This window comes from Petromyzon marinus, unplaced genomic scaffold, assembly GCF_048934315.1.
Source record: "Petromyzon marinus isolate PM22_M1 ecotype Great Lakes invasive population unplaced genomic scaffold, UKy_Petmar_22M1.pri1.0 PM_G_Scaffold_2, whole genome shotgun sequence".
Classification (NCBI taxonomy): domain Eukaryota; kingdom Metazoa; phylum Chordata; class Hyperoartia; order Petromyzontiformes; family Petromyzontidae; genus Petromyzon; species Petromyzon marinus.
Window position 1 is genome coordinate 1786614 of NW_027422761.1, and position 72089 is coordinate 1858702.

The window sequence follows — 72089 nt, forward strand, 5'->3', positions numbered from 1 at the left end:
CTCGCAGCAACTTGGCAAAACTCAAATAAAAAACCAAATTAAATTTCTCTTCAGTCTCGCCTGGTAACAAAAACAACAACCCCCACCTGTTGTATATGAGCCTTTTCGAAAATTGATATTAACAATAATATTTGCCGTTATATATATCATATATTTTTTTAACAAACGAAAAAAATAATCAATAAAACCCGTAAGCCAGGCGCACGAAAAACCAGATGTCGGTCATAAACAGGCCATTAATAAATAAAGAAATAATAAAACTCTCGAAGCGAGGATGTTAGCAGCTATCTGCGAAGATCTCCAGATTAACAAGAGTTTGATGTGCCCTAAGGGAGGTCACGCAGAGGGAAGCCCTCCGCAAGCCAGAAATGAGGACGCCCACGGGTTAAACCATTTTTTTTTAAACAACAGTTAAAATTTAAAATGCAATAACAAGAATAAGCTAAAGTTAGCGGTCCTCGTGCTCACTCCAATTAAGACCAGGCCACCAGATACATCAGTGAATTATTATCCAATAATTAATTCGCTATCAAATGATTTTCACCTTTAATACTTTTACTCTTAAAACAAAGCTTGGAGACAAAATACAGTCACATCAAAGGTTTTCGAGAAGGAATGAGGCGAACGGGCAAACTTACGAAAGAGTTTAAACAATATCCCAAGCAACCCCGACCACCTTTGTCTCTCCCGAAGAGCGCGAGAGCCATCTGTACACACACACGAACTCACACACACAAACCCCACCCCCCTCCCCCCCTTTTCCACTGCGCAGAGAGAATTGTCTTTGAATATAACGGTCAGCCGCATTTTCAAAAGTCAGAGAAGTCAACAGTCAAGAGTGAAGACAGATCAGCGAGTCAAGACGTCCACAGGACGAGCAGTCGCATGGAGCGGCTGGCTCCGAGCCTCGCTGAGTAGCGAGGATCGCATGAGTCGCCATGTATCAACGAAAGTGAGTCATACAGCAGTGGAGAGAAACTGCTATCAGCGAATCAGCGCTGAGAGCGCTCGAGCATCTCCAAAAAGAAAGCACGTGCAACGTGGCTCAACCAGCAGCGGAAAAGCTTGGGCAGCCGCCAACAACTTCAGCTAACCAGTGACCAAGCGCGTGCGACTTGAGTCATACAGCAGTGGAGGAAACCTGCTGTCAGAGAGCCGCCAACAACCTCAACAAAGAGAGCGCGTGCGAATCGGCTCACTCAGCAGAAGAAAAAATTGACCTGTCGCCGGCGAGCGCAGCGTCAGATACTACAGCAGCGGAAAGAGCGCGCGCCGGCGTAGCTCATCCAGCAGTGGAGGAAACTGCTGTCAGCGAATCAGCACGGGCGCGTTCGCGCATCTTCAAGGAGAGGGAGCGCGCGCCACCAGCGTGCCATCAGCACCAGCATCAGCACCAGCGCGTGCCAACAGCGCGCCACCAGCGTGCCATCAGCATCAGCACCAGCACGTGCCAACAGCGTGCCACCAGCGTGCTACAGCACGCAACTTCGCGTCACCGTCGTCGGCGCGACGACGGCGAGCGTCGTGCTGACTCATCCAGCCAGCGGTGGACAGAAACTGGCAGTCGTTCGTATGCCCCTCCCCCACACTCCCTTCTCACTCCCCCACCGCTACACAACGAACAAACATTTTTTTTGGCAAGGAAATCAACCTAGGCGTTTGCTCAACGCAAGAAATCAACAACACTCCCATTAAACATACAAGACTCATGATAACTGCGTCAACTATTAGCTGATAACGAAAAACATCCCCACCCATTGAGTTACGTTGATGAGGCAATCATAATTATTTCAGTAGAACGCTTTAATTGCATAATCGTTGATGAATCAATGAACGAACATCGCCGTGGTACTGTGCTGACGATTTCAAGCATAATAATTTCGCATATCAGAATGTGTTAAGGATTGGATACGAATCAAAGACCGAGTGCCGTGTTGTGTAATCATTCAAGAATACGAGTTTGCATATTATAAGGTCAAGGTTTTGATAGAATAGTTCGCTTGTTTTTAATCTCTCTCTCAACAACCGATCGATTGCGTTACGCGTCGGGAATTAACCACAGGTGCCGCTATCGAGGTGAAACAACGCAATCGTGATGGTATCATGTTAACGCTGTGTTGAAATTCCAACATCCCGAGATTGAGTTTTCATATTATCCAAAAATTAAAGTTAGCTAGAAAATAAAATTGATCAAAGCAGGTTTGTGTGTGATTCTTCCTGAAATTCTGCATAATATTGTTCTGCGTATGAGATCTGAATCCTGGGGACCTATCATAAGCACACTATCACCACACATAATCCATAACACATAATTCATAATGTTCAATCGAGAGTAATCGTATCCTTATCGATAATACGGAATTAAAGAGCAGAGTGGAATCGACTCTCTCTCATTCACGCTCACAACGCCTGCGTCACTGCATACGATTAATTGCGTTATTCCAAATCATAACACAATCCTCGTCACCGAGGCTCGACCTTATAATCCATAATGACCTGAATTATCATAACCATGCCCACTCGCATAAATTAATACGATTATCTCTCGAATCAGCATAATTTATGCGCATAATTACACAATTAACATAATTTCGGATAAATTATGCAAATTTCATTTAATTCTCATTATTTTCATCAATTTTCATAACACCTATATATACAACAGGGGGATGACGTGACTCCCCCCTCCCCCCATCCCCAACGGCTAGAGCGCTCCTAACGGCCGCAAAGAGGATTCGATTGGATGCGTGGGATGACGTCACATGACCCGGGGGGGTTGGGGGGCGGGGTTAAGGGGCTTGCTACATATATAAGTGTGGTGCAGGAGGGAGAATTTGTGGCAGAGTCCTTCTGGAGCGGCGGCAGCGGAGAGAGAGAGGAGCTAGCCGTCCTCAGGGTCCGCGCTCGGGACGCCTGCAGGGTGGAGCTGAGAGCGATCGACGACACAAAGTCCCCCAAGGCGAGAGAGAGAGAGAGAAACATCTCCCTCGGCCCCGTCGGGCAGCGGCGGCAGCGGCCGCAGAGGTGAGCGGCAGACACGGACAAAGGAGGTCAGTTCGGTCGGCTCGGGCTCAGGCAGTGGACGCACTCTGAGACGGGTAGGTGAGAGAGGAGGAAGGGCTGCTGCTGGCTGGAGGGAGACATACACGGGAAATAAATTTTAGCGCAGACTGACTTTGTGACGCGTGTGTGCGTGCGTGTGTGTGTGAAGAGCGGTTACGGCCTTCATAGGTGCTGCTCGCTAACAGCACTTGCCCCTACAGTCTGTTAAGGCTATATGGGGGATCTTTGTGAAGAGCGGTGGGACAGCGATTGGCGTACCACGCTGTGCGTGTGTGTGGGTGGCTTTAATCAGCATAGGCACCCGTAAATAAATAATTAAACAGAGGGACGTTTGACTTTCACCGCAAGCGAGCGCGCAGAGATTAATTAATTAAGTGCTTACCGAGCGCGTGCAGAGATTAATTAATTAATTGCTTACCGAGCGCGCGCAGAGATTAATTAATTAATTGCTTACCCAGCGCGTGCATATTAAACTACCCTACTACGGCTGCCCGCACCCACGCGCGTGGGTGGTCGCGCGCGTGGGTGGGGGGGTCACGTGGGTGGGGGAGGGCCGTCCAGCCCCCGTTGGCTGTTGACACAACGGCTTAGTATAAATAAATAATTAACTCTGAGCAGCCGCCAGCGGCGAGTGGGGGGGGTGGAGGGGTGCTGACGTCACACCCCACCCGCTCGCGGGGGAGGGGGGAGGGGAAGATCAGTCCCCCCCCACCTAATGGGGAGTGGGGAGGGGGAGATCAGTCCCCCCCACCTAATGGGGAGTGTGGAGGGGGGCACTAGCCCCCCACAGATGGAACCAGGGGGGTCGGTGTGTACTGTGAGGCTGTGTGTGTAGTGTGAGGCTGTGTGTGTGGTGTGAGGCGTGTGTTGCCCTGGCTTGCCCTGGCTTGCCCCAGCAACGTCACGTGGTGTGCCTCGTCACTGCTGCTGCTGCTGCTGCCACCACAACACGCTTAGGGCTTTAAGGCTTTTCTGTTTATTATGAATCTGTCATTTTCCATGATTAGTCTGTGGTTTTCATTATTAATCTGTCATTGTTGATTATGAGCCTGTCATTAATATGTCATTTTTCATTATTAACCTAATTTGTGTGTATTATTAATCTGTCATTTTTCATTATTAACCTAATTTTTGTTTATTATTAATCTGTCATTTTACGACGGCAAAAACGTGGTAGTCACGGCGACATTTGTCATCAGTGTTGTGAGTAGCCCGCACTGAGAGCACGACTACACACACAGACATACACAAACACACAGGTTGTGTGTCTGTGTGTGTGGGGTGAGGTTGCACAAGAGACACACACACAGACACACACAGACACACAGACACACAGGTTGTGTGTGTGTGTGGGGTGAGGTTGCACAAGAGACACACACACAGACACACACAGAGACACACACACACAGGTTGTGTGTGTGGGGTGAGGTTGCACAAGAGACACACACAGAGACACACAGAGACACACACACAGACACACACAGGTTATTGTGTGTGTATGTGTGGGGTAAGGTTGCACCAAAGACACACACAGACACACACACACAGAGACACAGGTTGTTGTGTGTGTGTGTCTGTGTGTCTGTGTGTATCTGTGTTTGTGTATCTGTGTGTGTGTCTGTGTGTGTGTGTGTCTGTTTGTGTGTCTGTGTGTGTGTGTGTCTGTGTGTGTCTCTGTGTGTGTGTCTGTGTGTGTGTATGTGTGTGTGTGTATCTGTGTGTCTGTATGTGTCTGTCTGTGTGTGTGTTAAGGTTGCACCATGTCGAGCCCATTGAAGCTGATCGTGAGCGCCGATTCCAACCGTGGGGGGCGGCGCTACATGGAGGACATCACAGAGGTGGGCGGAGTCTCTGTGTGTGTGTGTCTCTGTGTGTGTCTGTGTGTGTCTCTGTGTGTGTGTCTGTGTGTGTGTCTCTGTGTGTGTCTGTGTGTGTGTGTCTGTGTGTCTGTGTGTGTGTCTCTGTGTGTGTGTGTCTCTGTGTGTGTGTCTCTGTGTGTCTCTGTGTGTGTCTGTGTGTGTCTCTGTATGTCTCTGTGTGTGTATCTGTGTGTCTGTGTGTGTCTCTGTGTGTGTCTGTGTGTGTCTCTGTGTCTCTGTGTGTGTGTCTCTGTGTGTGTGTGTGTCTGTGTGTGTGTCTGTGTGTCTCTGTGTGTGTGTCTCTGTGTGTGTCTGTGTGTGTCTCTGTGTGTGTGTCTGTGTGTCTCTGTGTGTGTGTCTCTGTGTGTCTCTGTGTGTGTCTGTGTGTGTGTGTCTCTGTGTCTCTGTGTGTGTCTCTGTGTGTGTCTCTGTGTGTGTGGGGAGCGATAGTGTAGCGGTTAGCGCGCTGCACTATGAACCTGGCGACCCCGAGTTCGATTCCCGCTCACGGCCAACACCCAGTGGCGATTATCTGAACCGGTCCTGGGCCTCCCCCTAGGTCGATTCGGCCTCAAACGAGTACCCGGTGCGGTGCGTGAACATCGCCACCGGGGAGACAAAGGCGGCCGGGCGTGGTGCCGGCCACCCACCCCCTCGTGTGCCCTCGCGGCCATCGCTGGCGCCGCTCGCTAACGGCACTCGCCTCTACGGTCCGCCAAGGCTGCACGGGGGATCTTTGTCCGCCGGGTCGCCGGTCGAGGCCTAGGACCGACCCACAATGCACCGCTCGCGTCACGTGACGTTCCCCTCGCCGCCCCGTGCCCGCAGGTCTCCACCGAGGGCGACGGGGACGCCATCTTCCTGGCCGTGTTCGACGGCCAAGGCGGCCCCCAGGCCGCTCGATTCGCCCGCCGCTGCCTCTGGCCCTCGATCCGTGCCCAGCCCGGGCTGTGGGGCGCCACCGACCCCGCGGGAGTTTGCCACGCCATCCGTGACGGCTTCCTGGCGTGCCAGCGTGCCATGTGGGAGGAGCTGGGTGGGTCTCACGCGTGCTGCGTTATACACTACACTATACACTACTATACTATACACTACACTATACACTACTAGATATACTACACTATACACTACTATACTATACACTACACTACTATACACTACTATATACACTACACTATACACTACACTATACACTACACTATACATTACTATACACTACACTATACACTACTATACACTACACTATACACTACACTATACACTACACTACTATACACTACACTACTATACACTACTATACACTACACTATACACTACACTATACACTACACTACTATACACTACACTATATACTACACTATACACTACACTATACACTACTATACATTACTATACACTACACTATACACTACACTACTATACACTACTATACACTACACTATACACTACACTATACACTACTATACACTACACTACTATACACTACACTATACACTACACTATACACTACTATACACTACTATACGCTACACTACTATACACTACACTATACACTACACTACTATACACTACACTACTATACACTACACTATACACTATACACTACTATACACTATACACTACACTATACACTACTATACACTACACTACACTATATACTACACACTACACTACACACTACATTACACTATACACTACACTATACACTACACTAAATTAACGTTTTGTTCCACCATTGGAACCTCGTTTGCCTGTAACACAATATGATAATTATTTTTTTTTAACCCTTTCATCTGGCAACAAAACTGACACCATTTTTTTCGTATACAAGGAGTCATTGTTTGTGCATTGAGCACAATACCTGCGGTCGGAATGCAAACACAAAACACGCAGCTCTGATAATGCATTGGCGGTGGAATTGATAAGTCCACACCCGAGACAGCTTCCCTTAGAGCCTCGTCTCACACGCGGTGTTAGACCAGGTGATGATGATGACGTCTCACACGCGGTGTTAGACCAGATGATGATGATGACGTCTCACACTTGCGGTGTTAGACCAGGTGATGATGACGTCTCACACGCGGTGTTAGACCAGGTGATGATGACGTCTCACACGCGGTGTTAGACCAGATGATGATGACGTCTCACACTTGCGGTGTTAGACCAGGTGATGATGACGTCTCACACTTGCGGTGTTAGACCAGGTGAAGATGACGTCTCACACACGCGGTGGTAGACCAGATGATGATGACGTCTCACACTTGCGGTGTGAGACCGGATGATGATGATGTCTCACACTTGCGGTGTTAGACCAGGTGATGATGACGTCTCACACTTGCGGTGTTAGACCAGGTGATGATGATGTCACACACTTGCGGTGTTAGACCAGGTGATGATGACGTCTCACACTTGCGGTGTTAGACCAGGTGATGATGACGTCTCACACTTGCGGTGTTAAAGCAGATGATGATGACGTCTCACACTTGCGGTGTTAGACCAGATGATGATGACGTCTCACACTTGTGGCGTTAGACCAGATGATGATGATGACGTCACACACTTGCGGCGTTAGACCAGGTGATGATGACGTCTCACACTTGCGGTGTTAGACCAGGTGATGATGACGTCTCACACTTGCGGTTTTAGACCAGGTGATGATGATGTCACACACTTGCGGTGTTAGACCAGGTGATGATGACGTCTCACACACGCAGTGTTAGACCAGATGATGATAATGTCTCACACTTGCGGTGTTAGACCAGGTGATGATGACGTCTCACACACGCAGTGTTAGACCAGGTGATGATGACGTCTCACACAGGCGGTGTTAGACCAGGTGATGATGACGTCTCACACTTGCGGTGTTAGACCAGGTGATGATGACGTCTCACACTTGTGGCGTTAGACCAGATGATGATGATGACGTCACACACTTGCGGCATTAGACCAGGTGATGATGACGTCTCACACTTGCGGTGTTAAAGCAGATGATGATGACGTCTCACACTTGCGGTGTTAGACCAGATGATGATGACGTCTCACACTTGTGGCGTTAGACCAGATGATGATGATGACGTCACACACTTGCGGCATTAGACCAGGTGATGATGACGTCTCACACTTGCGGTGTTAGACCAGGTGATGATGACGTCTCACTCTTGCGGTGTTAGACCAGGTGATGATGACGTCTCACACTTGCGGTTTTAGACCAGGTGATGATGATGTCACACACTTGCGGTGTTAGACCAGGTGATGATGACGTCTCACACACGCAGTGTTAGACCAGATGATGATAATGTCTCACACTTGCGGTGTTAGACCAGGTGATGATGACGTCTCACACACGCAGTGTTAGACCAGGTGATGATGACGTCTCACACAGGCGGTGTTAGACCAGGTGATGATGACGTCTCACGCTTGCGGTGTTAGACCAGATGATGATGATGACGTCTCACACTTGCGGTGTTAGACCAGGTGATGATGACGTCTCACACTTGCGGTGTTAGACCAGGTGATGATGACGTCACACACACGGTGTTAGACCATATGATGATGACGTCTCACACTTGCGGTGTTAGACCAGGTGATGATGACGTCTCACACTTGCGGTGTTAGACCAGGTGATGATGATGTCTCACACACGCGGTGTTAGACCAGATGATGATGACGTCTCACACGCTGTGTGAGACCAGGTGATGATGACGTCTCACACTTGCGGTGTTAGACCAGGTGATGATGACGTCTCACACTTGCGGTTTTAGACCAGGTGATGATGATGTCACACACTTGCGGTGTTAGACCAGGTGATGATGACGTCTCACACACGCAGTGTTAGACCAGATGATGATAATGTCTCACACTTGCGGTGTTAGACCAGGTGATGATGACGTCTCACACACGCAGTGTTAGACCAGGTGATGATGACGTCTCACACAGGCGGTGTTAGACCAGGTGATGATGACGTCTCACACTTGCGGTGTTAGACCAGGTGATGATGACGTCTCACACTTGCGGTGTTAGACCAGGTGATGATGACGTCTCACACTTGCGGTGTTAAAGCAGATGATGATGACGTCTCACACTTGCGGTGTTAGACCAGGTGATGATGACGTCTCACACTTGCGGTTTTAGACCAGGTGATGATGATGTCACACACTTGCGGTGTTAGACCAGGTGATGATGACGTCTCACACACGCAGTGTTAGACCAGATGATGATAATGTCTCACACTTGCGGTGTTAGACCAGGTGATGATGACGTCTCACACACGCAGTGTTAGACCAGGTGATGATGACGTCTCACACAGGCGGTGTTAGACCAGGTGATGATGACGTCTCACGCTTGCGGTGTTAGACCAGATGATGATGATGACGTCTCACACTTGCGGTGTTAGACCAGATGATGATGACGTCTCACACTTGTGGCGTTAGACCAGATGATGATGATGACGTCACACACTTGCGGCATTAGACCAGGTGATGATGACGTCTCACACTTGCGGTGTTAGACCAGGTGATGATGACGTCTCACTCTTGCGGTGTTAGACCAGGTGATGATGACGTCTCACACTTGCGGTTTTAGACCAGGTGATGATGATGTCACACACTTGCGGTGTTAGACCAGGTGATGATGACGTCTCACACACGCAGTGTTAGACCAGATGATGATAATGTCTCACACTTGCGGTGTTAGACCAGGTGATGATGACGTCTCACACACGCAGTGTTAGACCAGGTGATGATGACGTCTCACACAGGCGGTGTTAGACCAGGTGATGATGACGTCTCACGCTTGCGGTGTTAGACCAGATGATGATGATGACGTCTCACACTTGCGGTGTTAGACCAGGTGATGATGACGTCTCACACTTGCGGTGTTAGACCAGGTGATGATGACGTCACACACACGGTGTTAGACCATATGATGATGACGTCTCACACTTGCGGTGTTAGACCAGGTGATGATGACGTCTCACACTTGCGGTGTTAGACCAGGTGATGATGATGTCTCACACACGCGGTGTTAGACCAGATGATGATGACGTCTCACACGCTGTGTGAGACCAGGTGATGATGACGTCTCACACTTGCGGTGTTAGACCAGGTGATGATGACGTCTCACACTTGCGGTTTTAGACCAGGTGATGATGATGTCACACACTTGCGGTGTTAGACCAGGTGATGATGACGTCTCACACACGCAGTGTTAGACCAGATGATGATAATGTCTCACACTTGCGGTGTTAGACCAGGTGATGATGACGTCTCACACACGCAGTGTTAGACCAGGTGATGATGACGTCTCACACAGGCGGTGTTAGACCAGGTGATGATGACGTCTCACACTTGCGGTGTTAGACCAGGTGATGATGACGTCTCACACTTGCGGTGTTAGACCAGGTGATGATGACGTCTCACACTTGCGGTGTTAAAGCAGATGATGATGACGTCTCACACTTGCGGTGTTAGACCAGGTGATGATGACGTCTCACACTTGCGGTTTTAGACCAGGTGATGATGATGTCACACACTTGCGGTGTTAGACCAGGTGATGATGACGTCTCACACACGCAGTGTTAGACCAGATGATGATAATGTCTCACACTTGCGGTGTTAGACCAGGTGATGATGACGTCTCACACACGCAGTGTTAGACCAGGTGATGATGACGTCTCACACAGGCGGTGTTAGACCAGGTGATGATGACGTCTCACGCTTGCGGTGTTAGACCAGATGATGATGATGACGTCTCACACTTGCGGTGTTAGACCAGGTGATGATGACGTCTCACACTTGCGATGTTAGACCAGGTGATGATGACGTCACACACACGGTGTTAGACCATATGATGATGACGTCTCACACTTGCGGTGTTAGACCAGGTGATGATGACGTCTCACACTTGCGGTGTTAGACCAGGTGATGATGATGTCTCACACACGCGGTGTTAGACCAGATGATGATGACGTCTCACACGCTGTGTGAGACCAGGTGATGACGACGTCTCACACTTGCGGTGTTAGACCAGATGATGATGACGTCTCACACGCGGTGTTAGACCAGATGATGATGATGACGTCTCACACTTGCGGTGTTAGACCAGGTGATGATGAAGTCTCACACTTGCGGTGTTAGAGCAGATGATGATGACGTCTCACACTTGCGGTGTTAGACCAGGTGATGATGACGTCTCACACTTGCGGTGTTAGACCAGGTGACGATGACGTCTCACACTTGCGGTGTTAGACCAGGTGATTATGACGTCACACACTTGCGGTGTTAGACCAGGTGATGATGACGTCTCACACTTGCGGTGTTAGACCAGGTGATGATGACGTCTCACACTTGCGGTGTTAGACCAGATGATGATGACGTCTCACACTTGCGGTGTTAGACCAGATGATGATGATGACGTCTCACACTTGCGGTGTTAGACCAGGTGATGATGACGTCTCACACTTGCGGTGTTAGACCAGGTGATGATGACGTCTCACACACGCAGTGTTAGACTAGATGATGATGATGTCTCACACTTGCGGTGTTAGACCAGGTGATGATGACGTCTCACACAGGCGGTGTTAGACCAGATGATGTCTCACACTTGCGGTGTTAGACCAGATGATGATGACGTCTCACACTTGCGGTGTTAGACCAGGTGATGATGACGCCAAAAGGCGCAACGTTTTGTCGTGTATGATTGGGGCCAAATGTAGCTGATAGAGGCAAAATAAACATTGAAATTGGTTTAATTTGTTGATCAGGGAAGTCTTCTGTATCTTCCACAATAGACGAAGGGGGAACATTCTCTGTGCCTGCTGCGCAATTTGAACAACCCCCCCCCCCCCGTAACTTCACCTTAGTGCTGTTTTCAATCACCCGAAGCTGTTAACTGACGAATTTGATCTTAGTATAGGAATAGGTTTTACCCTTTTAACTGGCACAAAAACTGACACCTTTATTCAAGGCATCATGTTTGCAATAACCACAACACAAGCAGTCAAAATGCAAACAAAAGAGACAACTCTGATAATAAAAAGGGTAAAAACTATTACTAGGTTGTAAATGCTCACCCCGAGCCCTCAATACTCTGATAGTACGCTGTTTTTGAGTTGTACGCCTTTTGGCGTCTTCTGGTCCAACACCAGTGGAGACTAGGCTCTAAGAAAAGCCGTCTCGCGTGTGGACCAATCAAATTCAAGGACAGTGCCAATATTATTATCAGAGTTGTCTCTTTTGTTTGCATTTTGACTGCTTGTGCTGTGGTTATTGCAAACATGATGCTTTGAATAAAGGTGTCAGTTTTTCTGCCAGTTAAAAGGGTAAAACCTATTACTATATATTGTTACTGGCAAAGGAGGTCTCATAATGAATTTGATCTTCTCCGATGGACGCTGCTTGATAGCGGAGAGTGAAGAAACGTGAGTGTGGCTGATGCTGTCTGAAGTTACCTAGGAAATAACGAAGAGCAAAGAGAAGCGGTAGAGTTACCAATAAATTGATCAGAGTCTAATTTTATTTTGTCTCAATGTAATGGCAGGGAATATTGACAGAAATAACGTCATCAAACACTTCGCTGCATTTCACTGTAGCACTGCATTAATGGCAGTGAATGTTGCACGATACATTTATTTCGCCCATGGCTAATGTGTAAGAGATTCTCGCAACATTTTTCATATTTGATATATTTTTGTTCAATAACATTGAAAATTGTAAAACGTTTCAAAATACAAAAAAAACTTTTACAATTTAATTTTTGTTATAACAAATTTAATAACATAAAATTCCTAGCAACAATTGTCCATCTTACCTTCCAGAGGTTTTTTTTGGCACACTCACCCACCCACTCAATCACTCACCCACCCACCCACTCACACAGTCACTCACCCACACAGTCATTCACCCACCCACCCACTCACACAGTCACTCACCCACTCAGTCACTCACCCACCCACACAGTCACTCAATCACTCACCCATCCACTCACACAGTCACTCACCCACTCAGTCACTCACTCACCCACTCAATCACTCACCCACCCACCCACACAGTCACTCACCCACTCAGTCACTCACCCACACAGTCACTCACCCACCCACCCACTCAATCACTCACCCACCCACTCACACAGTCACTCACCCACCCACCCACTCAATCACTCACCCACTGACAGAGTCACTTCCCACTCAGTCACTCACCCACCCACTCAATCACTCACCCACCCACCCACTCACACAGTCACTCACCCTCTCAGTCACTCACCCACCCACTCAATCACCCACCCACCCACTCACACAGTCACTCACCCAGTCAGTCACTCACCCACCCACCCACTCAGTCACCCACCCACCCACCCACACAGTCACTCACCCACTCAGTCACTCACCCACCCACTCAATCACCCACCCACCCACCCACTCACACAGTCACTCACCCAGTCAGTAACTCACCCACCCACTCAATCACCCACCCACTCAGTCACTCACCCACTCAGTTACTCACCCACCCACTCAATCACTCACCCACCCACCCACTCACTCACCCACCCACTCAATCACTCACTCACCCACCCACCCACACAGTCACTCACCCACACCCCTGTCTAACTCCCCCCCCCCCCCTACAGGAGGCAGCTGGTCGCGCACACGGCAGGGCCATCCCAGCACGACAGGCACCACGGCTTGCTGCTGCCTCATCAGGGGCGGTGACGAGCTCTACGTCGCCCACGTGGGAGACTCGCGAGCCGTCATCGCCCAGCGCCACCCCCGGGGGGGGGGCACCCCCACAGACGGACCCCCCCCCCCTTCAACGCACCCCGTCTATTCATTGGCCCCCCCTTCCTCACTGCGACCCATTTATTCAGCGGGCCCCCCTTCTTCCTTGCGCCCCATTTATTCAGCGGACCCCCCTTCGGACATGGGCCCCCCTTCTGTGAAGGCCCACCTAGCCTGGGACGGAACCCCACCTACGCATGGCCAAGTCGTGGCGGACTTCATAGCGGCCATCGGCCAAGCCGTGGCAACACCGCAACCACCGCCACTGTCACAACCACCACAACTACAACCACAACCACCACTGTCACAACCACCACAACCACAACCACCACTGTCACAACCACCACCACCACTGTCACAACCACCACCACTGTCACAACCACCACAACCACAACCACCACCACTGTCACAACCACCGCCACTGTCACAACCACCACAACTACAACCACAACCACAACCACCACTGTCACAACCACCACAACCACCACCACCGCCACCACCACCACTGTCACAACCACCACCACCACTGTCACAACCACCACCACCACCACTGTCACAACCACCACCACCACCACGGCCACCACTGTCACAACCACCACCACCACCACTGTCACAACCACCACCACCACGGCCACCACCACTGTCACAACCACCACCACTGTCACAACCACCACCACCACCACCACGGCCACCACTGTCACAACCACCACCACTGTCACAATCACCACCACCACCACCACGGCCACCACCACTGTCACAACCACCATCACCACCACCACGGCCACCACCTCTGTCACAACCACCACCACCACTGTCACAACCACCACCACTGTCACAACCACCATCACCACCGCCACCACCACCACTGTCACAACCACCACCACTACAACCACCGCCACCACCACGGCCACCACTGTCACAACCACCACCACCACTGTCACAACCACCACCACCACTGTCACAACCACCACCACCACTGTCACAACCACCGCCACCACCACGGCCACCACTGTCACAACCACCACCACCACCGCCCCGGCAGGAGGTGGACAAGGAGGAGGTGGTGGACGAGGTGGAAGAGGAGGAGGTGGACAAGGAGGTGGTGGTGGACAAGGAGGTGGATAAGGTGGTGGAGGTGGACGAGGTGGTGGAGGAGGTGGACGAGGTGGTGGATGAGGAGGTGGACGAGGTGGAGGAGGAGGTGGTGGACGAGGTGGTGCCGCTACTTGCCGTGGCGTTGACGCGCGACCACAAGCCGGAGGATCCAGTGGAGAGGGAACGCATCGAGAGGCTGGGCGGGCGGTAAGACATTCGTGTGTATGTGTGTGTGTGCCTATGATACCATCAGTAGGCCTGGGCTCTGGGTCGTTCTTCGTGCTTTTGGAGTACCTGACCCTCTGCTCACGATCATTAAGGACCTTCATGATGGTGAGCGGGCCCGGGTAAAACTACGTGGCCGGGAGTCAGAGCCATTCCCTGTACACCTTGGGGTGCGACAGGGATGTCCTCTGGCTCCCACATTATTTAACATCTATTTTGACCGCGTAGTTCGTGAAGCCTTCAATAGCTGTACCGGGGGAATCTCCATATGGTACAGATATAATGGGAGGCTGATCGATGCCCGGGTGCGGTCAAGGGATGGCTCCCTATTGCTCAACCACGTTATGTCTGCTGATTTGGTAATAGCTGCTCATTCAGAGGAGGAGTTGGAGACGCTGCTGCTGAGACTGGAGCGTGCCACTAAGAGGTGGGGCCTTACCATCAGCCCCACCAAAACTAAGCACCTGCCTGGGTATTTTGTACCATCGGACACTCCACCCCCACAACTCCCTATCAGGGATGGGGCAGTTGTGGAGAGTGTGGAGAGTTTCCCATACCTGGGCAGTGTGCTTATGACTGGCTCCAGTTTAACAGCAGAGGTCTCACTCCGAATCAGTCGAGCAGCAATATCTTTTCATCGGTTGCGTAACGCTGTGTGGAAGCTACCTGGTTTGTCGCTCCGCACTAAGCTTCAGGTCTTCTCGGCCACGGTCATTCCCTCCCTTCTATACGCTTGCGAAACATGGACCCCCCTAATGGAACATCTTCGCCGGTGTGAAACATTTAGGCTGGCCTGCCTACGATCCATCCTGGGTTTAACCAGACTGGATTGTGTGAGGAGCTCACAAATCCTTGAAAGATCTGGACAAGGTCCCATCGGTGAGCTCCTCCGGCGGGCAAGGCTGCGATGGCTGGGTCATGTAGCCCGCATGCCCAGCCACCTCATACCGAAACAGCTTTTGTTCGGCCAGATTGAGGGGGCTAAGCGGGCGCGGCACGGGCTAGAGAAGAGATGGAGTGATGTGGTACAAGAGGACGTGGAGCTGAGTGGACTTGCCGATGACTGGTACCAGCGGTGTCAAGATCGGCCTCTGTGGAGGAGGCTCGTGAAGGACGCTACTGGGCAGTTGGAGGCAGTCGCCCACCAACAACAACGGAGGGCAGAGGAGCGACGCTCACAACAACGAGCGGAGCGCCGGGTGGCTAAAGCACAGCAGGTTGGCACAGTAGGGGGCACAGGTGCTGCATCAGCCAGTCATCTCAGTCAGTCGACCCGTGGCACCTGGGTCTGCCCCGTGACCTCCTGCCAGCGGGCGTTCGACACTTCACGTGGCCTCAGGGTGCACATAGCCTGGCACAAGCGTCGTGGTGACGTCACCGCCACTTAGTGGCAAATGGCGGTTGTTGTTCTTGTGTATGTGTGTGTGTGTATGTGTGTGTGTATGTGTGTGTATGTGTGTGTGTCTGTGTGTGTATGTGTGTGTCTGTGTGTGTGTGTGTGTATGTGTGTGTGTATGTGTGTCTGTGTGTGTGTATGTGTATAATACCCAGGCACCTGCCTGGGTATTTTGTACCATCGGACACTCCACCCCCACAACTCCCAATCGGTGATGGGGCAGTTGTGGAGAGAGTGGAGAGTTTCCCATACCTGGGCAGTGTGCTTATGACCGGCTCTAGTTTAACAGCAGAGGTCTCACTCCGAATCAGTCCAGCGACAATATATTTTCATCGGTTGTGTAACGCTGTGTGGAAGCTACCTGGTCTGTCGCTCCACAGTAAGCTTCAGGTCTTCTCGGCCACGGTCATTCCCTCCCTTCTCTACGCTTGCGAAACGTGGACCCCCCTAATGGAACATCTTCGCCGGTGTGAAACATTTAGGCTGGCCTGCCTACGATCCATCCTGGGTTTAACCAGGCTGGATTGTAGTGAGGAGCTCACAAATCCTTGAAAGATCTGGGCAAGGCACCATCGGTGAGCTCCTCCGGCAGGCAAGGCTGCGATGGCTGGGTCATGTAGCCCGCATGACCAGCCACCGCATGCCGAAACAGCTTTTGTTCGGCCGGATTGAGGGGGCTAAACGAGCTCGGCACGGGCTAGAGAAGAGATGGAGTGATGTGGTACAGGAGGACGTGGAGCTGAGTGGACTTGCCGATGACTGGTGCCAGCGGTGTCAAGATCGGCCTCTGTGGAGGAGGCTTGTGAAGGACGCTTCTGGGCAGTTGGAGGCAGTCGCCCTCCAACAACAACGGAGGGCGGAGGAGCGACGCTCACAACAACGAGCGGAACGCCGGGTGGCTAAAGCACAGCAGGTTGCCACAGTAGGGGGCACAGGTGGTGCATCAGCCAGTCGTCTCAATCAGTCGACCCGTGGCACCTGGGTCTGCCCCGTGACCTCCTGCCCGCGGGCGTTCGACACTTCACGTGGCCTCAGGGTGCACATAGCCTGGCACAAGCGTTGTGGTGACGTCATCGCCACTTAGTGGCGAATGGCGGTTGTTGTTGTGTGTGTGTATATATGTGTGTGTATGTGTGTGTGTATGTGTGTGTGTATGTGTGTATGGGTGTATGGGGAGGAGTAGTGTAGTGGTTAGCGCGCTGTGCTACGAACCTGATGACCCGGGTTCGATTCCCGCTCACAGCCAACACCAGTCACGATTATCTGAACCGGTCCAGGGCCTCCCCTAGGTCGACTAAGCCTCAAATGAATACCTGGTACGGTGTGTAAACATCGCCACTAGGGAGACAAAGGCGGCCGGGCGTGGTGCTGGGCACCCACCCCCTCGTGTACCGTTCCGGCCTCCGTAGGTGCTGCTCGCTAACAGCACTTGCCCCTACAGTCTGTTACAGGCTACACGGGGGATCTTTGTGTGTGCTCGCTAACAGCACTTGCCCCTACAGTCTGTTACAGGCTACACGGGGGATCTTTGTCTTTGTGTGTGCTCGCTAACAGCACTTGCCCGTACAGTCTGTTAAGGCTACACGGGGGATCTTTGTCTTTGTGTGTCTGCCCACCAGGGTGATGAGGAAGCCAGGGGGGCCTTGCCGTGTGGCCTGGAGGAGGCCCCTTGTGGCTCACTGCGGCCCTGGGCAGCAAAGCTCAGCCACGGAGGACATCCCCTTCCTGGCCGTGTCACGCTCCCTCGGTACACACACACACACCTACACACACACCTACACACACACACAGCTACACACACACCTATACACACACCTACACAACAACAACAACAACCGCCATTCGCCACTAAGTGGCGGTGACGTCACCACGATGCTTGTGCCAGGCTATGTGCACCCTGAGGCCACGTGAAGTGTCGAACGCCCGCTGGCAGGAGGTCACGGGGCAGACCCAGGTGCCACGGGTCGACTGACTGAGATGACTGGCTGATGCACCACCTGTGCCCCCTACTGTGCCAACCTGCTGTGCTTTAGCCACCCGGCGCTCCGCTCGCTGTTGTGAGCGTCGCTCCTCCGCCCTCCATTGTTGTTGGAGAGCGACTACCTCCAACTGCCCAGTAGCATCCTTCACGAGCCTCCTCCACAGAGGCCGATCTTGACACCGCTGGTACCAGTCATCGGCAAGTCCACTCAGCTCCACCTCCTCCTGTACCACATCACTCCATCTCTTCTCTAGCCCGTGCCGCGCTCGTTTAGCCCCCTCAATCCGGCCAAACAAAAGCTGTTTCGGCATGCGGTGGCTGGGCATGCGGGCTACATGACCCAGCCATCGCAGCCTTGCCCGCCGGAGGAGCTCACCGATGGTGCCTTGCCCAGATCTTTCAAGGATTTGTGAGCTCCTCACACAATCCAGTCTGGTTAAACCCAGGATGGATCGTAGGCAGGCCAGCCTAAATGTTTCTAACCGGCGAAGATGTTCCATTAGGGGGGTCCACGTTTCGCAAGCGTAGAGAAGGGAGGGAATGACTGTGGCCGAGAAGACTTGACGCTTAGTGCGGAGCGACAGACTAGGTAGCTTCCACACAGCGTTACGCAACCGATGAAAAGATATTGCCGCTCGACTGATTCGGAGTGAGACCTCTGCTGTTAAACTGGAGCCGGTCATAAGCACACTGCCCAGGTATGGGAAACTCTCCACTCTCTCCACAACTGCCCCATCACCGATTGGGAGTTGTGGGGGTGGAGTGTCCGCTGGTACAAAATACCCAGGCAGGTGCTTAGTTTTGGTGGGGCTGATGGTAAAGCCTCACCTCTTAGTGGCACGCTCCAGTCTCAGCAGCAGCGTCTCCAACTCCTCCTCTGAATGAGCAGCTATTACCAAATCATCAGCATACATGACGTGGTTGAGCAATAAGGAGCCATCCCTTGACCGCACCCGGGCATCGATCAGCCTACCATTATATATGTACCATATGGAGATTCCCCCGGTACAGCTATTGAAGGCTTCACGAACTACATGGTCAAAATAGATGTTAAATAATGTGGGAGCCAGAGGACATCCCTGTCGCACCCCAAGGTGTACAGGGAATGGCTCTGACTCCCGGCCACGTAGTTTTACCCGGGCCCGCTCACCATCATGAAGGTCCTTAATGATCGTGAGCAGAGGGTCAGGTACTCCAAAAGCATGAAGAACAACCCAGAGCCCAGGTCTACTGATGGTATCATAGGCCTTGACCAGGTCAAGAAAGCAGATATGTAGGTCTTTTTGGAATTCCCTACACCTCTGCTGTAGCAGACGGACAGAAAATATGGCATCTTTGCAGGACCGCCCTTTCCTGAAACCGCATTGGGGCTCCGCAAGCCTCTCCTCAGCGTGCCTGGCAAGGCGATGTTGAATAATCCTTGCCAGGACCTTTCCCGGCACACTGTAGTTGTTACAGTCTGTGCGGTCCCACTTCTTAAAAAGGGGGACCACCAGGGCATCCTTCCAATCCTGCGGACCCCGTCCAGTGGTCCAGACTGTTGTTATGATGTCATATAGGGCAGTCTGTGCACAAACGCCGCCCTCCCTCAGCATTTCGCTTGGGAGATCATCTCTGCCCGCTGCCTTTCCTGGTCTCAGACTCCAGATCGCCTTCAGTACTTCCTCAACAGATGGCACCTTAGCCAGCCACTCACAGGGGGTGACTTCTTCCAATATTTGAGGCACCGTAGCCTCAGCAGGGTCATCCTCACTTTGTGCCACGATGTTTTCCCGATTGAGGGATTTTCCCTCCCCCAGGACCTCACAGAAATGCTCAGCAAATCTGCAAACCTGTTCCTGGGGGTCGAAGATTGGGTCACCGTTTTTTTTCCTAATGATGGTAATAGGTGTGGCGCTGCAGATTACTTTTTTGATGGAGTTAAATAGAGATTTGTGATCACGGGCCACTGAGGCAGACTCCATCTCCTCAGCAACCCGCGACCACCACCCATCCTTGCAGCACCTCATGGCTCTCCGAACCTCCGAGCGAAGGCTGCGGTAAGCCTCCTCATTCTCTGACATGGGATTCTGTAACTGATGACAGTGGGCCTGTCGTTTTTTCTCAACCATCCTGAACACCTCCTCTGTCAGCCAGGGTCTCTGGGGAGGTCTGGACCGCGTACCCAAAGCAGCCATTGCAGCTGCATGAGTCACAGTCCTAAACCTCGCCCATTTACCCTCGACATCAGGAGGAGTCGGGGACGATGCCAATCCCAGCCGCAAGCGATGATGAAATTCTCGCTTGCAACTTTCATCAGATAACTGAGACCAGGCCACTTTAGGTTGGAATGGGGTCCTGGGTGTACACCCACCACCGGAGTTGAAGAATAGCAGGCACATCTTACAGATGACTAGTCGGATGGTCAGAAGGCAGATCAGCTCCACGGTAGGTCCTGGTGTCAAGGACATGGGCTCGCATCCGCTGGTCCGTCACTATCTAGTCCAGCAGATGTTCTTGCTTGGACTCGGCATGCATCCATGATGTTGTGTGGATGCGCCGATGCCGGAACAGCGTGTTGGTAATTACTAGCCCATGGGCTGCACAAAAATCTAGCAGCCTTCTACCGTTGTTATTGAGCTGATCTGGCCCATGCCCTCCAATCACTCCAGACCAGGTGCCAGTATCATGACCAACTCGGGCATTGAAGTCACCCAACATGATGACTCTATCCCGAGGGGCCACTTTAGCCAGCACCTGTGACAGGAGGTCATAGAAGTCATCTGACTCATCGGCTTTGCCTGCATCCCTCCACGGATGTTCATCTTCGGTGGGGGCATAAGTAACCACGACCACCATTCCTCGCCTCCAGTTGATGGGAAGGCGAGCCCAAAGTAGCCTGGGACTTACAGCTTCCCACACCTCACCGCCATGTTCCCACGCCCCTTTATTCTTTTGTTCAAAAGAAGAGCCACACCCTGTTGTTTGGCAGTCTGCTGCCCCGAGTAGAGGACTGTCCACCCCTCATAGTGGCAGGAGCCAGAGCCGGTCCACCGGACCTCCTGAATGCCACATAGATCCAGGCGGTACCGGTCCAGCTCCCGACAGAGGAGTGGCAGCCTCTCCTCCGCAGTGAGTGTTCGAACATTCCACGTGGCCACCCGTAGTGGTTTTTCGTTGTTTCTGGAGGAGCCCCGAGGGTAGATATTCAATCTCCTGGCTCCGCCAATTGGGGTTTGGCCAGGAGACGTCATAGACGCCTGGCCTCCCGGGGCCTCCGGCACAAGCTTATTAGTTATATATTCTTAATTCGTGGTTTAGTGGTAATTAATTGAAGGTGGAGGGGTTACCAGCCCCTCGCATCCATCCAGAGCCCCCGTTTAGCCCCTGTGTGTGTATGTAGAGGAGCCAATCAAAATTGGACCTCCCCCCACAGCACTGTCCACGACAGAGTTGCCCGTCCGGCACACACACCTACACACACACCTACACACACCTACACACACACCTATACACACACCTACACACACCTACACACACCCCTACACACACACCTACACACACCTACACACACACCTACACACACACACCTACACACACACACTTACACACACACACCTACACACACACCTACACACACCTACACACACACCTACACACACACACACCTATACACACCCGTGGCACCTCCTGGCGACCTCCTGCCAGCGGGCATTCGACACTTCATCTGGCGTTAAAAGTGCACGTAGCCTGGCACAGGCGCCCTGGTTATGTCATCGCCACCTAATGGCGAATGGCGGTTGTTGTGAAACGTGTGTTCATGTATATGTGTGTGTACGCATAGGTGTGTTTACGTGTGTGTTTACGAGTGTGTGTACGTGTGTGTACGTGTTTGTGTGTACGTGTGTGTGTACGTGTGTGTACGTGTGTGTGTACGTGTGTGTACGTGTGTGTGTGTGTACGTGTGTGCGTGTGTGTGTACGTGTGTACGTGTGTGTGTACGTGTGTCCGTGTGTGTACGTGTCCATGTGTGTGCGTACGTGTGTACGTGTGTGTGTACGTGTGTGTACGTGTGTGTGTACGTGTGTAAGTGTGTGTGTACGTGTGTGTACGTGTGTGTGTGTATGTGTGTGTGTACGTGTGTGTGTACGTGTGTGTACGTGTGTGTGTGTACGTGTGTGTGTGTGTACGTGTGTGTGTGTACGTGTGTGAGTGTGTACGTGTGTGTGTGTACGTGTGTGTGTGTACGTGTGCACGTGTGCGTGTGTGTACGTGTGTGTGTGTGTGTACGTGTGTGTGAGTGTGTACGTGTGTGAGTGTGTACGTGTGTGAGTGTGTGTGTGTACGTGTGTACGTGTGTGTGTACGTGTGGGTGTGTGTACGTGTGTGTGTACGTGTGTGTGTGTGGTACGTGTGTGTGTGTACGTATGTGTGTGTACGTGTGTGTGTACGTGTGTGTGTGTGTACGTGTGTGTGTGTTGGCGATATCCCACAGGGGACCTCTGGAGCTACGACTTTGCGAGCGCCCAGTTTGTGGTCTCCCCCGAGCCGGACGTCAGCGCCTACAGGCTGGACCCAGGGCACCACCGCTACCTGGTGCTGGCCACCGACGGAGTCTGGGATGTCCTCACGCCCACAGAGGCCGTGGCGCTCTGTCATCGTGCGGACGCACAGCAGCAGCAGCGAGCACGGGCACGTCTACATACACACACACACGTCTACATAGACACAAACGTCTACATACACACACACACGTCTACATACATACACACACACGTCTACATACACTCACACACGTCTACATACACGCACACACATATACACACACACACACGTCTACATACACACACACACACGTCTACATACACACACACACATATACACACACGTATACATACACACACACACGTCTACATACACACACACGTCTACATACACACATACGTCTACATGCACACACACACACGTCTACATACACACACGTCTACATACACACACACACGTCTACATACACACACACGCCTACATACACACACGTCTACATACACACACACTATACACTTACACACGTCTACATACACACACACGTTTACACACACACACACGTCTACATACACACACGTCTACATACACACACACACGTCTACATACACACACACGTCTACATACACACGTCTACACACACACACGTCTACATACACACACACGTCTACACACACACACACACGTCTACACACACACACTATACATACACACACACACACACGTCTACATACACGCACACACGTCTACATATACACACACGTCTACATACACACACACATCTACATACACACACACACGTCTACATACACACACACACGTCTACATACACACACACACGTCTACATACACACAAACGTCTACATACACACACACACGTCTACATACACACACACACATCTACATACACACACACACGTCTACATACACACACACACGTCTACATACACACACACACGTCTACATACACACACACGTCTACATACACACACGTCTACATGCACACACACACACGTCTACACACACACACACGTCTACACACACACACACGCCTACATACACACACACGCCTACATACACACACACACGTCTACATACACACACACACACGTCTACATACACACACACTATACACTTACACACGTCTACATACACACACACACGTTTACACACACACACACGTCTACATACACACACACACTATATATACACACACACACACACGTCTACATACACACACACGTCTACATACACACGTCTACACACACACACGTCTACATACACACACACGCGTCTACATACGCACACACGTCTACATACACACACGTCTACATACACACACACGTCTACATACACACACACGTCTACATACACATGTCTACACACACACACGTCTACATACACACACACGTCTACACACACACACTATACATACACACACACACGTCTACATACACGCACACACGTCTACATACACACACACATCTACATACACACACACACGTCTACATACACTCACACACGTCTAAATACACGCACACACGTCTACATACACACACACACGTCTACATACACACACACACACACGTCTACATACACACACATATACACACACGTCTACATACACACACACACGTCTACATACACACACACGTCTACATACACACACACGTCTACATGCACACACACACGTCTACATACACACACACGTCTACATACACACACACACGTCTACACACACACACGCCTACATACACACACGTCTACATACACACACACACGTCTACATACACACACACTATACACTTACACACGTCTACATACACACACACACGTCTACATACACACACACGTCTACACACACACACTATACATACACACACACACGTCTACATACACGCACACACGTCTACATACACACACACATCTACATACACACACACACGTCTACATACACACACACACGTCTACATACACACACACACGTCTACATCCACACACACACATCTACACACACACACGTCTACATACACACACACACGTCTACATACACACACACGTCTACATACACACGTCTACACACACACACGTCTGCATACACACACACACGTCTACACACACACACTATACATACACACACACACGTCTACATACACGCACATACGTCTACATACACACACACATCTACATACACACACACACGTCTACATACACACACACGTCTACATACACACACACACGTCTACATCCACACACACACATCTACACACACACACGTCTACATGCACTTACACGTCTCATCCTGCAGGCCAGCGGTGGTGGTGGTGCCGGTGGTGGTGGTGGTGATGTCGGTGGTGGTGCCGGTGGTTGTGCTGGTGGTGGTGCCGGTGGTTGTGCTGCTGGTGGTGCCGGTTGTTGTGCCGGTGGTGCCAGCAGCAGCAGCAGCGGTGTAGACCTGACGCTGGCGCAGGCGCTGGTGGCGGAGGCGCTGTCCCGCTGGCACCGGCTCGGCACCAAGGCCGACAACGTGAGCGCCGTGGTGGCGCGGCTGTGCCCGTCGGCGGCGTCGCCGGCGCCCCGGCTCGGTGCCGACGGCGCCGCCGGCGCCGTGCTCGTTGCCGGCGGAGGAGGAATGGTCGCTGGTGGTAGTGGTGGTGGCGCCGTCCGTGCGTCAGCCCTGGCCAGGAGTGGAACCGAGGTTCTACGAGGGCCGGGCACCGAGGAGCTACCCAGCAACAACAGCAGCAGCAGCAACAACAACAGCAACAGCAGCAGCGGCAACAGCAGCAGTGGGAAGTTCACTCCACTGCTGGCTGACCTGGTGAGGGCACCGTTACGATGCGTGGTGTGTGTGTGTACATGTGTATGTGTGTATGTGTGTGCGTGTGTACGTGTGTTTGTGTGTATGTGTATTTGTGTGCGTGTGTATGTGTGTTTGTGTGTATGTGTGCGTGTTTGTGTGTGTGTACGTGTGTACGTGTGCGTGTGTGTGCGTGTGTTTGTGCGTGTGTGTACGTGTGTTTGTGTGTATGTGTGTACGTGTGTGTGTGTTTGTGTGTATGTGTGCGTGTTTGTGTGTGTACGTGTGTGTGTATATGTGTTTATGTGTGTTTGTGTGTATGTGTGCGTGTTTGTGTGTGTACGTGTGTGTGTGTGTGTATATGTGTTTGTGTGTGTATGTGTTTGTGTGTATGTGTGTTTGTGTGTATGTGTGTGTGTTTGTGTGTACGTGTGTGTGTGTGTGGATGTGTACGTGTGTGTGTACGTGTGTTTGTGTGTAAGTGTGCGTGTGTTTGTCTGTCCAGCGAAACGATCCCCTACCTCATTGGTGTCGGACGGTAATGCTGTGACTCTGTGTGTGGTGAGTCTATGGGTCTTTGTGTGTGGTGAGTCTATGGGTCTCTGTGTGAGTGAGTCTATGGGTCTCTGTGTGTGGTGAGTCTATGGGTCTCTGTGTGTGGTGAGTCTATGGGTCTCTGTGTGTTGTGAGTCTATGGGTCTCTGTGTGTGGTGAGTCTCTGGGTCTCTGTGTGTGGTGAGTCTATGGGTCTCTGTGTGTGATGAGTCTATGGGTCTCTGTGTGTGGTGAGTCTATGGGTCTCTGTGTGTGGTGAGTCTATGGGTCTCTGTGTGAGTGAGTCTATGGGTCTCTGTGTGTGGTGAGTCTATGGGTCTCTGTGTGTGGTGAGTCTATGGGTCTCTGTGTGTGGTGAGTCTATGGGTCTCTGTGTGTGGTGAGTCTATGGGTCTCTGTGTGTGGTGAGTCTATGGGTCTCTGTGTGTGGTGAGTCTATGGGTCTCTGTGTGTGGTGAGTCTGTGGGTCTCTGTGTGGTGAGTCTATGGGTCTCTGTGTGTGGTGAGTATATGGGTCTCTGTGTGTGATGAGTCTATGGGTCTCTGTGTGTGGTGAGTATATGGGTCTCTATGTGTGGTGAGTCTATGGGTCTCTGTGTGTGGTGAGTCTATGGGTCTCTGTGTGATGAGTCTATGGGTCTCTGTGTGTGGTGAGTCTATGGGTCTCTGTGTGTGGTGAGTCTGTGGGTCTCTGTGTGTGGTGAGTCTATGGGTCTCTGTGTGTGGTGAGTCTATGGGTCTCTGTGTGTGGTGAGTCTATGGGTCTCTGTGTGTGGTGAGTCTATGAGTCTCTGTGTGTGGTGAGTCTATGGGTCTCTGTGTGTGGTGAGTCTATGGGTCTCTGTGTGTGGTGAGTCTATGAGTCTCTGTGTGTGGTGAGTCTATGGGTCTCTGTGTGTGGTGAGTCTATGGGTCTCTGTGTGTGGTGAGTCTATGAGTCTCTGTGTGTGGTGAGTCTATGGGTCTCTGTGTGTGGTGAGTCTATGGGTCTCTGTGTGTGGTGAGTCTATGGGTCTCTGTGTGTGATGAGTCTGTGGGTCTCTGTGTGTGGTGAGTCTATGGGTCTCTGTGTGTGGTGAGTCTATGGGTCTCTGTGTGTGGTGAGTCTATGGGTCTCTGTGTGTGGTGAGTCTATGAGTCTCTGTGTGTGGTGAGTCTATGGGTCTCTGTGTGTGGTGAGTCTATGGGTCTCTGTGTGTGGTGAGTCTATGGGTCTCTGTGTGTGATGAGTCTGTGGGTCTCTGTGTGTGGTGAGTCTATGGGTCTCTGTGTGTGGTGAGTCTATGGGTCTCTGTGTGTGGTGAGTCTATGGGTCTCTGTGTGGTGAGTCTATGGGTCTCTGTGTGTGGTGAGTCTATGGGTCTCTGTGTGTGGTGAGTCTATGGGTCTCTGTGTGGTGAGTCTGTGGGTCTCTGTGTGTGGTGAGTCTATGGGTCTCTGTGTGTGGTGAGTCTGTGGGTCTCTGTGTGGTGAGTCTATGGGTCTCTGTGTGTGGTGAGTCTATGAGTCTCTGTGTGTGGTGAGTCTATGGGTCTCTGTGTGTGGTGAGTCTATGAGTCTCTGTGTGTGGTGAGTCTATGGGTCTCTGTGTGTGGTGAGTCTATGGGTCTCTGTGTGTGGTGAGTCTATGGGTCTCTGTGTAGTGAGTCTGTGGGTCTCTGTGTGTGGTGAGTCTATGGGTCTCTGTGTGTGGTGAGTCTATGGGTCTCTGTGTGTGGTGAGTCTATGGGTCTCTGTGTGTGGTGAGTCTGTGGGTCTCTGTGTATGGTGAGTCTATGGGTCTTTGTGTGTGGTGAGTCTATGGGTCTCTGTGTGTTGTGAGTCTATGGGTCTCTGTGTGTGGTGAGTCTATGGGTCTCTATGTGGTGAGTCTATGGGTCTCTGTGTGTGGTGAGTCTATGGGTCTCTGTGTGTGGTGAGTCTATGGGTCTCTGTGTGGTGAGTCTATGGGTCTCTATGTGTGGTGAGTCTATGGGTCTCTGTGTGTGGTGAGTCTATGGGTCTCTGTGTGTGGTGAGTCTGTGGGTCTCTGTGTGTGGTGAGTTTATGGGTCTCTGTGTGTGGTGAGTCTATGGGTCTCTGTGTGTGGTGAGTCTATGGGTCTCTGTGTGTGGTGAGTATATGGGTCTCTATGTGTGGTGAGTCTATGGGTCTCTGTGTGTGGTGAGTTTATGGGTCTCTGTGTGATGAGTCTATGGGTCTCTGTGTGTGGTGAGTCTATGGGTCTCTGTGTGTGGTGAGTCTATGGGTCTCTGTGTGTGGTGAGTCTATGGGTCTCGGTGTGTGGTGAGTCTATGGGTCTCTATGTGTGGTGAGTCTTTGGGTCTCTGTGTGTGGGTAACTCCCCACCCCCTCCCTTTCCAGGGCTGCAGCCAGGAGGAGATTCCCAGCAAGCGCAGCCGCAGGAGCGGTCCTCACGAGGGCACCGCCTCAGACTAGCACCTCAGACTAGCGCCGCAGACTAGTACCTCAGACTAGCGCCTCAGACTAGCACCTCAGACTAGCGCCTCAGACTAGCGCCTCAGACTAGCGCCTCAGACTGGTGCCTCAGACTAGCACCTCAGACTGGCGCCTCAGACTAGCGCCTCGGACTAGCGCCTCAGACTAGTGCCTCAGACTAGTGCCTCAGACTAGCGCCTCAGACTGGTGCCTCAGACTAGCACCTCAGACTAGCGCCTCAGACTAGCGCCTCAGACTTGCGCCTCAGACTAGCGCCTCAGACTAGCGCCTCAGACTAGCGGGGACCCTGGTAGAGGGACCCCGGTAGATGGACCCTGGGACCCTGGTAGAGGGACCCTGGTAGAGGGACCCTAGTAGTGGGACCCTGGTAGAGGGACCCTGGTAGAGGGACCCTGGTAGTGGGACCCTGGTAGGGGGACCCTGGTAGAGGCCTGGTAGTGGGACCCTGGTAGTGGGACCCTGGTAGTGGGACCCTGGTAGTAGGACCCTGGTAGAGGGACTCCGGTAGAGGGACCCTGGTAGTGGGACCCCGGTAGAGGGACCCCGGTAGAGGGACCCTGGTAGAGGGACCATGGTAGAGGGACCCTGGTAGAGGGACCCTGGTAGAGGGACCCTGGTAGTGGGACCCTGGTAGAGGGACCCCGGTAGAGGGACCCCGGTAGAGGGACCCTGGTAGAGGGACCCTGGTAGAGGGTCCCTGGTAGAGGGACCCTGGTAGAGGGACTCCGGTAGAGGGACCCTGGTAGTGGGACCCCGGTAGAGGGACCCCGGTAGAGGGACCCTGGTAGAGGGACCATGGTAGAGGGACCCTGGTAGAGGGACCCTGGTAGAGGGACCCTGGTAGTAGGACCCTGGTAGAGGGACCCCGGTAGAGGGACCCCGGTAGAGGGACCCTGGTAGAGGGACCCTGGTAGAGGGTCCCTGGTAGAGGGACCCTGGTAGAGGGACCTTGGTAGTGGGACCCTGGTAGAGGGACCCTGGTAGAGGGACCCTGGTAGAGGGACCCCGGTAGAGGGACCCTGGTAGAGGGACCCTGGTAGAGGGACCCTGGTAGAGGGACCCTGGTAGTGGGACCCTGGTAGAGGGACCCTGGTAGAGGGACCCCGGTAGAGGGACCCTGGTAGAGGGACCCTGGTAGTGGGACCCTGGTAGGGGGACCCTGGTAGAGGGACCCTGGTAGAGGGACCCTGGTAGAGGGACCCCAGTAGAAGGACCCCGGTAGAGGGACCCCGGTAGAGGGACCCTGGTAGAGGGATCCTGGTAGAGGCCTGGTAGTGGGACCCTGGTAGTGGGACCCTGGTAGAGGGACCCTGGTAGAGGGACCCTGGTAGAGGGACCCTGGTAGAGGGACCCTGGTAGTGGGACCCTGGTAGAGGGACCCTGGTAGAGGGACCCTGGTAGAGGGACCCTGGTAGTGGGACCCTGGTAGAGGGACCCTGGTAGAGGGACCCTGGTAGAGGGACCCTGGTAGTGGGACCCTGGTAGAGGGACCCTGGTAGAGGGACCCTGGTAGAGAGACCTCGGTAGAGGGACCCTGGTAGAGGGACCCTGGTAGAGGGACCCTGGTAGTGGGACCCCAGTAGAGGGACCCTGTTAGAGGGACCCTGGTAGTGGGACCCCAGTAGAGGGACCCCGGTAGAGGGACCCCGGTAGAGGGACCCTGGTAGTGGGACCCCAGTAGAGGGACCCCGGTAGTGGGACCCCGGTAGAGGGACCCTGGTAGAGGGACCCTGGTAGAGGGACCCTGGTAGGGGGACCCCGGTAGAGGGACCCTGGTAGAGGGACCCTGGTAGAGGGACCCTGGTAGAGGGTCCCCGGTAGAGGGACCCTGGTAGTGGGACCCTGGTAGAGTGACCCTGGTAGAGGGACCCTGGTAGGGGGACCCCAGTAGAGGGACCCTGGTAGTGGGTCCCCCTCGTCCGCGTGCCACTCTCGTCACGTCCCGGTCGTTGGCGGCGATGGCGACGACGTCGCGAGTGAAGGTTTTGTTTTTGGCGTGAGGGAGAGCTGCCCAGGTCCTGGGGGGCTGTCCCCCCTCCTCCTCCCCCCCCAATCCTCCCCCCCCCCGGTTGCCGTAGCCCCCCACGAAACTCTTTAGTCGGACGTGGCGGCGGTGTGGACGACGACGGTGGCGAAGGTGGCGAAGGTGGCGAAATTGGCGAAGGTGGCGAAGGTGATTCACGCGAACACGGAGGAGCGCGATGATGGGTGGTGGCGGCGTCTCTCTCCAGGGCGATGTCTCGTCTCTCTCTGGGCGTACGATCCGCATGGCTAGCGCATCGATGTTAGGGGTTTGATCGCTGTGTGTGTCTGTGTGTGTGTCTGTGTCTGTGTGTGTGTCTGTGTGTGTCTGTGTGTGTGTCTGTGTGTGTGTGTGTGTCTGTGTGTGTGTCTGTGTGTGTCTGTGTGTGTGTGTGTCTGTGTGTGTGCGTCTGTGTGTGTGTCTGTGTGTGTGTGTGTCTGTGTGTGTGTCTGTGTGTGTGTCTGTGTGTGTGTCTGCGCGTACACTTATTTGTTAATTGTTTTAAATAAGTATTAAATAGTTGTTGACGATTTTGCTGCGTTTGAAATTGTTCATTTGTTTGGGCTGCCAGAATTGAGGCCCATTTTGCTTAGTCGTAACGTGTGTAAGTTAGACCTTACGTATCGCTTGATTGATGAATGATCGCGAGCGTTATCGGTTCTAGTTAACGTAAGCTCTGCAGTGATTCTCACAGTGCTAAGATATTCGTATTGTCCCTCTCAGTCACGGCGGGGCTGTTTAGTGCTTATCATAGACGTGATAAGTCGGGCAATACAAATGATAGCCAGGATAAGATTCAGACTTTAAATCCTAGTCTGGATAGGTAATATAATGAATTTCGTAGATAGAATGAGTATGGTAATACAAATGATAGCTGAAACATGTGTTAAGGGGCCGTCCATAAATGACGTAACCCAGCTGGGGGGGTGGGGGAGAGGTCAGACATTTGTGACGATGTGTGAGGAGGTGGGGGGGGGTGTTTGAGAAATGTGACGTCACGTCAAAATGCGCAACTTTAAATAAACACGTCCTGCTGAATTAAAGAGTAAACAGACTTCTTAATAAACGTTTCCTGATGACAGTGAACACACACCCAGCATGCACGTGCCTTGACACTCACTACAGTCAGGACACAGCAAGAACATTTATTTGATGAAGTGGGAGAGAGATGCTGTGGTAAGAGGTTATACAGTTTTGATTTAAAGCTTTCATGACTGCAGTAATTCATATTCTTAGTTTTTTCGGTAAAGTCACGTTGAAGAGAAACAACAAAATAATAAAATATATATAAAACAATAAAAAATTCTCACGACGTTTCGACCATAACTCAAACGGTCATCTTCAGGTGTGTTGGTTTGCATAAACACCTGAAGATGACCGTTTGAGTTATGGTCGAAACGTCGTGAGAATTTTTTATTGTTATATATATTTTATTATTTTGTTGTTTCTCTTCAACGTGACTTTACCGAAAAAACTAAGAATGTAGGTTATACAGTGTCGGTAAGAGAGGGGGGTAGGGGGAGGGGAGCGTCCACGCAATTCTTGCTGTGGTTTTCCCAATGATGATGATGGACGCTTGTGTTACAATCGAAACGTCATTTATTTTATTTGATTACCTACGTGACTTTACCGAAAGAACCAAAGAACATGTTTCCTCTTTGCGATAAGATATCATTAAACCTGGGTACAATGTATATGTGTGTGTGTGTGCACCCTAGTGGAGATAATGCATACTAGAATTTAAATAAAAACCTAGTGGCATTTGGTACGCTTCGTACCAAGACAGTTATATATCCATACGGTTTTATTTTCTGGGTGAGATCACTTCAATACAAATGTGCCGTTAAACCCGCCAACCAATTGGTATGGTGTCACGTAAATAGAACGTGGACAATTCCTTACTAGTACAGCACAGCGGTATGTTTCAGTGTAAATAGAACGTGGACAATTCCTTACTAGTACAGCACACCGCTGTGTTTGAGGGTAAATAGAACGTGGACAATTCCTTACTAGTACAGCACAGCAGTATGTTTCAGTGTAAATAGAACGTGGACAATTCCTTACTAGTACAGCACACCGCTGTGTTTGAGGGTAAATAGAACTTGGACAATTCCTTACTAGTACAGCACACCGCTGTGTTTGAGGGTAAATAGAACGTGGACAATTCCTTACTAGTACAGCACACCGCTGTGTTTGAGTGTAAATAGAATGTGGACAATTCCTTACTAGTACAGCACACCGCTGTGTTTGAGTGTAAATAGAACGTGGACAATTCCTTACTAGTACAGCACACCGCTGTGTTTGAGGGTAAATAGAACCTGGACAATTCTTTACTAGTACAGCACGCCGCTGTGTTTGAGGGTAAATAGAACGTGGACAATTCCTTACTAGTACAGCACACCGCTGTGTTTGAGGGTAAATAGAACGTGGAGAATTCCTTACTAGTACAGCGCACCGCTGTGTTTGAGGGTAAACAGAACGTGGACAATTCCGTACTAGTACAGCACACCGCTGTGTTTGAGTGTAAATAGAATGTGGACAATTCCTTACTAGTACAGCACACCGCTGTGTTTGAGTGTAAATAGAACGTGGACTATTCCTTACTAGTACAGCACAGTGGTGTGTGTGAGGGTAAATATAACGTGGACAATTCCTTACTAGTACAACACACCGCTGTGTTTGAGTGTAAATAGAACGTGGACATTTCCTTACTAGTACAGCACACCGCTGTGTTTGAGGGTAAATAGAACGTGGACAATTCCTTACTAGTACAGCACACCACTGTGTTTGAGGGTAAATAGAACGTGGACAATTCCTTACTAGTACAGCACACCGCTGTGTTTGAGGGTAAATAGAACGTGGACAATTCCTTACTAGTACAGCACACCGCTGTGTTTGAGGGTAAATAGAACGTGGACAATTCCTTACTAGTACAGCGCACCGCTGTGTTTGAGGGTAAATAGAACGTGGACAATTCCTTACTAGTACAGCACACCGCTGTGTTTGAGGGTAGATAGAACGTGGACAATTCCTTACTAGTACAGCACACCGCTGTGTTCTAGGGTAAATAGAACGTGGACAATTCCTTACTAGTACAGCACAGCAGTGTGTGTGAGGGTAAATAGAACGTGGACAATTCCTTACTAGTACAGTACACCACTGTGTTTGAGTGTAAATAGAACGTGGACAATTCCTTACTAGTACAGCACACCGCTGTGTTTGAGGGTAAATAGAACGTGGACAATTCCTTACTAGTACAGCACACCGCTGTGTTTGAGGGTAGATAGAACGTGGAGAATTCCTTACTAGTACAGCACACCGCTGTGTTTGAGGGTAAATAGAACGTGGACAATTCCTTACTAGTACAGTACACCGCTGTGTTTGAGTGTAAATAGAACGTGGACAATTCCTTACTAGTACGGCACACCGTTGTGTTTGAGTGTAAATAGAACGTGGACAATTCCTTACTAGTACAGCACACCACTGTGTTTGAGGGTAAATAGAACGTGGACAATTCCTTACTAGTACAGCACACCGCTGTTTTTGAGTGTAAATAGAACGTGGACAATTCCTTACTAGTACAGCACAGCGGTGTGTGTGAGGGTAAATAGAACGTGGACAATTCCTTACTAGTACAGCACACCGTTGTGTTTGAGGGTAAATAGAACGTGGACAATTCCTTACTAGTACAGCACAGCGCTGTGTTTGAGGGTAAATTGAACGTGGACAATTCATTACTAGTACAGTACACCGCTGTGTTTGAGTGTAAATAGAACGTGGACAATTCCTTACTAGTACAGCACACCGCTGTGTTTGAGGGTAAATAGAACGTGGACAATTCCTTATTAGTACAGTACACCGCTGTGTTTGAGTGTAAATAGAACGTGGACAATTCCTTACTAGTACAGCACAGCGGTGTGTGTGAGGGTAAATAGAACGTGGACAATTCCTTACTAGTACAGCACACCGCTGTGTTTGAGTGTAAATAGAACGTGGACAATTCCTTACTAGTACAGCACACCGCTGTGTTTGAGGGTAAATCCACAACATTTACTATTTGAGGACGACGTTTCACCAGTGATTACAGCCGGCATCATCAGGCGACAGCCAGATTTGGCTCCCCAACACACAGCCGGTGTCGTGCTGCACTCGTAACGAATTGGCACGTCTTGTTCACGTGACAAACCTCCCTGTTTGGCTGTCGGGTGGTGGCGGGTTTCACGACACACATTTAAGTGATCTAACTCCCCCCCCAAAAAACCCCCTCATGGATAAAATTGGTCGCAAAAGCTTCCTACTGCTACCACGTGTTCAGGTGTTTATACATTTCGTTTATTTTGACGGTAACTTTTTTTTTTACGTCTGTTGCAGTCGTGAAAAACCGAACATTAAAACGTTAATAACGGACATGAATACCGAGTCTGTGGTTTTCTCTCCCGTGATGGAACGTTCATATATCGCGACAATCGTCGTACCTAATAGCGAGAACTGGTATCGTACCGTGCACAACGACACCACGACAACACTCGTCACAACCCAGCTGGTACAGCAGGTTATGGTTGCAGCTTGTTGTGCTAAGTGCCTCCTGTAAAGCTGCCCTCTTGCATTTTTTGAAGCAATGACAGCTGAAAAGAAATCACTGGAAGTCTTAGAGCAGGGGTGGGGAACATTTTTTCTGCCAAGGGACATTCGGATATTTATAACATCATCATTCGCAGGGCCATACAAAATCATCAATTTAAAAATTTGCCCGTTATTATTTGGTCAAACATTTAATTAACTCGCCCCCTAATGCGATGGGCTGGAACTGCTTCTCTTTGGTGAGGCGTGTGATGATGTTAGCTGGTATTGATGATGTTAGCTGGTATTGATGTTAGCTGGTATTGATGATGTTAGCTGGTATTGATGATGTTAGCTGGTATTGACGATGTTAGCTGGTATTGACGATGTTAGCTGGTATTGATGATGTTAGCTGGTATTGACGATGTTAGCTGGTATTGATGATGTTAGCTGGTATTGATGATGTTAGCTGGTGTTGACGATGTTAGCTGGTATTGACGATGTTAGCTGGTATTGATGATGTTAGCTGGTATTGACGATGTTAGCTGGTATTGACGATGTTAGCTGGTATTGATGATGTTAGCTGGTATTGATGATGTTAGCTGGTATTGATGATGCTAGCTGGTATTGATGATGTTAGCTGGTGTTGACGATGTTAGCTGGTGTTGACGATGTTAGCTGGTATTGACGATGTTAGCTGGTGTTGACGATGTTAGCTGGTATTGACGATGTTAGCTGGTGTTGATGATGTTAGCTGGTGTTGACGATGTTAGCTGGTATTGACGATGTTAGCTGGTATTGACGATGTTAGCTGGTATTAACGACTTAAATTTACAGCACAATTGTGGAGTTCTGACAATGCGCCCCCACGTGCACCACCGTCTAAAGTTACAGATGTATTAATTTCCGGCCTGTCTGCTTGCAGGCCAAGGACAGCAAATGTAGCGGAAGCCAACCAACGGGTTTTGGGGCGTGACTGCCTCGCCCAATGGGGGTCATTTAATGGCACGTCAATCAAAACCAAGAGCCGCAAGCCGCCGTGCACTTTGTCTCTCGGGACGGATGATCCCGGTGCACGCAAAAAAACACGGAAATAAACAAAACGAGAGGATCGACGGGGAGACCTGGGAGGGGTCGCGAGGGACACACGAGAGAGAGGGAGGCAAGACGAGCCGGAGGGGTCGAGTCGATGAAGACAGAGGACGAGAGAAGCCGGACCGGCCAAGCTCGCCAGGCTGAGAGTAGCCCTGTGTGGCCCTGCGTAGCTGCCTAGGGTAGGGCCGCTAGGGGGTTAAGCGCGGTCCGTACGTCGGCACGCTTGACCCCCCGGGGGCTGCTGAGACACGGCGAGACACGGCAGCCGGGAGGGGTGAAACGGGGAGAGTAGGGAAGGAGAGCAGTGAATAGGATCGGGAAGGAGAGTAGTGAATAGGATCGTGAAGGAGAGTAGTGAATAGGATCGGGAAGGAGAGTAGCAATAGGATCGGGAAGGAGAGTAGTGAATAGGATCGTGACGGAGGGTAGTAATAGGATCGGGAAGGAGTGTAGTAATAGGATCGCGAAGGAGAGTAGTAATAGAATCGGGAAGGAGAGTAGTGAATAGGATCGTGAAGGAGTGTAGTAATAGGATCGGGAAGGAGAGTAGTGAATAGGATCGTGACGGAGGGTAGTAATAGGATCGTGAAGGAGTGTAGTAATAGGATCGCGAAGGAGAGTAGTAATAGAATCGGGAAGGAGAGTAGTGAATAGGATCGTGAAGGAGTGTAGTAATAGGATCGGGAAGGAGTTTAGTAATAGGATCGTGAAGGAGGGTAGTAATAGGATCGTGAAGGAGTGTAGTAATAGGATAAGGACGAGGCGAGTGAGGGAGCGAACGAGCGACGGGCCTAGCAGGCGAGTGTTGTGTAACGAACTGTGATAAAGTGGCCCGGACAGAAGACAAGAAATCGTCTTTATTTTCCACGCTGCAGGTAAGCACGAAGAGGCATACAGCAGCACGCATCAACTGGTTCAAGGCCAGCGTGCTTTGTCAACAATCTCGGCAAAAGCACCGGCGCTTGTGTCGCCGCAGAGTATCTCCTATGGGGATGGAAAAATAAAAAAATTAATGCGGTCAAGCAATTGGCTTATTGCCCCCCCCCCCCAATCACTTTCGACTCAAGAGTTAACTCAGCATCTGGCTGTGATCGTGCTGCTGCACGCTGAGCGGCTGTCCAAGAGAAGCAAACAGCGGCTTCTTGACACCACCACCACCGCTACCCCCAGCACCACCACTCTCGGTGTCAGCGTCGGCTGATTGACGTCGTTTGGATGCTCACCGAGGAGCAGCGGCAGCGGCAGCTTGCCGCTCCGCATGCTCCAGGTCAAGCTCCATCCGCTGCAGCTTGCTGCCACTCCGGATGCTCCAGCCGCTGCTGCCGCTGCTGCTCCCGAAGATCCAGCTGCTCCAGCCGCTGCTGCTCCCGGAGCTCCAGCTGCTGCGGCCGCTGATGCTGCCGGTGCCTCAGCACCAGGTGCAGCTCCAGGTGCGGGTCCAGCTGCTGCTCCTCAAACTCAAGCCGCTGCTGCTGCTGCTGCTCCAGCTGATGCTGCTGCTACAGCAGCTCCAGCTGCTGCTGCAGCTCCAGCTCCAGCTGCTGCGCCAGCTGCTGCTGGTGCCGCAGCTCCAGCGGCTGCTGCTGCTGAAGTTGCAGCGGCTGCTGCTGCAGCTGCTGCTGCAGCTCCAGCTCCTGCTGCTGCTGCTGCTCCAGCGCCTGCTGGTGCCGCAGCTCCAGATGCTGCTGCTGCTCCTGCTGCTGTTGCCGGAGCTCCGCCTGCTCCAGCCACTCGTGGTGCTGAAGCCTCGTCACCAGGTGCAGCTCCAGGCTCGCGTCCAGCTGCTGGAAAAGCAGCTCCTCCTGCTGACGCCTCAGCTGCTGCTGCTGCTGCTGCAGCTCCAGCCGCTGCTGCTGGAATTCCAGCTGCTGCTGCTGCAGCTCCAGCTGCTGCTGCAGCTGCGGGAGATAACGCAGGAGCTCTAGGCAATACACTCCCCTATTCATCATCATCATGCAGTAACAAGCAGCAGCATCATCAGCAGCAGCATCCATCATCACCCATCATCATGCAGTAACAAGCATCATCATCAGCAGCAGCATCCATCATCATCATGCAGTAACAAGCAGCATCATCATCATCAGCAGCATCCATCATCACCCATCATCATTCAGTAACAAGCATCATCATCATCAGCATCCATCATCACCCATCATCATTCAGTAACAAGCATCATCATCAGCAGCATCATCACCCATCATCACGCAGCAACAAGCAGCATCATCATCAGCAGCAGCAGCAGCACCATCATCACCCATCATCATGCAGTAACAAGCAGCATTATCATCATCATCAGCAGCATCCATCATCACCCATCATCATGCAGTAACAAGCAGCATCATCATCAGCAGCAGCAGCATCATCATCACCCATCATCATGCAGTAACAAGCAGCATCATCATCAGCAGCAGCAGCATCATCATCACCCATCATCATGCAGTAACAAGCATCATCATCAGCAGCAGCAGCATCGCTGTTTGCCTTTTCCGAAAATGTAACGAAGAATGATTCTGCCCGTTTGGGTGTCATCAGGACGTAGCGCGGGGGCGTGGAGAGGGAGCACACCGCTCACGGCCCGCTGCATCACCCCTCGCTACAGACACAGAGAGATAACACAGAGACAACAACAACAACAACAACCGCCGTTCGCCACTAAGTGGCGGTGACATCACCACGACGCTTGTGCCAGGCCATGTGCACCCTGAGGCCACGTGAAGTGTCGAACGCCCGCTGGCAGGGGGTCACGGGGCAGACCCAGCAGGTGCCACGGGTTGACTGACTGAGATGACTGGCTGATGCACCACCTGTGCCCCCTACTGTGCCAACCTGCTGTGCTTTAGCCACCCGGCGCTCCGCTCGTTGTTGTGAGCGTCGCTCCTCCGCCCTCCGTTGTTGTTGGAGGGCGACTACCTCCAACTGCCCAGTAGCGTCCTTCACGAGCCTCCTCCACAGAGGCCGATCTTGACACCGCTGGTACCGGTCATCGGCAAGTCCACTCAGCTCCACGTCTTTCTGTACCACATCACTCCATCTCTTCTCCAGCCCGTGCCGCGCCCGTTTAGCCCCCTCAATCCGTCCGAACAAAAGCTGTTTAGACATGCGGTGGCTGGGCATGTGGGCTACATGACCCAGCTAACGCAGCCTTGCCTGCCTGGAGGAGCTCACCGATGGGACTTTGTCCAGATCTTTCGAGGATTTGTGAGCTGCTCACACAATCCAGCCTGGTTAAACCCAGGATTGATCGTAGGCAGGCCAGCCTAAATGTTTTTAACCGGCGAAGATATTCCATTAGGGGGGTCCATGTTTCACAAGCGTAGAGATGCGGAGCGACAGACCATGTAGCTTCCACACAGCGTTACGCAACCGATGAAAAGATAATGCCGCTCGACTGATTCGGAGTGAGACCTCTGCTGTTAAACTGGAGCCGGCCATGAGCACACTGCCCAGGTATGGGAAACTCTCCACTCTCTCCACAACTGTCCCATCACCGATTGTGAGTTTCGGGGGTGGAGTGGCCGATGGTACAAAATACCCAGGCAGGTGCTTAGTTTTGGTGGGGCTGATGGTAAGGCCCCACCTCTTAGTGGCACACTCCAGTTTCAGCAGCAGCACCTCCAACGCCTCCTCTGAGTGAACCCCAATTACCAGGTCGTCGGCATACATAACGTGGTTGACCAATAGGGAGCCATCCCTTGACTGCACCCGGGCATCGATCAGCCTCCGATTGTATCTGTACCAGATGGAAATTCCTCTGGTACAGCTACTGAAGGTTTCACGAACTACGTGGTCAAAATAGATGTTAAATCATGTGGGAGCCAGAGGACATCCCTGACATCCCTGTCGCACCCCAAGGTGTACAGGGAATGGCTCTGACTCCCAGCCACGTAGTTTTACCCGGGTCCGCTCACCATCATGAAGGTCCTTAATGATCGTGAGCAGAGGGTCAGGTACTCCAAAAGCACGAAGAACAACCCAGAGCCCAGGCTTACTGATGGTATCATAGGCCTTGACCAGGTCAATAAAGCAGAGATGTAGGTCTTGTTGGAATTGCCTACACCACTGCTAACACAGAGACACACAGAGACACACAACATAGACACACAGACAGACAGAGAGAGAGACAACACAGAGACACAGAGAGAGAACACAGAGACAGACACAAAGAGAGAGAGACACAGCAACAACACAGAGAGAAACACAGAGAGAGAGAAACACAGCAACAACACAGAGACACAGAGAGAGTTCATAGTTCATAGTTCATTTATTTGGTATAGCCCTGTGAGACATTCTATCGCTCGCCGAAATATTGACAAGTGCGTGCCCGAGAGCGTTGCGATCGCGAATTTCGCAAACGACATTCAGCGGAGTTGTGCAGGGTGGCCGTGCGGTGGCCGGCTGCGGCCGCGCCGTTGAACTCGGCGCGCCCCAGGGTTCCGTCCTTGAACGTCGTGGCCGACGTCGCTCGGCGAGCGACGTCACGCGAGCGACGTCACGCGAGCGCCCCCCGTTGATCCGTCGCGCGGGTTGAGGGCCCGAGACTCCCCCCCCCTGGAGTCGTGGGGGGGCTCGCGGAATTCACCTCGTGGGTTTAGCTTCACGAGCCTCCCGGCGGGAGGGGGTAGGGGGCTACTGACGTGGTGGGGTGGAGTGGAACGATGCGAGCAGCTGGATACATTGGCCCCCCTCCTCCTCCACCACCACCTCCCGTTGTTGTTACGATGGAGCACGATTAACACGCCGCCGTGCAGGAAGTCCACGCTCGTGTTGCGAGGCACTCGCTCGCCATCGGTGTAACGGTGCTCAGCAGCCTTCTGTGAAATCGAGGCAGGCCGCGTTTTCCACTCGGAGGAGGAAACTCCCTGCGATGGATGTTCAGGCTGCTGCTGCTGCTGACAGCTGAATGCAGCCGCAGCTTTTCGCTGGCGAGCAGCACACACAGGAAGCATTGAGCGGACAGGAGAGTTGTGGGGGGTGGGGTGGTGGTGGGGGGTGGGGTGGTGGTGGTGGTGGTGGGGGTGATGGTGGTGACGGTGGTAGTGGTGGTGGTGGTGTGGGTGGTGGTGGGGGTGGTGGTGACGGTGGTGACGGTGGTGGGGGTGATTGTGGTGGTGGTAGTGGGGGGTGGTGGTGGGAACACATCAAAATTAAACAGCTAGATGGCGAATCGGTCAGAGGCGGAGCCAACTCCACTTTGAATCGAACATTTTCCTTTCCGTGGTCATTGTGCGCTCGACAAAAATTCTGGAATGTTCCAGACGATGGGGAAATCGAGACCGGCAAAATTTTTTGCGTTTTTATTTTTTTTCTACAAAGGGTGAGGAGAGGCGAGGGGGGGAATGCCGCGTCAAATTTCAGAAATGCGCTTAAAAAATATTTTTTTACGTAGATAAAATTTCGCAAAAAAAGCACGCAAGCTCCTTGCTTTGCAGCACGAGCCATCAAAACCTGCACTCTTTGGTTCTATTCGGTAAAGTCACCACGTAGGTAAAAAAATAAAACAACAAAAATCACGACTTTTTGATTTAAAGCTTTCGTGACTGCAGTAATTCATATTGTTAGTTCTTTCGGTAAAGTCACCACGTTGAAGGGAAACAATAAAATAATAAAATATATAAATATAAAAATTCTCACGACGTTTCGACCACAACACAAACGGTCGTGAGAATTTTTGTATTGTTTTATATATACTTTATTATTTTATTGTTTCCCTTCAACGTGACTTTTCCGAAAGAACTAAGATTATAAAAATCACGACGTTTCGGCCACAACACAAGCGGCCTTCATCAGGTGAAGGGACGAGACTGTCTGGTAGGACAGCGCTGGAGTGAAAGAGCCATGTTCAGATCACGGCCTTTAAGCTGTGTGAGAGGAAACAAAGCGCCTTGACAAAGGAATTAGCATAGAATTTAGCATTGAAATGGCTGAGTGATTAGCTTGTGACTGTTCACAGAAAAGGCTATGTTAAAGTTAAAGCATACACATCCGCAGAGGCACCCCTTGACAAAGGAATTAGCAAAGAATTTAGCATTGAAATAGCTGAGTTAAAGTATACACATCCGCAGAGGCACCCCTTGACAAAGGAATTAGCATAGAATTTAGCATTCAAATAGCTGAGTTAAAGTATACACATCTGCAGAGGCACCCCTTGACAAAGGAATTAGCATAGAATTTAGCATTGAAATAGCTGAGTTAAAGAATACACATCCGCAGAGGCACCCCTTGACAAAGGAATTAGCATAGAATTTAGCATTGAAATAGCTAAATTAAAGTATACACATCCGCAGAGGCACCCCTTGACAAAGGAATTAGCATAGAATTTAGCATTGGTTCTATTCGGTAAAGTCACCACGCAGGTAAAAAAAATGAAACAACAAAAATAACGACGTTTCGGCCACAACACAAGTGGCCTTCATCGGGTGAAGGGCCCGGGCTGTCTGGAGGACAGCGCTGGAGTGAAACACGGCCACGCTCAGACCGCGGACCTTTAAGCTGCGTGAGAGGGATATAAGGTGCCTCAACAAAGGAATCAGCATAAAAAAAAATAGCATTTAATTGGCGGATTTAGCATGATGAAAGGTGTAGAGAGGGTGAACATGCGGGTGCACATGCACACGCATGTGCTGCGAAAGTTTGTGGTACCACTACTTGAACAATTGGCGGACTTAGCATCAAAACCTGTACGGCAACAGGCCCACGAAATGTCATCGAAAAGCGACGCTTTTTTTTGTCATAAAATTTGTGCAAAACTCCCCAACTCGACGTCAGTGGAATTTTGTTTCGGGTATGTCGAGATTAACCGATAAACTTCTACGTACAGTGAGGGAAAAAAAGTATTTGATCCCCTGCTGATTTTGTACGTTTGCCCACTGACAAAGAAATTATCAGTCTATAATTTTAACGGTAGGTTTATTTGAACAGTGAGAGACATAATAACAGCAAAATAATCCAGAAAAACGCACGTCAAAAATGTTATAAATTGATTTGCATTTTAATGAGGGAAATAGGTATTTGACCCCCTCTCAATCAGAAAGATTTCTGGCTCCCAGGTGTCTTTTATACAGGTAACGAGCTGAGATTAGGAGCACAACTCAAGGGAGTGCTCCTAACCTCAGCAGGTGTCTTTTATACAGGTAACGAGCTGAGATTAGGAGCACAACTCTTAAAGGGAGTGCTCCTAATCTCAGCTTGTTACCTGTATAAAAGACACCTGGTAACGAGCTGAGATTAGGAGCACAACTCTTAAAGGGAGTGCTCCTAATCTCAGCAGGTGTCTTTTATACAGGTAACGAGTTGAGATTAGGAGCACAACTCTTAAAGGGAGTGGTCCTAATCTCAGCAGGTGTCTTTTATACAGGTAACGAGCTGAGATTAGGAGCACAACTCTTAAAGGGGGGGGGAGGGGAGTGTCAAGACAATTGAACAATTTATTTCAATAAATACAAAATAACTATCCTCAGAATGTTGCCGGACGATCTAGTCGTAACGAATTTCCGCAAATGGTTGTTGTTATTTTACCTTCGACTACTGGGGATTAACACGACGCAGAAATGCCTCCGAGGTAAACAAAACTCACGATGATGATGTCTGACCTGCAATTAAGCGTCCCCATTAAAGACCACGATCATCATCATCATCGTCGTCGTCGGCATCATCATCATCATCGCAAATCGTTAACACCATCAACCATCTTATTCTTAGCTCTTTCGGTAAAAGTCACGTTGAGTGAGTGGTGAGTGGGTGGTGAGTGGGTGAGTGAGTGGGTGGTGAGTGGGTGGTGAGTGAGTGAGTGGGTGGTGAGTGGGTGGTGAGTGAGTGAGTGGGTGGTGAGTGGGTGGTGAGTGGGTGAGTGGGTGGTAAGTGAGTGGTGAGTGAGTGGTGAGTGGGTGGTGAGTGGGTGAGTGGGTGATGAGTGGCGAGTGAGTGGTGAGTGGGTGGTGAGTGAGTGGGTGGTTAGTGAGTGGATGAGTGGGTGAGTGGGTGAGTGAGTGAGTGGGTGAGTGGGTGAGTGAGTAGGTGGTGAGTGAGTGGTGAGTGGGTGGTGAGTGAGTGAGTGAGTGGTGAGTGGGTGGTATGTGAGTGAGTGGGTGGTGAGTGGGTGGTGAGTGAGTGGTGAGTAGGTGGTGAGTGGTGAGTGGGTGGTGAGTGAGTGGGTGGTGAGTGAGTGGGTGGTGAGTGAGTGGTGAGTAGGCGGTGAGTGGTGAGTGGGTGGTGAGTGGGTGAGTGGGTGCTGAGTGGTGAGTGAGTGGTGAGTGGGTGGTGAGTGAGTGGGTGGTGAGTGAGTGGGTGGTGAGTGAGTGGGTGAGTGAGTGGGTGGTGAGTGGGTGGTGAGTGAGTGGTGAGTGGGGCGTGAGTGAGTGAGTGGTGAGTGGGTGGTGAGTGAGTGGGTGGTGAGTGGGTGATGAGTGAGTTGTGAGTAGGTGGTGAGTGAGTGGTGAGTGGGTGGTGAGTGGGTGGTGAGTGAGTGGTGAGTGAGTGGTGAGTGGGTGGTGAGTGGGTGGTGAGTGGGTGAGTGGGTAGTGAATGAGTGAGTGGTGAGTGGGTGGTGAGTGCGTGAGTGGGTGGTGAGTGGGTGGTGAGTGAGTGGTGAGTAGGTGGTGAGTGAGTGTGTGGGTGGTGAGTGAGTGAGTGGGTGGTGAATGAGTGAGTGGTGAGTGGGTGGTGAGTGAGTGAGTGGGTGGTGAGTGGGTGGTGAGTGGGTGGTGAGTGGGTGAGTAGGTGGTGAGTGAGTGGTGAGTGGGTGGTGAGTGAGTGAGTGAGTGGTGAGTGGGTGGTGAGTGAGTGGGTGGTGAGTGGGTGGTGAGTGGGTGAGTGGGTGGTGAATGAGTGAGTGGTGAGTGGGTGGTGAGTGAGTGAGTGGGTGGTGAGTGGGTGGTGAGTGAGTGGTGAGTAGGTGGTGAGGGAGTGGTGAGTGGGTGGTGAGTGGGTGAGTGGGTGGTGAGTGGCGAGTGAGTGGTGAGTGGGTGGTGAGTGAGTGGGTGGTGAGTGGGTGGTGAGTGGGTGAGTGGGTGAGTGAGTGGGTGAGTGGGTGGTGAGTGAGTGAGTGGTGAGTGAGTGAGTGGTGCGTGAGTGAGTGAGTGGTGAGTGGGTGGTGAGTGGGTGAGTGGGTGGTGAATGAGTGGTGAGTGGGTGGTGAGTGAGTGGTGAGTAGGTGGTGAGTGAGTGGTGAGTGGGTGGTGAGTGGGTGAGTGGGTGGTGAGTGGCGAGTGAGTGGTGAGTGGGTGTTGAGTGAGTGGGTGTTGAGTGAGTGGGTGGTGAGTGGGTGAGTGGGTGAGTGAGTGGGTGAGTGGGTGAGTGAGTGGTGAGTGAGTGGGTGGTGAGTAGGTGGTGAGTGAGTGAGTGGTGAGTGAGTGGTGCGTGAGTGAGTGAGTGGTGAGTGGGTGGTGAGTGAGTGGGTAGTGAGTGGGTGGTGAGTGAGTGAGTGGTGAGTGGGTGGTGAGTGAGTGCGTGGTGAGTGGGTGGTGAGTGAGTGGTGAGTGGGTGGTGAGTGAGTGCGTGGTGAGTGGGTGGTGAGTGAGTGGTGAGTGGGTGGTGAGTAGGTGGTGAGTGGGTGAGTGGGTGGTGAGTGAGTGGTGAGTGGGTGGTGAGTGAGTGAGTGGGTGGTGAGTGGGTGGTGAGTGAGTGGGTGGTGAGTGAGTGAGTGGGTGGTGAGTGAGTGGTGAGTGGGTGGCGAGTGAGTGGTGAGTGGGTGGTGAGTGGGTGGTGAGTGGGTGAGTGGGTGAGTGAGTGAGTGGGTGAGTGGGTGAGTGGGTGGTGAGTGAGTGAGTGGTGAGTGAGTGAGTGGTGCGTGAGTGAGTGGTGAGTGGGTGGTGAGTGGGTGAGTGGGTGGTGAATGAGTGGTGAGTGGGTGGTGAGTGAGTGAGTGGGTGGTGAGTGGGTGGTGAGTGAGTGGGTGGTGAGTGGGTGGTGAGTGGGTGAGTGGGTGAGTGAGTGAGTGGGTGAGTGGGTGAGTGGGTGGTGAGTGAGTGAGTGAGTGGTGAGTGAGTGAGTGGTGCGTGAGTGAGTGAGTGGTGAGTGGGTGGTGAGTGGGTGAGTGGGTGGTGAATGAGTGGTGAGTGGGTGGTGAGTGAGTGAGTGGTGAGTAGGTGGTGAGTGAGTGGTGAGTGGGTGGTGAGTGGGTGAGTGGGTGGTGAGTGGCGAGTGAGTGGTGAGTGGGTGGTGAGTGAGTGGGTGTTGAGTGAGTGGGTGTTGAGTGAGTGGGTGGTGAGTGGGTGAGTGGGTGAGTGAGTGGGTGAGTGGGTGAGTGAGTGGTGAGTGAGTGGGTGGTGAGTGGGTGGTGAGTGAGTGGTGAGTGAGTGGTGCGTGAGTGAGTGAGTGGTGAGTGGGTGGTGAGTGAGTGGGTAGTGAGTGGGTGGTGAGTGAGTGAGTGGTGAGTGGGTGGTGAGTGAGTGCGTGGTGAGTGGGTGGTGAGTGAGTGGTGAGTGGGTGGTGAGTGAGTGCGTGGTGAGTGGGTGGTGAGTGAGTGGTGAGTGGGTGGTGAGTGGGTGGTGAGTGGGTGAGTGGGTGGTGAGTGAGTGGTGAGTGGGTGGTGAGTGAGTGAGTGGGTGGTGAGTGAGTGGTGAGTGGGTGGTGAGTGAGTGAGTGGGTGGTGAGTGAGTGGTGAGTGGGTGGCGAGTGGGTGGTGAGTGGGTGGTGAGTGGGTGAGTAGGTGAGTGAGTGAGTGGGTGAGTGGGTGAGTGGGTGGTGAGTGAGTGGTGAGTGAGTGAGTGGTGCGTGAGTGAGTGAGTGGTGAGTGGGTGGTGAGTGGGTGAGTGGGTGGTGAATGAGTGGTGAGTGGGTGGTGAGTGAGTGAGTGGGTGGTGAGTGGGTGGTGAGTGAGTGGTGAGTAGGTGGTGAGTGAGTGGTGAGTGGGTGGTGAGTGGGTGAGTGGGTGGTGAGTGAGTGGGTGTTGAGTGAGTGGGTGTTGAGTGAGTGGGTGGTGAGTGGGTGAGTGAGTGAGTGGGTGAGTGGGTGAGTGAGTGGTGAGTGAGTGGGTGGTGAGTAGGTGGTGAGTGAGTGAGTGGTGAGTGAGTGGTGCGTGAGTGAGTGAGTGGTGAGTGGGTGGTGAGTGAGTGGTGAGTGGGTGGTGAGTGAGTGAGTGAGTGGTGAGTGGGTGGTGAGTGAGTGCGTGGTGAGTGGGTGGTGAGTGAGTGGTGAGTGGGTGGTGAGTGAGTGCGTGGTGAGTGGGTGGTGAGTGAGTGGTGAGTAGGTGGTGAGTGAGTGGTGAGTGGGTGGTGAGTGGGTGGTGAGTGGGTGAGTGGGTGGTGAGTGAGTGGTGAGTGGGTGGTGAGTGAGTGAGTGGGTGGTGAGTGGGTGGTGAGTGGGTGGTGAGTGGGTGAGTGGGTGGTGAGTGAGTGGTGAGTGGGTGGTGAGTGGGTGGTGAGTGGCGAGTGAGTGGTGAGTGGGTGGTGAGTGGGTGGTGGAAGGGTGAGTTGGTGGTGAGTGGGTGGTGAGTGAGTGGTGAGTGAGTGGGTGGTGAGTGAGTGGTGAGTGGGTGGTGAGTGAGTGGTGAGTGGGTGGTGAGTGAGTGAGTGGGTGGTGAGTGGGTGGTGAGTGAGTGGTGAGTGGGTGGTGAGTGAGTGGTGAGTGGGTGGTGAGTGGGTGGTGAGTGAGTGGTGAGTGGGTGGTGAGTGAGTGGTGAGTGGGTGGTGAGTGAGTGAGTGGGTGGTGAGTGGGTGGTGAGTGAGTGGTGAGTGGGTGGTGAGTGAGTGGTGAGTGGGTGGTGAGTGAGTGGTGAGTGAGTGGGTGGCGAGTGAGTGAGTGGTGAGTGAGTGGGTGGTGAGTGAGTGGTGACTGGGTGGTGAGTGAGTGGGTGGTGAGTGGGTGGTGAGTGGTGAGTGGGTGGTGAGTGGGTGGTGAGTGAGTGAGTGGGTGGTGAGTGGGTGGTGAGTGGGTGAGTGGGTGGTGAGTGAGTGGTGAGTGGGTGGTGAGTGGGTGAGTGGGTGGTGAGTGGCGAGTGAGTGGTGAGTGGGTGGTGAGTGGGTGGTGGAAGGGTGAGTTGGTGGTGAGTGGGTGGTGAGTGAGTGGTGAGTGAGTGGGTGGTGAGTGAGTGGTGAGTGGGTGGTGAGTGAGTGAGTGGGTGGTGAGTGGGTGGTGAGCCAGCCACACAGTCACTTTCACACACACACACAGTCACACACACAGTCACGCACACAGTCACGCACACAGTCACTATCACACACAAAGATAAAGACAAAGATCCCCCATATAGCCTTAACAGACTGTAGAGGCAAGTGCTGTTAGCGAGCAGCACCTATGAAGGCCGGAACGGTACACGAGGGGGTGGGTGGACAGCACCACGCCCGACCGCCTTTGTCTCCTTAGTGGCAATGTTTACACACCGCTCCAGGTACTCATTTGAGGCTGAGTCGACCTAGGGGAGGCCCGGGACCGGTTCAGATAATCGTCACTGGTGTTGGCTGTGAGCGGGAATCGAACCCGGGTCGCCAGGTTCATAGCGCAGCGCGCTAACCGCTACACTATCGCTCCCCACACACAGTACACACACAGTCACACACACACAGTCACATACACAGTCACACACAGTCACACACACACAGTCACACACACAGTCACACACACACACAGTCACACACACAGTCACACACACGCAGTCAGTCACTTTCACACACACACACAGTCACACACACACACAGTCACACACACACACAGTCACACACACAGTCAGTCACACACAGTCACACACACACACAGTCACACACACACAGTCACACACACAGTCACACACACACAGTCACACACAGTCACACACACAGTCACACACACACACAGTCACACACACACACAGTCACACACACAGTCACACACACAGTCACACACACACAGTCTCACACACACAGTCATACACACACACAGTCACACACACACAGTCACACACAGTCACACAGTCACACACACACAGTCACACACACGCAGTCACACACACACACAGTCACACACACACAGTCTCACACACACAGTCACAAAGATAAAGACAAAGATCCCCCATATAGCCTGTAACAGACTGTAGGGGCAAGTGCTGTTAGCGAGCACCTATGAAGGCCAGAACGGTACACGAGGGGGTGGGTGGCCAGCACCACGCCCGACCGCCTTTGTCTCCCTAGTGGCGATGTTTCCACACCGCACCAGGTACTCATTTGAGGCTGAGTCGACCTAGGGGAGGCCCGGGACCGGTTCAGATAATCGTCACTGGTGTTGGCCGTGAGCGGGAATCGAACCCGGGTCGCCAGGTTCATAGCGCAGCGCGCTAACCACTACACTACCGCTCCCCACACAGTCACACACACAGTCACACACACAGTGGGGAGGGGGAGGTCAGCCCCCGTGCACCTAGCCTGGCACAGGGAGGTCAACACGTGACAACTGGGTCTGCCCACGTGACCTCCTCGTGCACCTAGCCTGGCACGGGGCAGTCACCTTCTGTAACGGAAAGCCATCTTCCGTGATGGGTTTTCATTCCACCAATCAAAAGAGGGGTTGGGGGGGGTGACGCGGCAACGCCGGCAGCCAATCGGTGGAGCGCCTCGCGACAGCAGGGGGCGTCTGAGGTCGCCGTGGTGTTGAGAGACGCTCGGACATCGCCAAGCAACAACAACAACTACTACTTTTATATCTACTACTGCTACCTTGTGAGTATTACTACTGTTATTATCACTACTGCTACCCTGTGAGTATCACAATCACAACTAATACTACTTATATATCTACTGTTGCTACCTTGTGAGTATTACTACTGTTATTATCACTACTGCTACCCTGTGAGTATCACCACAACAACAACAACTACTACTTATATATCTACTGCTGCTACCTTGTGAGTATTACTACTGTTATTATCACTACTGCTACCCTGTGAGTATCACAATCACAACTAATACTACTTATATATCTACTGCTGCTACCTTGTGAGTATTACTACTGTTATTATCACTACTGCTACCCTGTGAGTGAGTTGTGAGTGGGTGGTGAGTGAGTGAGTGGGTGGTGAGTGGGTGGTGAGTGAGTGGTGAGTAGGTGGTGAGTGGTGAGTGGGTGGTGAGTGGGTGGTGAGTGGCGAGTGAGTGGTGAGTGGGTGGTGAGTGAGTGGGTGAGTGAGTGGGTGGTGAGTGGGTGAGTGGGTGGTGAGTGAGTGGGTGAGTGAGTGGGTGGTGAGTGGGTGAGTGGGTGAGTGAGTAAGTGGGTGAGTGGGTGAGTGAGTGGTGAGTGAGTAGGTGGTGAGTGGGTGGTGAGTGAGTGGTGAGTGAGTGGTGAGTGAGTGAGTGGGTGGTGAGTGGGTGGTGAGTGAGGGAGTGGTGAGTGGGTGGTGAGTGAGTGCGTGGTGAGTGGGTGGTGAGTGAGTGGTGAGTGGGTGGTGAGTGAGTGGTGAGTGGGTGGTGAGTGGGTGGTGAGTGGGTGAGTGGGTGGTGAGTGAGTGGTGAGTGGGTGGTGAGTGAGTGAGTGGGTGGTGAGTGGGTGGTGGGTGGGTGAGTGGGTGAGTGGGTGAGTGAGTGGTGAGTGAGTGGGTGGTGAGTGGGTGGTGAGTGAGTGAGTGGTGCGTGAGTGAGTGAGTGGTGAGTGGGTGGTGAGTGAGTGAGTGGGTGGTGAGTGGGTGGTGAGTGAGTGAGTGGTGAGTGGGTGGTGAGTGAGTGCGTGGTGAGTGGGTGGTGAGTGGTGAGTGGGTGGTGAGTGAGTGGTGAGTGGGTGGTGAGTGGGTGGTGAGTGGGTGAGTGGGTGGTGAGTGAGTGGTGAGTGGGTGGTGAGTGAGTGGTGAGTGAGTGGGTGGCGAGTGAGTGAGTGGTGAGTGAGTGGGTGGTGAGTGAGTGGTGAGTGGGTGGTGAGTGAGTGGTGAGTGGGTGGTGAGTGAGTGAGTGGGTGGTGAGTGGGTGGTGAGTGGTGAGTGAGTGGGTGGTGAGTGGGTGGTGAGTGAGTGAGTGGGTGGTGAGTGCGTGGTGAGTGGGTGGTGAGTGGGTGAGTGGGTGGTGAGTGAGTGGTGAGTGGGTGGTGAGTGGGTGAGTGGGTGGTGAGTGGCGAGTGAGTGGCGAGTGAGTGGTGAGTGGGTGGTGAGTGGGTGGTGAGTGGCGAGGGAGTGGTGAGTGGGTGGTGAGTGGGTGGTGAGTGGGTGAGTGGGTGGTGAGTGGGTGGTGAGTGAGTGAGTGGGTGGTGAGTGGGTGAGTAGGTGGTGAGTGAGTGGTGAGTGGGTGGTGAGTGAGTGGTGAGTGGGTGGTGAGTGAGTGAGTGGGTGGTGAGTGGGTGGTGAGTGGGTGAGTGGGTGGTGAGTGAGTGAGTGGGTGGTGAGTGGGTGGTGAGTGAGTGGTGAGTAGGTGGTGAGTGAGTGGTGAGTAGGTGGTGAATGAGTGAGTGGTGAGTGGGTGGTGAGTGGTGAGTGGGTGGTGAGTGGGTGGTGAGTGGCGAGTGAGTGGTGAGTGGGTGGTGAGTGAGTGGGTGGTGAGTGAGTGGGTGGTGAGTGGGTGAGTGGGTGAGTGAGTGGGTGAGTGGGTGAGTGAGTGGTGAGTGGGTGGTGAGTGGCGAGTGAGTGGTGAGTGGGTGGTGACTGAGTGGTGAGTGGGTGGTGAGTGGGTGAGTGGGTGGTGTGTGAGTGGTGAGTGGGTGGTGAGTGAGTGAGTGGGTGGTGAGTGGTGAGTGAGTGGTGAGTGGGTGGTGAGTGAGTGGTGAGTGGGTGGTGAGTGAGTGGTGAGTGAGTGGGTGGCGAGTGAGTGAGTGGTGAGTGAGTGAGTGAGTGGTGAGTGGGTGGTGAGTGGGTGAGTGGGTGGTGAGTGGCGAGTGGGTGGTGAGTGGGTGGTGAGTGGGTGGTGAGTGGCGAGGGAGTGGTGAGTGGGTGGTGAGTGGGTGAGTGGGTGGTGAGTGGGTGGTGAGTGAGTGAGTGAGTGGTGAGTGGGTGAGTAGGTGGTGAGTGAGTGGTGAGTGGGTGGTGAGTGAGTGGTGAGTGGGTGGTGAGTGAGTGAGTGGGTGGTGAGTGGGTGGTGAGTGGGTGAGTGGGTGGTGAATGAGTGAGTGGTGAGTGGGTGGTGAGTGAGTGAGTGGGTGGTGAGTGGGTGGTGAGTGAGTGGTGAGTAGGTGGTGAGTGAGTGGTGAGTAGGTGGTGAATGAGTGAGTGGTGAGTGGGTGGTGAGTGAGTGGGTGGTGAGTGAGTGGGTGGTGAGTGGGTGAGTGGGTGAGTGAGTGAGTGGGTGAGTGGGTGAGTGAGTGGTGAGTGGGTGGTGAGTGGCGAGTGAGTGGTGAGTGGGTGGTGAGTGAGTGGGTGGTGAGTGAGTGGGTGGTGAGTGGGTGAGTGAGTGGTGAGTGAGTGGGTGGTGAGTGGGTGGTGAGTGAGTGAGTGGTGCGTGAGTGAGTGAGTGGTGAGTGGGTGGTGAGTGAGTGAGTGGGTGGTGAGTGGGTGGTGAGTGAGTGAGTGGTGAGTGGGTGGTGAGTGAGTGCGTGGTGAGTGGGTGGTGAGTGGTGAGTGGGTGGTGAGTGAGTGGTGAGTGGGTGGTGAGTGGGTGAGTGGGTGGTGAGTGAGTGGTGAGTGGGTGGTGAGTGAGTGAGTGGGTGGTGAGTGGGTGGTGAGTGAGTGGTGAGTGGGTGGTGAGTGAGTGGTGAGTGGGTGGTGAGTGAGTGGTGAGTGAGTGGGTGGCGAGTGAGTGAGTGGGTGGTGAGTGAGTGAGTGGTGAGTGGGTGGTGAGTGAGTGGTGAGTGGGTGGTGAGTGAGTGGGTGGTGAGTGGGTGGTGAGTGGTGAGTGAGTGGGTGGTGAGTGGGTGGTGAGTGAGTGAGTGGGTGGTGAGTGGGTGGTGAGTGGGTGGTGAGTGGGTGAGTGGGTGGTGAGTGGGTGAGTGGGTGGTGAGTGGCGAGTGAGTGGTGAGTGGGTGGTGAGTGGGTGGTGGAAGGGTGAGTTGGTGGTGAGTGGGTGGTGAGTGAGTGGTGAGTGAGTGGGTGGTGAGTGAGTGGTGAGTGGGTGGTGAGTGAGTGGTGAGTGGGTGGTGAGTGAGTGAGTGGGTGGTGAGTGGGTGGTGAGTGAGTGGTGAGTGGGTGGTGAGTGAGTGGTGAGTGGGTGGTGAGTGGGTGGTGAGTGGGTGAGGGGGTGGTGAGTGAGTGGTGAGTGGGTGGTGAGTGAGTGAGTGGGTGGTGAGTGGTGAGTGAGTGGTGAGTGGGTGGTGAGTGGTGAGTGGGTGGTGAGTGAGTGGTGAGTGAGTGGGTGGCGAGTGAGTGAGTGGTGAGTGAGTGGGTGGTGAGTGAGTGAGTGGTGAGTGGGTGGTGAGTGAGTGGTGACTGGGTGGTGAGTGAGTGAGTGGGTGGTGAGTGGGTGGTGAGTGGTGAGTGGGTGGTGAGTGGGTGGTGAGTGGGTGAGTGGGTGGTGAGTGAGTGGTGAGTGGGTGGTGAGTGGGTGAGTGGGTGGTGAGTGGCGAGTGAGTGGTGAGTGGGTGGTGAGTGGGTGGTGGAAGGGTGAGTTGGTGGTGAGTGGGTGGTGAGTGAGTGGTGAGTGAGTGGGTGGTGAGTGAGTGGTGAGTGGGTGGTGAGTGAGTGGTGAGTGGGTGGTGAGTGAGTGAGTGGGTGGTGAGTGGGTGGTGAGTGAGTGAGTGGGTGGTGAGTGGGTGGTGAGTGGGTGGTGAGTGGGTGGTGAGTGAGTGAGTGGGTGGTGAGTGGGTGGTGAGTGGGTGGTGAGTGGGTGAGTGGGTGGTGAGTGGGTGGTGAGCCAGCCACACAGTCACTTTCACACACACACAGTCACACACACAGTCACTATCACACACAAAGATAAAGACAAAGATCCCCCATATAGCCTTAACAGACTGTAGGGGCAAGTGCTGTTAGCGAGCAGCACCTATGAAGGCCGGAACGGTACACGAGGGGGTGGGTGGACAGCACCACGCCCGACCGCCTTTGTCTCCTTAGTGGCAATGTTTACACACCGCTCCAGGTACTCATTTGAGGCTGAGTCGACCTAGGGGAGGCCCGGGACCGGTTCAGATAATCGTCACTGGTGTTGGCTGTGAGCGGGAATCGATCCCGGGTCGCCAGGTTCATAGCGCAGCGCGCTAACCGCTACACTATCGCTCCCCACACACAGTACACACACAGTCACACACACACAGTCACATACACAGTCACACACAGTCACACACACACAGTCACACACACAGTCACACACACACACAGTCACACACACAGTCACACACACGCAGTCAGTCACTTTCACACACACACAGTCACACACACACACAGTCACACACACACAGTCACACACACAGTCACACACACAGTCACACACACACAGTCACACACACAGTCACACGCACAGTCACACACAGTCACACACACACACAGTCACACACACAGTCACACACACACAGTCACACACACAGTCACACACAGTCACACACACACAGTCACACACACAGTCACACACACACAGTCACACACACAGTCACACACACACAGTCTCACACACACAGTCATACACACACACAGTCACAAACACAGTCACACAGTCACACACACACACAGTCACACACACGCAGTCACACACACACACAGTCACACACACACAGTCTCACACACACAGTCACACACACAGTGGGGAGGGGGAGGTCAGCCCCCGTGCACCTAGCCTGGCACAGGGAGGTCAACACGTGACAACTGGGTCTGCCCACGTGACCTCCTCGTGCACCTAGCCTGGCACGGGGCAGTCACCTTCTGTAACGGGAAGCCATCTTCCGTGATGGGTTTTCATTCCACCAATCAAAAGAGGGGTTGGGGGGGGTGACGTGGCAACGCCGGCAGCCAATCGGTGGAGCGCCTCGCGACAGCAGGGGGCGTCTGAGGTCGCCGTGGTGTTGAGAGACGCTCGGACATCGCCAAGCAACAACAACAACTACTACTTTTATATCTACTGCTGCTACCTTGTGAGTATTACTACTGTTATTATCACTACTGCTACCCTGTGAGTATCACAATCACAACTAATACTACTTATATATCTACTGCTGCTACCTTGTGAGTATTACTACTGTTATTATCACTACTGCTACCCTGTGAGTATCACAATCACAACTAATACTACTTATATATCTACTGCTGCTACCTTGTGAGTATTACTACTGTTATTATCACTACTGCTACCCTGTGAGTATCACAATCACAACTAATACTACTTATATATCTACTGCTGCTACCTTGTGAGTATTACTACTGTTATTATCACTACTGCTACCCTGTGAGTATCACAACAACCGCAACTACTTATATATCTACTGCTGCTACCTTGTGAGTATTACTACTGTTATTATCACTGCTGCTACCTTGTGAGTATCACAACAACTACTTATATATCTGCTGCTGCTACCTTGTGAGTATTACTACTGTTATTATCACTACTGCTACCCTGTGAGTATCACAACAACATCAACTTATATATCTACTGCTGCTACCTTGTGAGTATTACTACTCGTATTATCACTGCTGCTACCCTGTGAGTATCACAACAACAACTACTTATATATCTACTGCTGCTACCTTGTGAGTATTACTACTGTTATTATCACTACTGCTACCCTGTGAGTATCACAACAACAACAACTGGTGTGGTAGTTGTTGTTGTAAGCGGTAGACATTACTCACCGCCATTCAGCAACACCGCCAGGCCTCTGTGTGGTAGAGTCACCACGCTTTGTGTAGACACAGTGGTGGCCGTGTGGCTGTGTGTGTGTAGCCCGCACGCCCAGAGCCCACATGGCAAACACAGCTGCTGTTAGGGCGGTCTATGGTGCAGTGTTGAGTCTATGGTACAGTGTTGAGTCTATGGTGCAGTGTTGAGTCTGTGGTGTAGTGTTGAGTCTATGGTGCAGTGTTGAGTCTATGGTTCAGTGATGAGTCTATGGTGCAGTGTTAGTCTATGGTGTAGTGTTGAGTCTATGGTGCAGTGTTGAGTCTATGGTTCAGTGATGAGTCTATGGTGCAGTGTTAGTCTATGGTGCAGTGTTGAGTCTATGGGCAGTGTTGAGTCTATGGTGCAGTGTTGAGTCTATGGTGCAGTGTTGAGTCTATGGTGTAGTGTTGAGTCTATGGGTAGTGTTGAGTCTATGGTGCAGTGTTGAGTCTATGGTACAGTGTTGAGTCTATGGTGCAGTGTTGAGTCTATGGTGTAGTGCTAGTCTATGGTGCAGTGTTGAGTCTGTGGTGCAGTGTTGAGTCTATGGTGCAGTGCTGAGTCTATGGTGCAGTGTTAGTCTATGGGTAGTGTTGAGTCTATAGTGTAGTGTGAGTCTATGGTGTAGTGTTAGTCTATGGTACAGTGTTGAGTCTATGGGTAGTGTTGAGTCTATGGTGCAGTGTTGAGTCTATGGTGCAGTGTTGAGTCTATGGTGCAGTGTTGAGTCTATAGTGCAGTGTTGAGTCTATGGTACAGTATTGTGTATGGTGCAGTGTTGAATCTATGGTGTAGTGTTGAGTCTATGGTGTAGTGTTGAGTCTATGGGTAGTGTTGAGTCTATGGGTAGTGTTGAGTCTATGGTGCAGTGTTGAGTTTATGGTGCAGTGTTGAGTCTATGGCGCAGTGTTGAGTCTATGGTGCAGTATTGAGTCTATAGTGTAGTGTGAGTCTATGGTGTAGTGTTTGTCTATGGTGCAGTGTTGAGTCTATGGTGCAGTGTTTGTCTATGGTGCAGTGTTGAGTCTATGGTTCAGTGTTGAGTCTATGGTGTAGTGTGAGTCTATGGTGCAGTGTTGAGTCTATGGTGGAGTGTTGAGTCTATGGTGCAGTGTTGAGTCTATGGGTAGTGTTGAGTCTATGGGTAGTGTTGAGTCTATGGTGTAGTGTTTGTCTATGGTGCAGTGTTGAGTCTATGGTTCAGTGTTGAGTCTATGGTGTAGTGTGAGTCTATAGTGCAGTGTTGAGTCTATGGTGCAGTGTTGAGTCTATGGTGCAGTGTTGAGTCTATGGGTAGTGTTGAGTCTATGGGTAGTGTTGAGTCTATGGTGTAGTGTTTGTCTATGGTGCAGTGTTGAGTCTATGGTTCAGTGTTGAGTCTATGGTGTAGTGTGAGTCTATGGTGCAGTGTTGAGTCTATGGTGCAGTGTTGAGTCTATGGTGCAGTGTTGAGTCTATGGGTAGTGTTGAGTCTATGGGTAGTGTTGAGTCTATGGTGTAGTGTTTGTCTATGGTGCAGTGTTGAGTCTATGGTTCAGTGTTGAGTCTATGGTGTAGTGTGAGTCTATGGTGCAGTGTTGAGTCTATGGTGCAGTGTTGAGTCTATGGTGCAGTGTTGAGTCTATGGGTAGTGTTGAGTCTATGGGTAGTGTTGAGTCTATGGTGTAGTGTTTGTCTATGGTGCAGTGTTGAGTCTATGGTGCAGTGTTGAGTCTATGGTGCAGTGTTGAGTCTATGGTGTAGTGTTGAGTCTATGGTACAGTGTTGAGTCTATGGTGGTGGTGACGGTGGTGCGTGTGGTGGTGGTGGTGGTGACGGCGGCGGTGGTCGCAGTGTATGCAGGTTGCAGGATGGCCTCGAGCGAGGGCAGCGTCGGACCGTGCCCCTGCCGCCGCTCTGCGTCCGGCGGCGGCGTCAGAGCCGCCGCCACGAACGACGCGGCCGCGGCCGTCGCCGCCGCCTTCAGCGACTTCGTCCGCGTGAGGTTTGGCGACGTCGACATCATCGGCGACGTTGACGGCTTTGGCTTCGGCGACGTCAACAGCGCCGGCGACATGGACAGGATTGGCGACGACGATGACGACGATGGTGGTGGTGGTGGTGTTGAGTGCCGTGGCGGTCACGGCGGTGGTGAGCGCGGTGACGGTGGCCGTGGTGGTGCCGGATTGAACGAGGACTCTGACAGCTCCGTCCCCACAGTGCCGGAGAAGACGCGCAAACGGCAACACCAGAGGTACACTTACACACACACACACTTACACACTTACACACACACACACTTACACACACACACTTACGTACACACACCAACACACACTTACACACACACACTTACACACACTTACACACACACCAACACACACACACTTACACACGCACACTTACACACACTTACACACACTTACACACACACTTACAGACACGCTTACATACACTTACACACACACACTTACACACACACACTTACACACACTTACACACACACACTTACACACACACACTTACGTACACACACTTACACACACTTACACACACACACTTACACACACTTACACACACACACCAACACACACACTTACACACATACACTTACACACACTTACACTTACACACACTTCCACACACTTACACACACTTACACACACTTACATACACTTACGCACACTTACACACACTTACACACACACACTTACGTACACACACTTACACACACTTACACACACACACTTACACACACTTACACACACACACCAACACACACACTTACACACATACACTTACACACACTTACACTTACACACACTTACACACACTTACACACACACTTACATACACTTACGCACACTTACACACACTTACACACACACACTTACGTACACACACCAACACACACTTACACACACAAACTTACACACACTTACACACACACACTTACACACACACACACACTTACACACACACTTACAACAACAACAACAACAACCGCCATTCGCCACTAAGTGGCGGTGACGTCACCACGACGCTTGTGCCAGGCTATGTGCACCCTGAGGCCACGTGAAGTGTCGAACGCCCGCTGGCAGGAGGTCACGGGGCAGACCCAGGTGCCACGGGTCGACTGACTGAGATGACTGGCTGATGCACCACCTGTGCCCCCTACTGTGCCAACCTGCTGTGCTTTAGCCACCCGGCGCTCCGCTCGCTGTTGTGAGCGTCGCTCCTCCGCCCTCCGTTGTTGTTGGAGGGCGACTGCCTCCAACTGCCCAGTAGCATCCTTCACGAGCCTCCTCCACAGAGGCCGATCTTGACACCGCTGGTACCAGTCATCGGCAAGTCCACTCAGCTCCACGTCCTCCTGTACCACATCACTCCATCTCTTCTCTAGCCCGTGCCGCGCCCGCTTCGCCCCCTCAATCCGGCCAAACAAAAGCTGTTTCGGCATGCGGTGGCTGGGCATGCGGGCTACATGACCCAGCCATCGCAGCCTTGCCTGCCGGAGGAGCTCACCGATGGGACCCTGCCCAGATCTTTCAAGGATTTATGTGCTCCTCACACAATCCAGTCTGGTTAAACCCTGGATGGATCGTAGGCAGGGCAGCCTAAATGTTTCCAACCGGCGAAGATGTTCCATTAGGGGGGTCCACGTTTCGCAAGCGTAGAGAAGGGAGGGAATGACCGTGGCCGAGAAGACCTGAAGCTTAGTGCGGAGCGACAGACCAGGTAGCTTCCACACAGCGTTACGCAACCGATGAAAAGATATTGCCGCTCGACTGATTCGGAGTGAGACCTCTGCTGTTAAACTGGAGCCAGTCATAAGCACACTGCCCAGGTATGGGAAACTCTCCACTCTCTCCACAACTGCCCCATCACCGATTGGGAGTTGTGGGGGTGGAGTGTCCGATGGTACAAAATACCCAGGCAGGTGCTTAGTTTTGGTGGGGCTGATGGTAAGGCCCCACTTACACACACTTACACACACACTTACACACACTTACACACACACTTACATACACTAATGCACACTTACACACACTTACACACACACTTACGTACACACACCAACACACACTTACACACACAAACTTACACACACTTACACACACACACTTACACACACACACACACACTTACACACACACTTACACACACTTACACACACACTTACACACACTTACACACACACTTACATACACTTACGCACACTTACACACACTTACACAAAACAACAACAACAACAACCGCCATTCGCCACTAAGTGGCGGTGACGTCACCACGACGCTTGTGCCAGGCTATGTGCACCCTGAGGCCACGTGAAGTGTCGAACGCCCGCTGGCAGGAGGTCACGGGGCAGACCCAGGTGCCACGGGTCGACTGACTGAGATGACTGGCTGATGCACCACCTGTGCCCCCTACTGTGCCAACCTGCTGTGCTTTAGCCACCCGGCGCTCCGCTCGCTGTTGTGAGCGTCGCTCCTCCGCCCTCCGTTGTTGTTGGAGGGCGACTGCCTCCAACTGCCCAGTAGCATCCTTCACGAGCCTCCTCCACAGAGGCCGATCTTGACACCGCTGGTACCAGTCATCGGCAAGTCCACTCAGCTCCACGTCCTCCTGTACCACATCACTCCATCTCTTCTCTAGCCCGTGCCGCGCCCGCTTCGCCCCCTCAATCCGGCCAAACAAAAGCTGTTTCGGCATGCGGTGGCTGGGCATGCGGGCTACATGACCCAGCCATCGCAGCCTTGCCTGCCGGAGGAGCTCACCGATGGGACCCTGCCCAGATCTTTCAAGGATTTATGTGCTCCTCACACAATCCAGTCTGGTTAAACCCTGGATGGATCGTAGGCAGGGCAGCCTAAATGTTTCCAACCGGCGAAGATGTTCCATTAGGGGGGTCCACGTTTCGCAAGCGTAGAGAAGGGAGGGAATGACCGTGGCCGAGAAGACCTGAAGCTTAGTGCGGAGCGACAGACCAGGTAGCTTCCACACAGCGTTACGCAACCGATGAAAAGATATTGCCGCTCGACTGATTCGGAGTGAGACCTCTGCTGTTAAACTGGAGCCAGTCATAAGCACACTGCCCAGGTATGGGAAACTCTCCACTCTCTCCACAACTGCCCCATCACCGATTGGGAGTTGTGGGGGTGGAGTGTCCGATGGTACAAAATACCCAGGCAGGTGCTTAGTTTTGGTGGGGCTGATGGTAAGGCCCCACTTACACACACTTACACACACACTTACACACACTTACACACACACTTACATACACTAACGCACACTTACACACACTTACACACACACTTACGTACACACACCAACACACACTTACACACACAAACTTACACACACTTACACACACACACTTACACACACACACACTTACACACACACTTACACACACTTACACACACACTTACACACACTTACACACACACTTACATACACTTATGCACACTTACACACACTTACACACAACAACAACAACAACCGCCATTCGCCACTAAGTGGCGGTGACGTCACCACGACGCTTGTGCCAGGCTATGTGCACCCTGAGGCCACGTGAAGTGTCGAACGCCCGCTGGCAGGAGGTCACGGGGCAGACCCAGGTGCCACGGGTCGACTGACTGAGATGACTGGCTGATGCACCACCTGTGCCCCCTACTGTGCCAACCTGCTGTGCTTTAGCCACCCGGCGCTCCGCTCGCTGTTGTGAGCGTCGCTCCTCCGCCCTCCGTTGTTGTTGGAGGGCGACTGCCTCCAACTGCCCAGTAGCATCCTTCACGAGCCTCCTCCACAGAGGCCGATCTTGACACCGCTGGTACCAGTCATCGGCAAGTCCACTCAGCTCCACGTCCTCCTGTACCACATCACTCCATCTCTTCTCTAGCCCGTGCCGCGCCCGCTTAGCCCCCTCAATCCGGCCAAACAAAAGCTGTTTCGGCATGCGGTGGCTGGGCATGCGGGCTACATGACCCAGCCATCGCAGCCTTGCCTGCCGGAGGAGCTCACCGATGGGACCCTGCCCAGATCTTTCAAGGATTTGTGAGCTCCTCACACAATCCAGTCTGGTTAAACCCAGGATGGATCGTAGGCAGGCCAGCCTAAATGTTTCTAACCGGCAAAGATGTTCCATTAGGGGGGTCCACGTTTCGCAAGCGTAGAGAAGGGAGGGAATGACCGTGGCCGAGAAGACCTGAAGCTTAGTGCGGAGCGACAGACCAGGTAGCTTCCACACAGCGTTACGCAACCGATGAAAAGATATTGCCGCTCGACTGATTCGGAGTGAGACCTCTGCTGTTAAACTTAACACTTACACACACACACTTACGTACACACACCAACACACACTTACACACACACACTTACACACACTTACACACACACCAACACACACACACATACACTTACACACACTTACACACACTTACACACACACTTACACACACTTACGCACACTTACACACACTTACACACACACACTTACACACACACACTTACACACACACACTTACACACACATTCTCTGGTTCTTTCCAGAGAATGTGTGTGTACACACATCAGGCAAAGGGGGTCAGCCTCTAAAGGCAAACTGTTTATAAAGGTTGAAAATGGGCGTGGCCCAAGTGTCGTCAGCAGCATGGGCGGGGCAGTTTATGTTAATGTAGCCCAGGTGTCAGCAGCATGGGCGGGGCAGCTTATGTTAATGTGCCCAGGTGTCAGCAGGATAAGCGGGGCAGCTTATGTTAATGTAGCCCAACTGTCAGCAGCATGACACTTTGGGTGTCTTTGTGGGTGAGTGTCACTGTGGGTGTCACTGAGTGTCACTGTGGGTGTTACTGTGGGTGTCACTGTGGGTGTCACTGTGAGTGTCACTGTGAGTGTCACTGTGGGTGAGTGTCACTGTGAGTGTCACTGTGGATGAGTGTCACTGTGAGTGTCACTGTGGGTGTCACTGAGTGTCACTGTGGGTGAGTGTCACTGTGAGTGTCACTGTGGGTGTCACTGAGTGTCACTGTGGGTGTTACTGTGGGTGTCACTGTGGGTGTCACTGTGAGTGTCACTGTGGGTGAGTGTCACTGTGGGTGAGTGTCACTGTGAGTGTCACTGTGAGTGTCACTGTGAGTGTCACTGTGAGTGAGTGTCACTGTGGGTGAGTGTCACTGTGTATGAGTGTCACTGAGTGTCACTGTGAGTGTCACTGTGAGTGTCACTGTGGGTGAGTGTCACTGTGAGTGTCACTGTGAGTGTCACTGTGGGTGAGTGTCACTGTGGGTGAGTGTCACTGTGAGTGTCACTGTGGGTGAGTGTCACTGAGTGTCACTGTGGGTGAGTGTTACTGTGGGTGAGTGTCACTGTGTGTGAGTGTCACTGTGAGTGTCACTGTGAGTGTCACTGTGGGTGAGTGTCACTGTGAGTGTCACTGTGAGTGTCACTGTGGGTGAGTGTCACTGTGAGTGTCACTGTGAGTGTCACTGTGGGTGAGTGTCACTGTGGGTGAGTGTCACTGTGAGTGTCACTGTGGGTGAGTGTCACTGAGTGTCACTGTGGGTGAGTGTTACTGTGGGTGAGTGTCACTGTGTGTGAGTGTCACTGTGAGTGTCACTGTGAGTGTCACTGTGGGTGAGTGTCACTGTGAGTGTCACTGTGAGTGTCACTGTGGGTGAGTGTCACTGTGAGTGTCACTGTGGGTGAGTGTCACTGTGAGTGTCACTGTGGGTGAGTGTCACTGAGTGTCACTGTGGGTGAGTGTCACTGTGAGTGTCACTGTAGGTGAGTGTCACTGTGGGTGAGTGTCACTGTGTATGAGTGTCACTGAGTGTCACTGTGAGTGTCACTGTGAGTGTCACTGTGGATGAGTGTCACTGTGGGTGAGTGTCACTGTGAGTGTCATTGTGGGTGAGTGTCACTGTGAGTGTCACTGTGGGTGAGTGTCACTGAGTGTCACTGTGGATGAGTGTCACTGAGTGTCACTGTGGGTGAGTGTCACTGTGAGTGTCACTGTGGCTGAGTGTCACTGTGAGTGTCACTGTGAGTGTCACTGTGAGTGTTACTGTGAGTGTCACTGTGGGTGAGTGTCACTGTGAGTGTCACTGTGAGTGTCACTGTGACTGAGTGTCACTGAGTGTCACTGTGGCTGAGTGTCACTGTGAGTGTCACTGTGAGTGTCACTGTGGCTGAGTGTCACTGTGAGTGTCACTGTGAGTGTCACTGTGGCTGAGTGTCACTGTGAGTGTCACTGTGAGTGTCACTTTGAGTGTCACTGTGAGTGTCACTGTGAGTGTCACTGTGAGTGTCACTGTGGCTGAGTGTCACTGTGAGTGTCACTGAGTGTCACTGTGGCTGTGTCACTGTGAGTGTCACTGTGAGTGTCACTGTGGCTGAGTGTCACTGTGAGTGTCACTGTGAGTGTCACTGTGGCTGAGTGTCACTGTGAGTGTCACTGTGAGTGTCACTGTGGCTGAGTGTCACTGTGAGTGTCACTGTGAGTGTCACTGTGGCTGAGTGTCACTGTGAGTGTCACTGTGAGTGTCACTTTGAGTGTCACTGTGAGTGTTACTGTGAGTGTCACTGTAAGTGTCACTGTGAGTGTCACTGTGGCTGAGTGTCACTGTGAGTGTCACTGAGTGTCACTGTGGCTGTGTCACTGTGAGTGTCACTGTGAGTGTCACTGTGGCTGAGTGTCACTGTGGCTGAGTGTCACTGTGAGTGTCACTGTGAGTGTCACTGTGAGTGTCACTGTGAGTGTCACTGTGGCTAAGTGTCACTGTGAGTGTCACTGTGTCACTGTGAGTGTCACTGTGAGTGTCACTGTGAGTCTCACTGTCACCCTGGTTGTCCACAGCTCCGTCTCCGGCAGGAGGAAGAGAACGATGACTCAGATCACGCCGTCTGCAGCGTGCCCACAGGTGTGGGGGTGTGTGTGTGTGACCCTGTGTGTGTGTGTGACCCTGTGTGTGTGTGTGACCCTGTGTGTGTGTGACACTACGTGTGTGTGGGGGTGTGTGCGTGTGTGTGACCCTGTGTGTATGTGGGGGTGTGTTTGTGACCCTGGGTGTGTGTGGGGGTGTGTGCGGGTGTGTGTGACACTACGTGTGTGTGACCCTGTGTGTGTGTGTGTGGGTGGTTGTCTGTGTGTGTGTGACCCTGTGTGTGTGTTTGTGACCCTGCGTGGGTGTGTGTGACTGTGTGTGTGACCCTGTGTGTGTGACCCTGTGTGTGTGTGACCCTGTGTGTGTGTGGGGGTGTGTGTGTGTGACCCTGCCTGGCACAAGCGTCGTGGTGACATCACCGCCACTTAGTGGCGAATGGCAGTTGTTGTTGTTGTTGACCCTGTGTGTGTGTGTTTGTTAGATATATTTTGTCACGTGATTTTGTGGTAATTTATTTAAGGTGGAGGGGTTACCAGCCCCTCGCACCCATCCAGAGCCCCCATTTAGCCGCTGTGGTAGCTACAAACGCCTTGAGGGGAAAAGCCAATCGGAATTGGCCCTCCCCCCACAGCACTGTCCACGACAGCATTGCCCGTCCGGCACTACGAGGATGTAGGGGGTTGTCTCCTCGGCCACGGTCTTTCCCTCCCTTCTCTACGCTTGCGAAACGTGGACCCCCCTAACGGAACATCTTCGCCGGTTATAAACACTTAGGCTGGCCTGCCTACGATCCATCCTGGGTTTAACCTGGCTGGATTGTGTTAGGAGCTCACAAATCCTTTAAAAGATCTGGGCAAGGTCCCATCTGTGAGCTTCACCGGCAGGCAAGGCTGCGTTGGCTGGGTCATGTAGCCGCATGCCCAGCCACCGCATGCCCAAACAGCTTTTGTTCGGCCGGATCGAGGGGGCTAAACGGGCTCGGCACCTCCTGCCAGCGGGCGTTGGACACTTCACGTGGCCTCAAGGTGCACATAGCCTGGCACAAGCGTCGTGGTGACGTCACGTAGCCACGAAGTTATGTCGCCGCCACTTAGTGGCGAATGGCGGTTGTTGTGACCCTGTGGGTGTATGTGACTGTGTGTGTGTGGGGGTGTGTGGGTTGGTGCCTGTGTGTGTGACCCTGTGTGTGTGTGGGTTGGTGCCTGTGTGTGTGACCCTGTGTGTGTGTGTGGGTTGGTGCCTGTGTGTGTGACCCTGTGTGTGTGTGGGTGTGTGTGGGTTGGTGCCTGTGTGTGTGACCCTGTGTGTGTGTCTGTGTCTGTGTGGGGGTGTGTGTGACCCACCACGGTGGTGGTGGTGGTCGGGGTGGTGGTGGTGGTGATGGTGACGATAGTGGCGATGGTGGTGATGATATCGGTGGTGGCGATGCCGATGGTGGTGACGGTGGTGGCGATGGTGGTGGCGATGGCGGTAGTGGTCACACTGAGGAGCGCTGGGCACCAGCCCTCGTCTCTCTGCCTCCCACAGGTCCACTGCCGCCACTGTACGGGGGAGGCCGAGACGCCTGCACGTGGAAGAGGAGCTGGCGCCGGTGATGGTGGTGATGGTGGAAGTGGTGGTGGTGGTGGTGATGGTGGTGGTGGTGGTGGAAGTGGTGGTAGTGGTGGTGATGGTGGTAGTGGTGGTGGTGATGGTGGTGTTGGTGGTGGTGATGGTAGTAGTGGTGGTGCTGGTGGTAGTTGTGGTGCTGGTGGTGATGGTGGTGCTGGTGGTGGTGCTGGTGGTGATGGTGGTGGTGATGGTGGTGGTGGTGGTGGTGATGGTGGTGGTGGTGGAAGTGGTGGTAGTGGTGGTGATGGTGGTAGTGGTGGTGGTGATGGTGGTGTTGGTGGTGGTGGTAGTGGTGGTGCTGGTGGTGGTGCTGGTGGTGATGGTGGGGGTGATGGTGGTGATGGTGGTGGTGCTGGTGGTGGTGCTGGTGGTGATGGTGGTGGTGGTGATGATGGTGGGGGTGATGGTGGTGATGGTGGTAGTGATGGTGTTGCTGGTGAGAAAATGGAGGAGGAGGAGGAGGAGGAGGAGGAAGAGGAGGAGGGTGAGGAGGAAGAGGTGAGGGTCAGGACGCACACACTCACCCACGTGTGTGTGTGTAGGTGTGTGAGTGTGTAGGTGTGTGAGTGTGTAGGTGTGTGTGTGTGTAGGTGTTTGTGTGTAGGTGTGTGAGTGTGTAGGTGTTTGTGTGTGTGTGGTGTGTAGGTGTTTGTGTGTATGTGTGTGTGTGTGGTGTGGTTTAACTCGTGGTTTCGTGGACCCCCCTAATGGAACATCTTCGCCGGTTAGAAACATTTAGGCTGGCCTGCCTACGATCCATCCTGGGTTTAACCAGACTGGATTGTGTGAGGAGCTCACAAATCCTTGAAAGATCTGGACAAAGTCCCATCGGTGAGCTCCTCCGGCGGGCAAGGCTGCGATTGCTGGGTCATGTAAGCCCGCATGCCCAGCCAACGCATGCCGAAACAGCTTTTGTTCGGCTGGATTGAGGGGGCTAAGCGGGCGCGGCTCGGGCTAGAGAAGAGATGGAGTGATGTAGTACAGGAGGACGTGGAGCTGAGTGGACTTGCCGATGACTGGTACCAGCGGTGTCAAGATCGGCCTCTGTGGAGGAGGCTCGTGAAGGATGCTACTGGGCAGTTGGAGGTAGTCGCCCTCCAACAACAACGGAGGGCGGAGGAGCGACGCTCACAACAACGAGCGGAGTGCCGGGTGGCTAAAGCACAGCAGGTTGGCACAGTAGGGGGCACAGGTGGTGCATCAGCCAGTCATCTCAGTCAGTTGACCTGTGGCACCTGGGTCTGCCCCGTGACCTCCTGCCAGTGGGCATTCGCCACTTCACGTGGCCTCAGGGTGCACATAGCTTGGCACAAGCGTCGTGGTCATGTCACCACCACTTAGTGGCGAATGGCGGTTGTTGTTGTGTGGTGTGGGAAGCTGTAAGCCCCAGGCTACTTTGGGCTCGCCTTCCCATCAACCAGAGGCGAGGAGTGGTGGTCGTGGTTACTTAAGCCCCCACCGAAGACGGACATCTTTTGGGAGGATGCAGGCAAGGTCGATGAGTCAGATGCCTTCTATGACCTCCTGTAACAGGTGCTGGCTAAAGTGGCCCCTCGGGATAGAGTCGTCTTGTTTGGTGACTTCAATGCCCGAGTTGGTCATGATGCTGGCAACTGGTCTGGGGTGATTGGAAGGCATGGACCAGATCAGCTCAATAACAACGGTAGGAGGCTGCTATTTTTGTGGAGCCCATGGGCTTGTAATTACCAACACGCTGTTCCGGCATCGGCGCATCCACACAACATCATGGATGCATGCCGGGTCCAAGCAAGAACATCTGCTGGACTACATAGTGACAGAACAGCGGATGCGGGCCGATGTCCTTCATACCAGGACCTACCGTGGAGCTGATCTGCCGACTGACCATCGACTTGTCATCTGTAAGATGCGCCTGCCATTCTTCCACTCCGGTGGTGGGTGTACACCCAGGACCCCATTTCAACCTAAGGCGGCCTGGTCTCAACTAGTTGATGAAAGTTGCAAGCGAGAATTTCATCATCGCTTGCGGCTGGGGTTGGCATCGTCCCTCACTCCTCCAGATGTCGAGGGTAAATGGGCGAGGTTTAGGACTGTGACTCATGCAGCTGCAATGGCTGCTTTGGGTACGTGGTCCACACCTCCTCAGAGACCCTGGCTGACAGAGGACAAGTTCAGGCTGGCTGAGAAAAAGCGACAGGCCCACTCTCATTGTCTACAGCATTCCACGTCAGAGAATGAGGAGGCTGGCCGCAGCCTTCTCTCGGAGGTTCGGAGAACTGTGAGGCGCTGCAAGGATGGGTGGTGCTCGTGGGTTTTTGAGGAGATGGAATCTGCCTCAATGGCCCGTGATCACAAATCGCTCTTTAATTCCATCAAAAAGTAACCTGCAGCGGCACACCTATTACCATCATTAGGGGAAAAAAACGGTGATCCAATCTCCAACCCCCAGGAACAGGTTTTCAGATTTGCTGAGCATTTCTGTGAGGTCCTGGGGAAGGTGAAATCCCTCGGCCTGGAAAACATCATGGGACAAAGTGGGGATGACCCTGCTGAGGCTGAGGTGCCGCAAATATTGGAAGCAGAAGTCACCCCCTGTGAGTGGCTGGCTGAGGTGCCATCTGTTGAGGAAGTACTGAAGGCGATCCAGAGCCTGAGACCAGGAAAGGCACCGGGCAGAGATGATCTCCCAAGCGAAATGCTGAGGGATGGTGGCATTTGTGCATAGACTGCCCTACATGACATCATAACAACAGTCTGGACCACTGGATGGGTTCTGCAGGATTTGAAGGATGCCCTGGTGGTCCCCCACTTTGTAGTAAGGGGACCGCACAGACTGTAACAACGACAGGGGCATATCACTCCTCAGTGTGCCTGGAAAGGTCCTGACAAGAATTATTTAACATCGCTTTGCCAGGCACGCTGAGGAGAGGCTTGCAGAGCTCCAATGTGGTTTTAGGAAAGGGCGTTGCTGCACAGATGCCATATTTTCTTTCCGTCTGCTAAAGCAGAGGTGTAGGGAATTCCAGCAAGACCTACATCTCTGCTTTATTGACCTGGTCAAGGCCTATGATACCATCAGTAGGCCTGGCTCTGGGTTGGTCTTCGTGCTTTTGGAGTCCCTGACCCGCTGCTCACGATCATTAAGGACCTTCAAGATAGTGAGCGGGCCTGGGTAAATTTACGTGGCCGGGAGTCGGATCCATTCCCTGCTCACTTTGGGGTGCGAGAGGGATGTCATTTGGCTTCGACATTATTTAACATCTATTTCGACCACATAATTCGCGAAGCCTTCAATAGCTATACCGGAGGAATTTTCATCTGGTACAGATACAATGGGAGGCTGATCGATGCCCGGGTGGCTCCCTATTGCTCAACCATGTTATGTATGCCGATGATCTGGTAATTACTGCTTACTCAGCGGAGGAGTTGGAGGCGCTGCTGCTGAAACTGGAGCTTGCCACTAAGAGGTGAGGACTTACCATCAGCCCCACTAAAACTATGCACCTGCCAGGGTATTTTGTACCATCGGGCACTCAACCCCCACAACCCAATTGGTGATAGGGCAGTTGTGGAGAGAGTGGAGAGTTTCCCATACCCGACCAGTGTGCTCATGACCGGCTCCGGTTAAACAGCAGCGGTCTCCAAATCAGTTGAGCGGCATTATCTTTTAATAGGTTGCGTAACGCTGTGTGGAAGCTACCTGGTCTGTCGCTCCGCACGAAGCTTCGGGTCTTCTCAGCCACGGTCATTCTCTCCCTTCTCTATGCTTGCGAAACGTGGTCCCCCCTAATGGAACATCTTTGCCAGTTAGAAACATTTAGACTGGCCTGCCTATGATCCATCCTGGGTTTAACTAGGCTGGGTTGTGTGAGGAGCTCACTTATCCTTGAAATTTCTGGACAAAGCCCCATCGGTGAGCTCCTCCGGTAGGCAAGGCTGCGTTGGCTGGGTCATGTAGCCTGCATGCACAGCCACCGCATGCCCAAACAGCTTTTGTTTGTCCGGTTCGAGGGGGCTAACCGGGCGATGCACGGGCTAGAGAAGAGATTGATTGATGTGGTACAGGAGGATGATGAGCTCCAACAACAACGCTCACAACAAAGCGGAGCGCTGGGTTGGCTAAAGCACAGCAAGTTGGCACAGTAGGGGGCACAGGTGGTGCATCAGCCAGTCATCTCAGTCAGTCGACCCGTGGCACCTGGGTCTGCCCTGTGACTTCCTGTCAGCGGGCGTTCGACACTTCACGTGGCTTCAACGTGCACATAGCCTGGCACAAGCGTCGTGGTGATGTCACCGCCACTTAATGTTGTTGTTGAGTTGTAGGTGTGCAGATGTTTGTGTCTATGTGTGTGTGAGTGTATAGGTGTTTGTGTGTGAGTGTGTATGGGTCTCGGAGTCTCTGGGTCTCTGTGTGAGTGTGGATCTCGGTGAGCTTTTTGTGTGAGTCTCTGGGTGTCTGTGTGAGTCTCTGTGTCAGTCTATGGGTGTCTGCATGAGTCTCTGTGGCAGTCTATGGGTGTCTGTGTGAGTCTATAGGTGTCTGCGTGAGTATGTCAGTCTATGGGTGTTTGTGTGAGTCTATGGGTGTCTGTGTGAGTCTCTGTGTAAGTCTATGGGTGTCTGTGTGAGTCTCTATGTCAGTCTATGGGGGTTTGTGTGAGTATATGGGTGTCTATTTGAGTCTCTATGTCAGTCTATGGGTGTTTGTGTAAGTCTATGGGTGTTTGTGTCAGTCTATGTGTGAGTCTATGGGTGTTTGTTTGTCTATGGGTGTTTGTGTGAGTCTCTGTGTCAGTCTATGGGTGTTTATGTGAGTCTATGGGTGTTTGTGTGAGTCTCTGTGTGAGTCTGTGGGTCTCTGTGTGAGTCTATGGGTGTTGGTGTGAGTCTATGGGTGTTTGTGTGAGTCTCTGTGTGAGTCTGTGGGTCTCTGTGTGAGTCTATGGGTGTTTGTGTGAGTCTATGGGTGTCTGTGTGAGTCTCTGTGTGAGTCTATGGGTGTTTGTGTGAGTCTCTGTGTGAGTCTATGGGTGTTTGTGTGAGTCTATGGGTGTTTGTGTGAGTCTCTGTGTGAGTCTGTGGGTCTCTGTGTGAGTCTATGGGTGTTTGTGTGAGTCTCTGTGTGAGTCTATGAGTGTTTGTGTGTCTATGGGTGTTTGTGTGAGTCTATGGGTGTCTGTGTGAGTCTCTGTGTGAGTCTCTGTGTGAGTCTCTGGGTGAGTCGATGGGCCTCCGTAGCAGGTGAGGTAGACAACATATTCTAGCCACTGTCTCATTGTCACCTCTCCTCCGCCCCCCTTCCCAGGTGCTGCGTGGCAACCACAGCCTTGGTGAGTAGCACCGTAACTATACACTACACTATACACTACACTATACACTACACTATACACTACACTATACACTACACTACTATACACTACACTATACACGACACTATACACTACACTATACACTACACTATACACTATATACTACACTACACACTACACTATACACTACACTATATACTACACTACACACTACACTATACACTACACTATACACTACTATACACTACACTATACACTACACTATACACTACACTATACACTACACTATACACTACACTATACACTA

The 72089-nt window shown here is 52.4% G+C and overlaps 1 protein-coding gene and 1 long non-coding RNA gene across 3 annotated transcripts; both read left to right on the top strand.

The window, feature by feature from the left end:
• Positions 1-2829: 2829 nt before the first annotated feature.
• LOC142912318 (uncharacterized) lies at positions 2830-29698 on the top strand. Of its 2 annotated transcripts, none has more exons than XM_076060486.1 (8): positions 2830-3024; positions 4816-4901; positions 5751-5958; positions 13545-14994; positions 18028-18155; positions 22864-23060; positions 25219-25731; positions 28630-29698. In XM_076060486.1, the coding sequence occupies exons 2-8, from the start codon at positions 4824-4826 to the stop codon at positions 28702-28704; spliced, it is 2649 nt and encodes an 882-aa protein (XP_075916601.1). In that variant the 5' UTR covers positions 2830-3024; positions 4816-4823; the 3' UTR covers positions 28705-29698. The 2 variants fall into 2 exon arrangements, with proteins under 2 accessions (XP_075916601.1, XP_075916602.1); XM_076060487.1 differs by lacking the exon at positions 2830-3024 and adding an exon at positions 3905-4266.
• A 28385-nt stretch (positions 29699-58083) lies between these two features.
• Positions 58084-66670, top strand: LOC142912376 (uncharacterized). The gene is made up of 3 exons (XR_012934046.1): positions 58084-58252; positions 64856-64919; positions 66411-66670. It is a non-coding gene; the product is annotated as an uncharacterized LOC142912376 (long non-coding RNA).
• The last annotated feature ends 5419 nt before the right edge of the window (positions 66671-72089 follow it).

What these genes read in the sequence shown, in the direction of transcription:
- LOC142912318 (XM_076060486.1), top strand. Translation starts at nt 4,824, where the DNA reads ATGTCGAGCCCATTGAAGCTGATCGTGAGCGCCGATTCCAACCGTGGG. An exon ending in ATCGAGAGGCTGGGCGGGCG is followed by an intron (nt 14,995 to 18,027) that starts GTAAGACATTCG and finishes TCTGCCCACCAG; the next exon opens with GGTGATGAGGAAGCCAGGGG. An exon ending in AGCAGCAGCAGCGAGCACGG is followed by an intron (nt 23,061 to 25,218) that starts GCACGTCTACAT and finishes CTCATCCTGCAG; the next exon opens with GCCAGCGGTGGTGGTGGTGC.